This window comes from Chelon labrosus (assembly GCF_963514085.1).
Source record: "Chelon labrosus genome assembly, chromosome: 18".
In the NCBI taxonomy this organism is placed as follows: Eukaryota; Metazoa; Chordata; class Actinopteri; order Mugiliformes; family Mugilidae; genus Chelon; species Chelon labrosus.
Genome location: NC_140351.1, coordinates 24,208,341 through 24,269,288, shown reverse-complemented (window position 1 = coordinate 24,269,288; position 60,948 = coordinate 24,208,341). Strand labels below are relative to the sequence as shown.

General features: G+C 40.0%; 2 protein-coding genes across 2 annotated transcripts; one reads left to right on the top strand and one right to left on the bottom strand.

The window, feature by feature from the left end:
• Nucleotides 1-6,441: 6,441 nt before the first annotated feature.
• Nucleotides 6,442-16,043, bottom strand: nrn1a (neuritin 1a). Its single transcript, XM_084565671.1, has 3 exons — nt 15,788-16,043; nt 9,657-9,804; nt 6,442-7,144 (listed from the first exon to the last, which is right to left on the bottom strand). The coding sequence occupies exons 1-3, from the start codon at nt 15,840-15,842 to the stop codon at nt 6,916-6,918; spliced, it is 432 nt and encodes a 143-aa protein (XP_084421797.1). The 5' UTR covers nt 15,843-16,043; the 3' UTR covers nt 6,442-6,915.
• A 10,457-nt stretch (nt 16,044-26,500) lies between these two features.
• Nucleotides 26,501-52,243, top strand: LOC311503118 (coagulation factor XIII A chain-like; the record flags this gene model as incomplete). Its single annotated transcript, XM_084565652.1, has 20 exons — nt 26,501-26,548; nt 26,670-26,778; nt 26,856-27,029; nt 28,302-28,550; nt 29,247-29,365; nt 29,444-29,551; nt 29,784-29,958; nt 30,227-30,365; nt 30,677-30,780; nt 30,864-30,952; nt 31,075-31,228; nt 31,328-31,437; nt 32,180-32,345; nt 32,434-32,588; nt 32,686-32,822; nt 32,900-33,005; nt 48,979-49,126; nt 49,610-49,758; nt 49,969-50,049; nt 51,317-52,243. The coding sequence occupies 20 exons, from the start codon at nt 26,501-26,503 to the stop codon at nt 52,241-52,243; spliced, it is 3,447 nt and encodes a 1,148-aa protein (XP_084421778.1).
• Between the last annotated feature and the right edge of the window lie 8,705 nt (nt 52,244-60,948).

The following is a 60,948-nucleotide window of genomic DNA, read 5'->3' as shown; positions in this document are numbered from 1 at the left end:
ATAGATCAGGGGGCTGACAGGTAAGCTAAGCTAAAAAGATGTGTTTTTAATTGAGTTTTAAAAGTGGACATACATGCACTTTGGCGCATCACAAGCGGCAGGGCATTCCACAGTTTAGGACCTGCCACACTGAAGGCCCTGTCACCCATGGAGCGAAGTCGCGTTGTGGGGACTGCTAACAGACATGTGTCTGTAGAGCGGAGGGTGCAGGAAATCCCCTCAGAGTCAAAGAAACTCAGGACTATCTAATCTGAAAAACTGAATTTGAAGCATTCTGCTGGTTTCCTAAAATGCATTTATTTCTCATGTTCTTCAGTCTGCTGGACTGAAGTGTATATTTAGAATAAGACACTAAAAGCTTGGAGGTAAACATTGTGATCTGTGTTCTTTGTTTGGTTTGAACCAGAACATTTCTGGTGGAAAAGCAGCATCAGGAGATTTGTGAACTGACTAAAGCGGTGGCGAATGGTCAGCTGTCATACCTGATGATTGCAGTGTGCTTCCTCACACCTTCTTCTTGGTATGGCAGAAAAAGCTCTTCTTCAAATATGAAGGTACACACACAGGTGGAACATGAAGGTGCACACACAGGTAGAACATGCTGCAGCTTGTTGTGATGAGCTAAACTGCCACGTTCAGACTGGACTTCATATTTCATCCGTGATGTGTGAAGCAGAAATACCCACATGCTCTTAGGCTGAACTGTTAGTTTGCTGTGTTCCCTTTGGTATGAGCTTCCGAGAGCTAATTCTCAGGTCGGGCGGTAAACTCGGAGGTTTGTGAGGAGGATAGGACTGCAGCCTCATCACATGTGTGAATGGGAAAAATAGGAGTGACACCTCCCTGGGGATTTGGCAGATTTCCTGTCTGACACACACAGTAATGCAGTGATAGTCAGCTGCACAACACTGTTTTAGCTGCACCACTTTATGACACGGTTCCGTTTTGGTTTAATTAAAATCCACTTTTCTGTCTTTGAATTTAATTTATTTTATGGTTGCAGGTTCTTTAACGTCTGAGCGCTACCTTTTTTATTGTCATTCCAAAACATGCGGTTAATGACAAGGAACGATACTAAGCACTGAGGTCCAGTCACAGCACAACAGAAAACAAGAGGATAAATAATAAATCTAACAAGATCAGATAACTAAATAAATTAGACAGTTTCAATGAACAACCTCAAGCAAGTATAAAATCAGCAGTGCGGTTGGTGTTAACAGTGTATTAATAGATAAAATATATAAGTGTAATTGTACAGATATCGCACAATTGAGTCTTTTTTGTCTTTTGAAGATTTTCAAAGCGTCATGTGTAGTAAAGTAGTAAAACGTGAATGTTCAAATCAATAAATGATCTGGCCCCAACACATCTCTCTGATCTCCCACAACTACACATCCCATTGAGGTCTCTCAGGTCTTCCGACTGTCTTCTGGTTGTCCCTAACAGGGCTGCTCAGGGGAGATTGAGCTTTTGCTGGGGCCATTAAACTCTGGAGCAGTTTTCCTCTGCATATTAGGCCGGCCCAGACACTGCCTGGTTTTAAATCCCTTCTTAAAACTCATTTTTATTCTCTGGCATTTCATTCAGGTATTTTATATTTTGAACATCTTCCTCTACCTTATCTTTCTTTCTGTTTTGTGTTGCTGTATTTTCAATGTTTGTTGTTTTTCTCTTATAGTTGCTTTTTAACATTTATTTCAAATAGGCCCTCTGGTCAGGGCCCCTGACGTTATGGGCCCCTCAGCCTGGCTAGCCCCTTCAGGAATATTTCTGTGTGACTGTCCACTTTGATTAAGGCTGTATTCATGTGACGACCTCTGCAGGTCTCTGTGCCATGAACACATGATATGACTTTTAAATAAAATGACGAGAACACATGGGTGTAGTCAGTCTGAGCTCCTCTCCTGCTGTTGTACAGAGATGTTGGCGCAAGACTGAATGAACGAAAAAAATAAAATAAAAATCAGGGTCAGACTATTAGAAGACTCAAAGTCCCGCGGGAATTCCTCCATCTCGCAGGCTTCCCTCCATAAATTTTTAATGAGCAGCTCGCCTCAAATCTCGCCTGCTCTTGTTTCTTCCTACAGGCGATAATTGCTGCTCCGGATTTTTTTTCTCTTTATATATATATAACGTTTAATTTCCAGGATTTTGTAGGTCTCCTATAGGCTACAAAAACCTGCATGTTTATTTTTATTAAAAAATATTCGTACCTTCATTTGACTTATTGTAAAGTATTAACGTAAAGATGGGATAACTTATAGTCTTTTGAGAATTTAAAAAGGCGCGTCTTAACGAAAAAACGCTTTATTCAAATATTTTAATTTAATAGAAATTTGTGTTTTAGCGTTCGCTTTTGCGACACAACCAGCGGGATGAAAATGAAACTACATAATGGACCGAGTTTACAGGTCTTGTCATCCCAGAAGCATATCTGAAAATTCTGCTCAAATATTAACTGTAACGGATTTTTCGGATTCAGGCCTCCGTGGCTCGAGGGGTCTGCAGGTCTTTCACGCTTCCCACAAACATAGAGTAAAATGAGCTGAATTGAAATAAAAGACCTTTCCACCTCCTGCATTGTGTCTGTTTGCTGCTGAGCTCCGCAGACAGGGTTTCTCGCTCACTTCACTTCCCATCCATATTAATGCCAGAAACGCGCCGTGCACGCGTTTCCCCCACGGGAGCCCATGGAACGCAACCTGCGTCGGAATAAAAAAAGAAAAGCAAAAATTGCCCAAACTTCATTCATTGTAATTCTAATTTAAATTCTACGACTAAAACCCTCTATAACAGCTATCACATCGAAGCTTACAGGCCTACAGTTAGGCTATATCACACAGCAAATATAAATATAATATAGAACAAACAACTGCACCAAAATATTTTACAAATCAGTTTTAAATTTCAAATCCTTGATGCAGACTGGCACAGACACAAAAATCATTTAGGTACAACTAAAAAAACATGAAGAACAGCACAAGGTGTTGACCTGGCCTCCAAATTCACTAGATCCCAAACTGATCAAGTATCTGTGGGATGATCCACAGAGGCCCCTCCCCTCAACCCATAGGAACCAAATTCCCCCACTAACAACATTCTGTTGCCAGACACCACAGGACACCCTCAGAAGGCCCATGTCCATTCTCTGATGAGTCACAACGGTTTTGGAAGCTTAAGGGAGACCTATTAGGAAGGTGGTGTTAACAAAATCCCCCTGGCAGAGCCACAAACCTCTTAACAGGACAGTTCCCACACAGTCGTATCATAACTTTCAGTCTAATATATTCTCCTGATGACTGAAATCTGATGCCTATTCTGACCACTATGTGTTTAGTTTCTGGTCCAAGTCAACATTGTACAATAATGCCCACTGGAATATCATAGAAATATGCATTTGGAATTATTTTCTGAGAGATATATCCACCTAGTGTTACCCTTACAGCATAATTGTGGGATGTTTTGGGAAAGAATTTGAGATAAAACTGTCCATAAGCACCACAAACATTGTGATCCCCTTCCTAATGTTATGTTTAAGTTTAATATTTCCTGGATAAAATAAGTTCTGGTCAGTTTTTATTCCCATAGACTCATGACATGCATTGTTTTGATAATATTCTGAAAATATTCTGCTGCATTTCTCCTCTAGTAAGAAGTCATGGCTTGTGTGTATTCTGGCTGAGGTATTATAGCGACAATTGATTTAATGGCACGAAAACAAGGTCTGGTTGCATTCTAAAGGGAATATTATAGGAATATTTGTCATTCAATTAAAAATAAAAAATAATAAACTTATGCAGGAATATCATAGGAATCTTAAGTTAAATGTTTATCCGTGGAGTGTGAAGAGCAGCTTTGTTTTCGGGATATGCATCTAGGACTGAACAAACCGCCTCTACATCAGGACATGGGGTCAGCTTTCCTTCTCCTCCTCCTCTTCCTCCTCCTTCTCGTCCTCCTCCTCCTCTTTGTCTCAATCAATAGAAACTGAGTGCTAAGACATGTGGCTGCTTAGGGACTCTTACTCATTAATAATGAATACATTGCAAACCCAGCTCAGTGAGAGGACCAAGAGCCCATCATCTCCCAAACAACAAACCAGACTCCACAGAAAAACAACACAATCATCATCACCCTGATTAAAAACACAGCACATGCTTAGTTTCAAATAGTCATTTTATTTATTACTCTTTATCATTTTAGCAATCTTTTATTTTTTATATCTCAGTAGGCCTATAATCTGTAAAGTATCAATCTTGTGTTAAAACTGTCTGGGATAGACTATCTATTTATATAATAGAGTTTTTTTTTATTCTATTTTCTCAAAATCCTTTTCATATACATGTTCTCTTGTTAGATGCTTTTTGGAATAAGTCCATTTTTTAAAACTCTTATTTTTAATGTATCATCCTCATAAACAAAGAGACAAACCAACAAACAAACAGAAGTACACATCTTTTTGTCAGAAGGTAGTGGAAATATTGTCAGTGCCTCAGCAAAGAAATAAACAACCTCCTCCAATTTATGTATTGTATTTGTGTAATTTATGATGCTACTGTACTGTCGGGACTCTTTAATCTAACATACAGATCTAAAATATATCAGCTAAGGTCAACAAGTATGAACCACTGGTATGAAAAGAGGAGATGTGCTAAATGGCAACAGTCATATCACTCTTCAGCCACGGTTAGTTTTTTTTGTTTTTTTTAGCTACACTGGCCTTGAAGTCTTCGTATTGCTGTCGACATTTCAAATAATCATCCTTCAGAAACCGTTTAGCTCACAGATTCATTCACTTCTAACACATGGTTGAGCTGATGTTGCGCGATGGAAAGATGGCGGCAACAGACCACCAAGTGAAGTTAATTTTACTGTACTGCTACTTTCATGTCCGAAGGATTCCACAGCAGTTTACTCTGAATGTTAACATGTTCTCGGGGGATTTCAGGAAATGAGTTGCAGACTGTTTCAAGCAAGAAAAGAGAGAAGTTTTACTTCATGAAAAACGAACATAATTATTTTTTTTTCTCCTACATGAAGGGGATTTTTTATTGATCCAACCAAAATCAAAAGCTTGATCAAACCATTCTCTTAACCAAATCTGACCTAACTGGGTTTAGCTGCTAATCCAAACTGCCAAATCAAATGCCTGTTTTAGGGTGTAAACTGTTAGCTAATCTAACCTAATATGTTTGTGTTATCAACCAAATGGGTTGCCAACCTAAATCAATCCCATTTAACATCTGTTTTAGCCTCTAAACTCTTAACTAGTCGGCTTTTAATCATTTTGTATAGATTCTAACCTGACATGTTTAACTGCTAACCAAATTGTTAGCTAACCTAACACAACCCTGTTCTGATTCTGATTCTGATTCAGCTGCCAAAACCAAAATGGTTGGTTTTAGTCTCAAAGCTGTTAGCTTAGCTACATCAATATATTTTAGCTGCTAAACTGTTAATATTTGGTGACTCATTTATGTGTTTTAGCTTCTGAACTGAACAGTTTGTTAACCTGCAACTTAGCTGCTAACGAAAGGATTACGCAACTGTCCCAATAACATTTAGCCACGAGAGTCAGTTTAACTGCTCTACCATACCAATAGCTAATATGATCTAATGTATTTTAGCTATTAGCCGCGACTCATCTCTTTTAGTTGTGTACTGAAATGCTAGCTAGCTTGTCTCAATATAAAATTTTAAACTAAAACCCAGGTAGCCACAAGCTCCAGGCTGATTCACATGGTTGACTCATAGTAGTTTTTGGGGAATGGATTCATTTTGTTGTTAGAGTCATCTCGAGTTAGTTTCATTGTTCAGATCATCACTGCCAAAAACAGTTTAAACCCATTTCCTGAAGTGTTTTGAGACTCTCTGAACTGATATCATGCAGGTTATCAATCAGTTCTTTACAGAAAAGCAGGCGTCATACTCATCTACATCCCTGCACCTCAATGTTTGGTGGGGAAAAACATGGCTACGGTCACACCAGAAACTGTCAGAGCAAGACTTCCTCACGTGGCATGGATTCTGTAAAGTAGTAGCTAACATGGTAGAAAGTAAAACCCTGTAAATTAAGGAACAGACTCACGTTTGACTGCAAGCAGTTTTGCTTGGGTCAAAGGTCAATACTGCAGACATCTTGTAAAAATGTCTTTGACTTCATCTTTGAAAGGATAAAAGCTGGTGTGACCGTGGCCTGAATACAATAAACAGCCAGTACAAGTACAAATATTACATCACCATCAAGCATTCAGTCCATCAAATGTACCGCACTCAGCCGAGCAAACTTATATATATATAAAAAAAAGAAAAACTGTCCATGATGAAAAGGCGACAACTGAAATGGGCTCTTGGCCTTGGCATGTCTTATTGATTTTGTGGAGTTAAGCTTGGCCACACGTTACACATGAATATGTACCTTAGGCTATATGGGAACCCTAATATATAGCCTGATACCGTGTCAGCACCCAGCAGTCACATAGCGCTGTCTAGGCCTAGCCTACTAAACATCAATAATTCATGGTTGACTTTAATACTGTGTAATTCCACGATTGTAAGCGGGCAAGAATCCATCAAATTTTCATCATTGTCATGATTTCAGACCAACGGCGTGTTGAATATTTCATGTTATCGACCTCTAGGTCAGGTCAGCGTGTGATTGGATGAGCACTCCAGGGAGACGGCCTGCAGATGTCCCAGCAACGCAAATCAGGCCGTACAGTGATGAAGTAGTAAAAATCCGTTTTGGGTGTATTTTCTTGTGATGAATTCAAACGCAGTCCTTGGAGTTGTATTTTTAGTACTGAAGAGAAGCTATCACTCTTTTATATTTTCTTTTTTTCAGTTGTTTTTTTCTTTTTTTTACTTCTTCTTTTCGCTGTGTTTCTATGTTTTTTTTTTTCTTCCTCGTTTCTGTTAAAATGCCAGCCAAGTTAGTATGGTGGGCAGCGTGGTTAGGAGCAAGCCGAGGCCCCTGGCGTCGGCAGATCTGGGGGCTCCGTTGCCGCCGCCACAGAGTTCAAACAAACTCCCACGAAAATTCAGGTTGCGGGACTCCTTTTTCAGTTTATCCCAGAGGTCCGTCGCTCCCTCCTGGCAGTCCGCCAGCGCCGTTGTGGCACAAGAGTGGAAATCATTCCAGTAACTGGCAGGAGAAAACACAGCAAGTGTTAACACCACAAGCTTTTTGACTGCAGTGGGAGACTGATTTTATTTTTTATATTGAATGCATCAACTATTCAGGAAGCAGAGCCAAGAGTGGAAATCTTCCACAGAAAACACAGGGAGGGAAAAGTTTATTTATTCCAGTAAGACTAAACTGAAGCAAGTGTGCTGGAGCCTCTAAGCAGATTACTGCTCTGTGTTTCCATTGGTACAGGGCGAATATATATAGATACTAAATACAAAATATTAGCTGCCTTACCAGCAATGAACTAGCTGCATTATTTGTGTAAAAATAATCAGTATTTTATTATTCGTTTCTATTAATTTTAGCTCAGTATTCAACTTAAAAGCTGATAAGCTATCTTGGCTAAATAAAGGAATTTCTTCCAAACAGTTGTGTAATAATAGTGCTCTGTGATTTGACTTGATTTAATGTGCATTTAGAACCTTTTCAAAATAAGATGTTGCCTGTATAACCACCTACACTGCATTTACAGTGTTTACATTAAGTAAAGTAAAAGTAAAGTAAATCAAAAATAATAATATCTAATATATTAGACATATTATGTAATACAACTGATTCTGGCTACTTCCAGTTTAGTAAAGTATTTAAATGGAACTTATACAATAACACAAACCCCAACCTGTTTTAATGTACATTGTTTATTTTTTCCTGTCATATCTTGCCTGTCCTCTTTTAAGCATATTCTTCCTCACCCTTTCTGTTCTTCTTTTCATATTCTCCTCTTCTGCATTAGCTATGCTTATCCTTCACTGTTGCCTTTCCTCTTTTCTCCATCCTTCCCCCTCTCTCTGCTTTCTCTTCATGTTTTATTCATGATGAAGCATCCTCCATATTTTCTCTTCTTCATGTTTCCATCCTCCTGCTCCCTTTCTTTTGTCCTACTTATTTATGTTTGTTCGTTTTTATTTCTTTGTCCCTTTTGCTTTTCCGTATTTATCTTTATCTTTTTCTTTAATCTCCAGCTCTCATCTGTTCATCGCCTTCTCCATCCTCCTCCCAGTTAATTTAAGAGCAACACCAGCCTGCTCACTGACGCGTGCTGCAGCACACACGCAAAACACACCGCGTATCTAATCCAATCTTCCAATCTGCCCTTATTGATGTTGACCTCTTGAACTGAGCCGTGTCGATGCTACATCTCAGAGCAATTAACGTGTGTGTGCGCGTGAGGAGGCGTATTAACGCGCCCCTCCTGCCACGCCTCAACACCGCTGTGATGGAGCTGTCACTGAATTAAAAAATCATGTGTGCATGTGGAGGGAGGGCTGGGGGCTTCTTGCTGCAGTGTGCCATCTGGTGCCCACCCGGTATGGGTGGTGGGGTGTATGGTGGATAAAGAGAGAGAGTGTGTGTGTGTGTGTGTTGAGGGGGGTCAGCTGGGTTGCACATATGCACACTCCCCTACTAACTACACCCCCACAAAAGCTCAGATCCCCTCCAGGTTTGTGGTTAAATCACTCATATTATTTTCTCTGAGATCAACAATCAAGATCTTGTCAGCATCAGTGGAGACACAATAGGGACACTAGAGATTTATTTTTTTTTGTAATAGAATCACAGGTTTCATATACACATAACATAGGAAGAGTAACAACACCAGTCCCATTAAAGGCTAACTAATTGCAGGTCAAGGAGGCTCAAAAGGTACAGCGGGTTGTCCACAAAGCAGAGGGTTTTATTCCTCTGAATAACTGTTAAATATAGATGGATCACATACTGAAGTGTCCTTGGGCAAAAAACCTGAACCCTGAGTTACCTCCAGTTCTTGGCACTGGTTTGTGAATTAGTGAACGGATGAGTAGATGTGTCATTATGACTGTGAACCACTTTGAATAAAAAAAAAAAAAACGCTACATATATGCAAGACCATTCATAAGCTAACTAACCTAGCTTAGAAGAGTAGCCGTTGACTCCAGACCGTCTCCTGATTTCATGCAGTTAAGCTGCAAACGCTCAAAATCATTGAAAGCATTTATGAAATCTAAACTGTTCTTTTTAAAATAAACAACAGCGCTGATATAATACTGCAGTTTTGTCCTTAACAGTTGGTGAAGGTTGTGAGGTTAAAAGAAGGAATGGTGACTTGCTGTTGTGTCAACCCATCCATCCACCCCTGCCTCCTCTTGGCACCTGACATTGGGACAGTTAACAAGCAGCATGCCTAATGTATATTAGATATTATATCAGTGCTCTCTTACAGAAGAACTGGGATGTTTATGTGAGGTCCTAGCCAAGACATGTCATCCTTACATGACTCATTAATCTTTTATTTCTGTTTCTGCTTGATATAGTTCTGAAGGAAGGAAAGCTGAGTTCAAAGTTAAATTGGATTTTACAATATCCTGTTTGCTCCTCTCTCTCTCTCTCTCTCTCTCTGCTTCAGTCCATCTCTGCTGACACAATTGTGCGTTTCTGCTGTTGTGTCCACACTGTGCACATATGCGTTCGTGTTTCGTGGTGAACTTACTGGCAGATCTGGTGCAGGTTCTCCCTGTCGTCCAGGTCCTGGGGATATTTGGCCATGTTGTCCCCCAGCTTGATCAGACAGTCTGAGAAACCTCTAAACACGGAGTCACATTGACCAGCACTGACCAGCACAGTCTGCAACACAGAGACTGGAGGGAGGAAGAAGAGGAAGGAGAAAATAAGAGGAAGTTAAGAAGAGAAGGGAGATGATGGAGAGGAGGAATGATCTGAGGTGAGGAGGGAAGGAGGGAGAAATGTATTCGGTTTCACTGTGTAGGAAAAAGGAAGATTTCTGCTTGGCTTTGGTCATCATCTGATTCTCTGCTGAATGAACAAACATCTTTATCTTTACATCTTTACAAGGTTACTCCTCCATTTTTTATAATTCATCCATCAGTTTTCTCCAACCTTCTTCTTGAATGTTGTCTCATGACATGCTCCTTCATTCAAAAGAAGTGAATTAATTCCTGCAGCTAAACTGCAAAGTTATATTTGTTTAATTAAGAACTAAATTGCCTCTGCACCTAGCTCGGCTAAAGTCTTGATAACTCTCCATCTGGATTTCATTATGTGCCGCGTTTCAGCCGATGCATCAGTTGGATAGTCCTCCTACCAATCAGAGCCATTTAGTTGTAAACTAATTTAACTCCACTGCGCTCAGATGATGTGTATGACTATATCGTTGCTACTTTACTGACCATCACCACATAAAGCCTGTGAAGGAAGGATGTGTAACGCATTTGACAAATTAAATATAAAGAAAAATTATGCAAAAGACAAACCTTTCTTTTATATTTAAAACAACACCTTCTCATGTAGATGGAAATATACACGAGTCCAATTTATTTGGTACACAAATGAATCCTAATGCAACAGCCCCCAAATAAATCTTGAAGGCCATCGTGTTTTTGTTGACTCGGGTCATTTTCGTGTTGCTGATGAGCTACCCCAAATTTATGGTTCCATGTTGATGTCTGTTTACAAGCAGGATTATGCAAGCTTGAGCAACATTTGAGTTCAGTCCTGCATCAAGTGAGTCACCCCTGGAGGATGACATTATGGGCCAGTATTTTCCTGCAACACAAAAAGTAGTCTGAAAACTAGAGAACCGACAACAATAATGACTTTCCACATATTTCTGATACTGCCTGCTTCCAACCGGTAGATGTGCATCTGCAAATCTCTCTTGTGCCAATGCCGGGGCCTTCTTGCTGTTATCATTTCCATTATGTTATGTAGGTGGGCTAAATCGCAGAAACTCCGCGCTGTATAAGGAAATCACGTTTAACAGCAGCACAAACTTGTGACGTGCCTCCAAACACCCGTCCAAGACTGTTAAACACATTAAACCTGCACCTTGTCCTGCTTCTTTGCAGGGCTGTTGTCTTAAACTGTATACTATATGTGCACATATGGAACTTACTGCAAATAAAAACATGTCACACGGTCAGTTCACGCTGAGATGATCATATATCTGTATACATGACAGGGTGTGTGTTCAATCCACCAGGGTTGATCGCCTCACTAATTCACTTTAACAGAAAGAGAAAATCGCAGCTCTCCACGGATCTGACACGCCTCCACACGTGCACCAGGAGGACACCCACACACACCCCTTTAAATGACCTCTGCTAACTGTGTCTGTGTTTGTGTGTGTGTGCGTGGTTCATTAAGCAGGGGCTCAGGCTGATTGATTGGTTTGGGTAATAACTGGGCCGCTGTCCGGTTCCACTCGATCAGTCTGTGGACTAACACAGCATGACGTGTAGGACGAGACATGGCTGTTAGAGAAGGAAGCACGAGGGGGAGGAATTTGCTCAGTGAGATTTAAAACCCACTGCTCCCACATATGTCACATGGCCTACGCTTTACGTCTCTTCTATAGTATCTACAGTGATTCTGTGTGGTGCGTAAAGCTGCCATAATGCAGGTCTGCCTCACTCTCATAGCGTCATTTACAGCAGGCAGTTGTTTTCTGGAATAAAAGCTCTAAAAGGCTTTTGTGCACACTACCTGCTGAACTGAGGAACATCTTGTAGCTAAAGAGCCAAACATTTCCCACAGGGACTGGTGAAGACCAAACCTGGAGCTAAAAGAAAGCAAATATTGCACTTAGATAAGTAAGGGCAATATAATTTCCTTGAATGTTTAAAATAATAGTTTTAGTCAGCTTTAAATTTTTTGACACATTTTTTGACTGAGCTGTCGTAATATAGCCTCTGGCTGCTGAACTGATGAACATCTGGCAGCTAGCTGGTGGAGACCAGACTCAGAGCTAAAACAGAGCAAATTTGTCTTTAACTTATCAAGGGGACACAAATTCGCCTGAATATAAAATTATTGTTAAATAAGTGATATCCACTAGTCCCTTCTGTCACCTAGTGGCCAACTACCACATACATCATAAGATGTTTGTTGTTTTAGAGGGAATGTTTCAGATTTAACAACCAATTTGGAATTTTAAGCCGAGCTAGCCGTTCTCCCCCTCCAGTCTTCAGCCGTTTTTTATTTCATTCTATTCATCTTAACTCATGAGTGAGTTTAAAGAACACAGTTGTCTAGAAATAATGTTCAAGATTATATTTAGGTGGAAAAACATGTTTACTGCTACGTTCAGAAACAAAATTCTGTCATTAAATTATAATATATATATATTATAATTTAATGACAGAATTTTTTTTATATATATATAAGGAATTACATTTTCTTCTCTGCCAGCGGATTTCTACTATCCAGTTAATGACCTTCTATCTCTGTCTCTCTTTATCTCTGTCATCTCCATATAACTATTGTAATATATCTATCTTTATCGCCACCAATCTCTAATGCAATTTCTATTTATGTTTTTCCTTTCTATAGACAGTATTTCTGTTTTAGAATTTCCTATGATTAAGGTGTTTGTGTTTTTATAATGATATTGCGTTGACATGTCTTGAATTGTTATTAACATTTCTAAGGTGACTGAGCCACTGATTTCATTTCACTGCTGCCTTAGAGCTTAACATCTCATCCTGCTGTAACATCACGTCAGTATCATGTAAGTCAAATAAAATTCTGCTCAAACATGCAGGCCAAATCCTCCAAGGGTTTGGAACACTCCCAGAGTCAATACATGGAGCCAGATTGTTGACATGAAATTTATAGAAAATGAAACATCTGGAGCATTTGGTTTGAATGAAAAGCTGGAATGAGATGCTATCACGCAGGAATGAGGGTTTTGAGTCTGTGCTGAAGTTCAATTAGTCGTAATGAGCAGAGAGAGTGTTTGCCCATGAAATCTGAATGAGTGATGAGATTATAGTGATGTGTACAGGGTGTAAATGATCAGCGGGAAATGAATGTGACAGTAAATTAAAAGAAGTCTGAGGTGTTCTCTGGGTTTTATTAATTCATTTTTCTTATTGGAGGTTAAATTAATTTTTAAAAAGATTTTTCCAAAAAGTCTCTTCTATCTTATTTATATTCTAATTTTGTTTTCTTTTATAAGTTATTTTAAATCCGTGTTTGATGTATTTTTAATTTTTTTAAAGTCCCTAATATTCTGCATTCTCTCACAGCTGCATGGTCAGATTTTTTATCGTAATGGATAAATGAATGAAAGCGCCCCTCCTCCTCCTCCTCCTCCTCCTCCTCTTCCTCTCTCTCCATTGTTTCTCCTTGTGTCTCTCTACCACTGTATGTTGGAGGCATTACATCATCTCTAACTAACGGGCTGCATGATGTCCCTGCAACATGCCCACTGAACTCTCTGCAGCACCTTCACCAAAAATATGAATGAAGTAACCCACCGAATACCACCACTTAAATCTGTTTTTAATCAATCAAAAATCCCCTTTAGGCTCTGGTTCAATTTTCTCAACATTCAATATTTTTAAGAATTTATCATTTCGAAATCAAATCGAAGGTTAGTCACAGTTAGTTCACAGAATTCTGGTTTATTTTTTACTTCACATGTTTGCTGCATTTTCAAGCAGTAACGCAGCGTTTTTACTTTCACTCTGAAAACAAATGTATTTTTATTCGAATTGTTAATTTTGATTTATTGTCCTCACAGCTACAAATCATTTTTTCTCCACCTTTTTTAAAAACGTGTTTCCATTCCCCAGCCTACGTTTTTTAAATATATATTTTATATTTCACGGGTTTATTTCTACATGAGTGAAACCAGGACAGTCCCGCGTTAAAAAAAAAAACAAAAAAAAAAACGGATGCGTGCACAGGTTTTTTTTTTTTCGTTCACGCCTTTCGTCAGCCACACTCGCACTCATTCACCACACATCCACACGCACGCACACATTTGTCTGCAGCGTATCGACGCCAAAAGCAGCGTGTTGGAGCTTCAGACCGCGGACACACCCACCTCCAACACACGCCAGGCCATTTTTTTTTTGTGTGCGTAAAAACACACAAAAGGCACGACACACGACATAAAAAACAACGAAACGTGTTTAACTCCGACGTTAAGACATGGCGGAGATGTGCACACGTGTCTTTGATGAAATAGTAAAAGTATCAGCGATTTAGTTTTCATGTAAAGGATTTCTCTCAGGTGTGAATCTGCTGCAGCAGCGCGCCGGACCTCAGACCAATCACACTGCAGCAACTCAAACAAAACACGAAACACGAAACCAATTCACGTCTGGAAACAACTAATCTCTGGGGATAAAGACATTTGAAATTAAATAAAAATTAATCGATTTGTTTGTTTCATAATCGACTCGTGTGTGAGTTCATCAGCTGCAGTTTATTTTGTATTTCTTTTTTATCCAAACATGATCGTCAAATACAGACATTTATCTCTCCTCCTCATGAGTTCTTCACCTTTTCTTTCTGTTTTCGTTCATTTATGCTCCTGAAGCTTCTGGACCGCGAATATAACCCCCCCACCATCTCTCTCTCTCTCTCTCTCTCTCTCTCTCTCTCTCTCTAACAATAGCACCGTGGAGGATTCTGCGCCTTGAATAATTCAGCATTTCTCTGCACACTAATAAATACACACCCACAACCACACACAGGCAGAGCCCTCCTCCACAGCGTCGTTATGCAATGCAACAGCAGAAAACAACAATCATCTCCATATTTCTTTTCTGCCCTCGGCTCAGAGAGCTGCAGCCTTCCAGCTATTAGACGGGTCCGGGAGGGAGGTTCGGCCCCGGTGCAGATCTGTTGCTGCTGCGCTAAAACCGAGCCCAGCGTGACGCGTCACACACACACACACACACACACACACACACACACACACACACACACGGCATTTAATATTAAGGCTCAAAGACAAGGTGTTTCCCGCCTGTGTGAGGCAGGTAAATGCGCACACACGAAAAAAAACAGGGGGATGAATTTTTAACCATAGTATGAGATCAAAAATAGCAGATAAAAATCATTTTAAAAAAGTGTTTTTTGCTGGTTTTTATTCCCGGATCATGCGGGTGTGACGCCGCCGTTGCTCCCTGCAGCTCGGCTCACTGCGGCGGGAAGGACGGCTTCTCCACACACCGACAAACCGGAGGTGAACGGCTCCGTTTGGACACGTTAGCCTCTAATTTCTGGGATATTTCTACTTTGGTTAAATGCACTCCATCCTCCAGGCCTATTTTATTTTTCTCCAATATCCCTTATAAATAAAACAATAAATAAATAAATAACAACAGAACCAAACTGATTATTGTTTCTTAGTCGTTTAAGCTGCAAAATTAATGAAACGTTTTAAGTTGGAAAAAAAAAAAAATGCAGCAAATGTCTCCAGTCTGGGACAACCGAAGAGGGGGAAGGGGAGGAGGGAGGGAGGGAGGCAGGGGGGCATTCCCCTTGTTAGCGCACACACATGCACACACATGCACATGCACGCACTCGTGTCACGCACACACTGTAAATGTGAAGTGTGGCCCCGTTAAGAGCAAAAGCAGCAGGAAACTACTGACACAGTTCATTTAAAAATAAATGACCATTAAACTGTTTACACAGGTGGATGCACATATCCTAAATTCAGTTATTTTTATTTTATACACATTTTCTTTAATCATGCACGTTGGTAACTGTAAAAAAAAAAATAAACTACGATTCTCAAAACAGCGAAAAGTAAGAGTTCCATCCTGTTAACATTTCATCTGTATGACCAGAAGCGATGCTCACCTATGTGTAGAGCTAGAAAGAGTGCGAGGCATTTGGAGGACCAGGTTACTCCCATCCTCTGCGTCCGCCTCTCACCATGAGAGCAGAGATTCACAAAGTTGGAGAGCAGCTGAGGAGGAGCCGCACATTCCCCGCAAAAAACACCCGCAAACAGCTACATCCAGCACCGCAGAGTCCCCCGGCTGCTGCTCCCGCTCCTTCTCCCCTTGTAGTCTGACTACTCGTTTCCAGCTCCGCTGCTCGACTCTGCGCTTTCTGTCCGTTTTACGCGTCTGGAGTAAAAAAAAAAAAAAAAAAAAAAGGAAAAAAGAAAAAAAAAAGAGTAAAGAGAGAGAGAGAGAGAGAGAGAGAGAGAAAGCCCCTCCTCTCCTCTCCTCTCCTCTCCTCTCCTCTCCTCCCTCTTTCCCTCTGCCTCCGTCACAATTATTATTTGGCTATTCATTTCGTTGCTATTTGAGAAACTCTGAGTAAAGAAAATCAGTTCAATATCACACTGAAAGCGTAAACTCTTTATTTGGTGTAATATCTGTAAACATTCTCGTGAAAAAAAATAGATAAAAATAAAATAAAATAAAAACTGTATGACATGTAAAGGCCAGTTAAAAGAAAAAAAAAAGATAAACAGACTAAAAGAAGGGAGCAGAATTTAAATTTAAATGCTTGTAAATATTTTTACACACACTTAAACTATTTAATTATCGAAATCAATTTTTTAATAAATAAATCCAATAAATGCCGAAAAATAATTATTAAATATAAATAATTTGAGCAGAGTTCATTTTTATACCTGAGGTTACTCTCTGATTGGTTCCACGTTTCTATGTAATCTATCTGTAATTTTTAAGTTTTACTTTATTTATTCAGTTTATATGTATATATATATATATATATATATATATATATATATATATATATATATATATATAAAATTTCCCTAAAGCTAATTTGTCCCAGTGGTCACTGACGGCACTGCAACGAATGCAATCATGTTTGGCCTACAAAACCCCTCCACCTGTAAACAAAGTATGTTTTTTCTTTTTATTATTAGGAGCTTTTATTCCGCAGAGGGTTCATATTTGTGAAGGGTTAAAAAAAAAAAAAAATAATAATAAACTCAAAAAGTAAGGTTTATTTTTGCGCCAGGGGAGTCCACTTCAGTTTCTGGAGCATACAGACGTGAGGGAAAATTAGTTTTTAAGTTTGCAAAAGTATTATTGTTCATTAGAAACCAAGTCTAAGTTGATTTCATTGTGAGGCATGTTTCAATCAATACAGAGTAAAAATACTTCTACTGCATCTATTGGACAGTCCTCCAATCAATCAGAGCCATTTAGACGCTCAGATGACGCATATGAGGACGTCACTGTTACTCTTCTGTCCATCACCACATAAAGCCCCGCCCAAATGATTTGATTGGCCCTGCAGATATTCGCTGGAGCATAATCAGTTCCCAATGGAGAGACCAACTTTCCTCCACTAAAAATATTGTGGCTGCTTCCATACGCAAATCAGATCCATTGATTGGTGGCACCAATTTGTAATCTGGTATCTCTTTAATACATCTATGCACTAAACTCAGATACATAACCTGTGTGCGTGGGATGGAATATTAAGAATAAGTGATTTATTTATTTATTTTTGTCAGGGAGAATTTAAACACAATACAGTGTGATAGTGTGTTTCACCTGCTTGTTTCCCTGAGGCAATTCAGAGAGGAGAATCCACACTCTCTCACACACACGTCCAGGAATTGAACGTTTTCAGATTTGAGTCGATGTGAAACTGTCTGGGGATTCAATTACTGTGTGTGTGTGCCCGCGCGTGTGTGTGAGAGTAAGAGAGAGAGAGAGACCTTGTTGTTTGACGTTGACCTTCAGCCATCCACCTCTTGTCCAATCAGAAGCCTCCACAGAACTGGACTTCCTCACCTCTGCCACACTTCTGACGCTTATAGAGGTTTGAAGTCATCAGTGACCCCTGCTGGAGAAAAGGAGGAGCTGCAACCATCTTTATTTTTTGTTAATTACCTCAGTTCCGTTTCTGAAGGTTTGATTCTGTATCTTTAAATAATTGATGCAATAAATAATTGATTCATTATCGATATCAACTGATTTAAAACCACAATCTGAAGACTATTATTACTCATCTTAAAGTCTTTCAGCCAAGCTTCATTCATCTTGTGTCATCATAATTTTACTAGTTCTATTCCCCATAATGTTCTTTTTAAATTTAGTTTATTTAGATGTGTTTTGCCTAATTTATTTCTTTTTGTTTAGTTTTTTTAAAAACTGGTTTTCTTTATTGTACTGTATTTCGTTTTATTTTGTATATATATATTTTTTTCTTATATTTATGTTTGCATTGCATTGTATTGTAGTTTTTGATCAGTTTTGTTTAGGTCTATGTTATTGAGTATTATATATTTTTTATTGGATTAGAATATATACTATACAACCCGAAATTTGGGACGTTCTTTAAATTTTAACAAAATCAAGGAAAAACTCCCTTTTAACAGGAAGAAATCTTGATCAGAACCCAGCTCATATGGAGGGACCCATCTGCCTAAGGCCAGCCGGGTACAGACAGAAAAGAGAGAAGAGAACAGCAAGATAAACATACATCTGTCATAGATACACATATCTGACTAAAGCGTACATGTGGAATCTTATGATACAAACTGATGATGTTACATGACAGTTTGAAAATGTAAGAGGAATCACAGGCAGGTTGGAGAATTGTTCATTCAGGTAGGAGTGGATAACTGCAGGATTCCATGAAGACTGGGCAGGCTGATGAGACCACGACAACAGATGTAGTATAGAGCTCCACAGGAAACACACAACTCCAGGCCAGAGACTTGCTACAGGTCTCAAAATAGTTGGGGCATGGGCGTGTTTACCGTGGTGTAGCATCTCCTCTTCTTTTCAAAACAGTTTGAAGACGTCTGGGCATCGAAGTTATGAGTTTCTGGAGTTTTGGTGTTGGCCCCATTCTTGCCTGATGTAGGTTTCCAGCTGCTGAAGAGTTCGTGGTCACCTTTGACGTATTTTTCTTTTAATGAAGTGCCAAATGTTTTCTATATGCGAAAGATCTGGACTGCAGGCAGGCCAATTCAGCACTCGGACTCTTCTCTGACAAAGTCAGGCTGTTGTAATAGCTGCAATATGTGGTTTTGCATTGTCCTGCTGAAATACACAAGGCCTATGTTGCTCTAAAACGTTTATATATGTTTCAGCATTCATAGTTCTTTCCAAAATATGCAAGCTGCCTATACCGTATGCACTTATGCACCCCCATACCATCAGAGATGCTGGCTTTTGAACTGAACGCTCATAACACGCTGGAAGGTCTCCATCCTCTTTAGGCCGGAGGACACGGCGTTCATGATTACCGACAAGAATGTCAAATTTAAACTCATCTGAGCATTTTCCCATTTTGAAATAGTCCATTTCAAATGAGTCTTGGCCCACAGGACATGGTGTCGCTTCTGAGCCAGGTTCAAATATGGCTTCCTTTTTGCATGATAGAGCTTTAGTTGGCATCTGCAGATGGCACAATGGATTGTGTTAACTGACAGTGGTTTCTGTAAGTGACACAATCATGCCGATGAGTCATGCAGTGTCGTCTGAGGGCCCGAAGACCACGGGCATCCAATAAAGGTCTTCAGCCTTGTCCCTTATGTACAGAGACATCTCCAGTTTCTCTGAATCTTTTGATGATGTTATACACTGTAGATGATGAGAGTTGCAAAGCCTTTGCTATTTGACGTTGAGGAACATCGTTTTTGAAGTATTCCACACTCTTTCAAGGATTGGAGAGCCTCTGCCCAGCTTTACTTCTGAGAGACTCTGCCTGTCTAAGACATCTCTTTTATAGCTAATCATCTTACAGACCTGATATCAGTTAACTGACTACTACTTGCTAGATGGTCTCCCAGCTGACTCTTTTTGAATCTTCTTGCTTTTTCAGCCATTTGTTGCCCCTGTGCCAACTTTTTGGGGACCTGTAGTAGGCATCAAATATGAAATGAGCTAATTTAGTGGATGAAGGTGTACAATTAATGTAATTAAATTCTGTAAGTTGTTTCGTTTATTTCATTGCTTGTGTTGCTTTATTTCATTTTATTTTGCCTGCTATCTAGTTTATTTTTTATATGTTTTGTATTTATTTTGTATTCGACTATTTATTCATTATTTAGGTCTTGTTTTAATGTTATTTTTTAAATCTATCTGTAAAAAGGAACAAGATTTTTCATTTATTTATTCACGAAACTCCTAATTTATTAATTATGATTAATCATTATTGTTGGAGGGCAGATTGGGTTCTGGTTCACAGTAGGGGCCCAACGAACACTTTCAGCCCTGGGGCTGGTGAGGGATGGGTGAGGAGGGGTTGAGTCAGTTAAATATAGTTTTCTGGGTCAACAGTGCCATCTAGTGGTAACAAGGCGCAACTGGGTCGCCTCCTGTTGTGGTCGTTTCTCAGGAACAGAAATGTTTATCCTGGGGGGTTGCAAGTATATGAAATTAACCAATTTCCTTTTTTATGTTTATAAGTTAATTATTCTAGTTAAGTCAAGCAGGAGACGTTTAAAATTTAAAAAATACTTTTTGATATATATATACTGTATATATTTTTTAAAACGGGTCTGTTTGACCTGCAATATAACAGGAGGGTTAAATGTCTTTTTTAACCTCTCTGACATTCTAACACCCCACTAGTCTTTTAAAACTAAATAAGATACTTGGATGAAAATCAAAATGTTTTCACGCAACTCTGCAAATCCAGTAGTCTTCTTTCAGCGTTTTGAGAAATACCATGATCTGGATAACTGAGAACCTTCACAGACATATTTTTATTTCATATTTTTTGCTTTTATTCAACTTTGAATTTCTTGTGTTTTTTTCCTATACTTTATTTTTCATTTCTTTTGTACATTTTTATTTAATTTAAACTCAGTCAAAGACTAAAAGTTACTATTAAAGAGAAGGAAACCTTCTTCCTTCTGAGATAGTCACTTGAAGCTTCCCCTGACTCACTGATCAGTTACCAGACAGGTTTTCGAGCTTTAGGCTGCCTGTTCAGGCTGTAATCTGTCTGTGACTGCTGGTGACCTATGACCTCTGCTCATTGGTAAATTTAGGAACCCTAACCCTAACCTGTGTGTGTCATGGCTTTAACACACATGTTAAGTTACTGTTTATCCTCTATCGACGTTAGTGTAGACCTGGACAAAACTCAGATTATAACTCCAACCCCGTAATCTCCGGTAATAAAGGGAAATAAAGACACCAGTAGTTGAGGAAATATGTAACTTAACCACACACGGCTCCTCATACATTAATAATTAACACAGAATCACACTTGTGTGCTCTTATTAAATACTTTCATTTGTAAATTCTTACTTAGATTTATGTATTTTTTAGTTAGTTAACAACCATAAGGACAGGAGCACCCCTGTTGAGTATAAGTGCCATTCTTTCTGTCAGTTTTAATACATTTTTAATTTTTGATGAACTTTTTTATATATCTCTTTATTTTTAATGACTTTTTTATTTTATATATGTTTTTATTTATTTTTGATAAACTTTTCATTTTTTATTTTGGAGGAGCTTTTTTATTTTATAGTTATACTTTTGATCCCTTTTATTTATTTTTGATTTTTGATCAACTTGTACTTTTTTTTATCTTGAACATGTCAGACGAGCAGAGTGACCTCTTGCTCTTACTTCCTCTTCTCCTCCTTCCTCCTCTCGTTCAGAGTCGAGTCGACCTGAAGCAGCTTCTGTATTTTTCTGCTCTGTCCATGAACCAAATTGAAAGAAAGAAATTTCCCTCCTGAAGAGTCAGATCAATGGTGAGAGACGGTGACACCTCTGATGATTCATCAGGTCATCAGCATACTGATCACTGCACTGGGTAGTTTAATACACACTGCCTGGCCAAAAAAAAGGTCACCACCTTGATTTACCTAAGCAAGTATGAGCCTCCTATTGGATAATTACTGCATGGGTGATTATTTTTCAGTTGGCAACAAGTTATTAAACTCCAACTGATGCAATGAGTAGTTTCTCATTTCTTAAAAAAAACATGTCTAAAGACACAACCCCGTGGTCATGGAAAAGATGTTAGTCTGTTTGAGAAGGGTCAAATCATTGCCATGCATCAAGCAGAGAAAACATCTAAGGAGATTGCAGAAACTACTAAAATTAGGTTAAGAACTGTCCAACGCATTATTTAAAACCGAAAGGATAGTGGGGAACCATCGACTTTGAGGAAGAAATGCGGTTGGAAAAAAATTCTGATTGATCGTGATCGGCGATCACTTAAAGGTTTGGTGAAATCAAATGGAAAAAAACAACAGTAGAACTCAGGGCTATGTTTAAAAGTGGAAGTAAGAGCATTTCCACACGTACAATGTGAAGGGAACTCAAGGGATTGGGACTGAACAGCTGTGTAACCTTAAGAAAACCACTAATTAGTGTGGCTAACTGGAAAAAAGGCTTCAATTTGCTAGGGAGCATAAAGATTGGACTCTGGAGCAATGGAAGAAGGTCATGTGGTCTGATGAGTCCAGATTTACCCTGTTCCAAAATGATGGGGAGGATCAGGGTAAGAAGAGAGGCAGATGAAGTGATGCACCCATCATGCCTAGTGCCTACTGTGCAAGCCTGTGGGGCAGTGCTATGATCTGGCGTTGCTGCAGTTGGTCAGGTCTAGGTTCAGCAACATTATGTGTCCAAAGAATGAGGTCAGCTGACTACCTGAATATACTGAATGACCAGGTTATTCCATCAATGGATTTTTTCTTCCCTGATGGCACGGGCATATTCCAAGATGACAATGCCAGGATTCATGGGGCTCAGATTGTGAAAGAGTGGTTCAGGCAGCATGAGACATCATTTTCACACATGGATTGGCCACCACAGAGTCCAGACCTTAACCCCATTGAGAACCTTTGCGATGTGCTGGAGAAGGCTTTTGTGCAGTGGTCAGACTCTCCCATCATCAATACAAGATCTTGTTGGAAAATTAATGCAACACTGGATGGAAATAAATCTGGTGAAATCTTGCAAAAGCTTACTGAAACAATGTCACATGTGTGCTTTACTCAAAGCTCAAGGAGGTCCAACGAAATATTAGAATGTATGACCTTTTTTTTGGCCAGTCAGTGTGAAGGCCTCGACACACAGCTTGGAAACCACCCAACATCAAACATCTTAACTAACACTGAAGAGACAATTTGATCATCCAGTGTCTGATAACATTTCACTTCTTTTCATTATTTGGTGTGTTCAGGACCTTTCTGAAAGTCCCAAAGTCTTCTGACTTTCCAAAGACCAAAGATGTACAAAAGTTTTTCTTTCTCTCTGCTCTAGAAACGGTTCATTTAAACTGACAGCTCTTCTCTTGAGTGTTGCCTTCAGTTTAAAGAACTTTATATATTTTTTTAGTTTTGATCATTTTTTTCATCCTGAATAAAATCAGCAGTATGTCTGGTGTTTGACAAACAAGACATACTGCTGATTTTTCTTTTTCATAATGTCATCCGTTCTCTTCAGTGTTTTCAGTCAGATGTCAGCAGGCAAACAGGAAGTGGACAACTTGTTGTGTTGACCCAGTCAAGGTCAGAGGAAGTTCCTGCAGAGGAAACAGATTTATGGGATCATCATAAAACTATCGGATTAGTTTGACTATTGTTACGTAATCTGTTCTTCACCAAGTTAAATTTGAAACTGTCTGATCAGCAAAAAACAAAAAATCTCTATCAGGCTGTGGATTAAACACAGTCAGTAGTCATGACTGTAACAAACTGCAACTCATAAAAAAATTTTATTTTATTTTTCTTACTTTAATTTTTAGGGAATCCAGTTGAGTTAAAAGGACAAAATAAGAAATAAAAATCAAAACATGAAACAAAATTTGTACACAAGGCCTCGCTTATTAGGAATGGAATTATTAGTTTATTGATCCCTTATGGGGAAATAATTTCTCTAGATTTGACCCTTCCATTCGTTCATACAGTAGTGTGTACACCCAGAGAAGTGGGGTGCCACTTGGGTAAATTAGACATCTGCAGGACGCACTGAGATCGCGTTGAGAGAGCTGATCTCTGACCACATTTGGAGGTGGTCTGGGTCACATGTGTCCACGTTCCTTTGGTAGTGTAAACGCAATACATCCTGAGTCACATTAAAGGCCTCCTATACTCAACAGATTGCTCCTGCATCAGTGGAGATTTGCCTCCATTATTCAGAAAAAAAGCCACTATTATAAATGATCACCTGAAAGAAAAAAAATGTAGCGTAAGTGATATTTGTTCATTAGTAATGACAACCTTCTAAAATATTCTGTCTTTGTTAACTAACTAAACAATAAATAATCTGCCCCTGAGAGGAAATAACTCTTCATACCAGCAGGTGCTGGTAGTCTGTATTCATCATTCAAATGGGGAAACATGAAGAGCTACTATTAGCTGGAGGGCTGCAAAGCTAGGAGAAGGCCAATATACTCCGTTGGGAACTGACTGTGCTCCTGCAACGATCTACCAGGCCAATCAAATAATTTACAAGTAAATGGCTCTGACTGGTTGGAGGACTATCCTAATGATGCAGAGGTATTTCATTCTCTCCATCAGTTGATATAGAGGTTAAATAGAGAGGTCAAATAGAGAGATATAGAGGTCAAATAGAGAGTTACCAGACTTGGAACTGAGTCTGGCTTCGTTAAGTTATCTAAGCTGCACACAGAAGTTGACTGGAGCCAATGGAACAGGACACACCACTTGTAAACCAACAGTCCTCATCAGTGCTGTTTTATTTGTTTATTTGACAGAGGTTAGAGCAATCGTAAAGTGTCAGTTAGTTTGGGTCGAGGTCACCTTCACAAACACACACACACACTCACACACACATCCTTCCTAAAAAACTTGCATGCACACACACATAACTCTTCCTTTCCCTTTTCTTCGATTAATTTGCTCCAGTCAAGTGTGACATGCTCACTCAGACTTGTACTTCTAGATTTGTGAGGACCTTCCATTGACGTAACACATTTCCTAACCCTAACTATCTCAACTGTAACTGAATAGAACTCTTAAAGTTGTGGGGCCCGGAAAATTGGCCCCACAACGCAAGTATTGTGCCCCCACAACTTAATCAAAACAATAAACACACACACCATGTGACCCTCAATGTAATCTTGTGCAGTAGTCACTTTGAGTGTGTTTATATATAAAGATTTTTTATAATTCTTTTAAAACTGGAAACCACAACATTCCTGTCTTCAGAAATCATAAAAAGATGTTATTCAAATGTCAGGTTCATGTTGGTCAGTGCGAGTCTGCAGGAAGTGAATGTAAGTCAGTGTAAAGTCCTCAGAAGTGATGCAAGCTGGAGAGTGTGTTTGTGAAAAGAGGAAGCAGAGTGTGTATATAAAGTGATGCTGAAGTCAGTCCACTCATCCTCTGATCTGATTAGAGACTCCACAGGAGAACTTCATCTGAGCGGTGAGTCTCTGCTTCTTCATTTGTATTTGCAGTGAACAGCCTTCAGCAGATTTCTTAAACCAAATATATATTTTTTTTGTTATCCAGAGAACATGATCATTTTAAAGAGTATATTTTAAGCTGAAAGCAAGTACTTTTTGAAACTAGCATAAAACTACAGCTACTACAAAAACACTTTCAATTTGAAAATTATGAGGACAGTCAGTCAGTTTTTATTTTTTGTTCATTTATTTTTATTTAGTTTTATTCTATTCCATTTAATCATTAATATTATTATCATTTTTTTTTTGCAGAAACAATATGTTAAAATATTCTGTTACGTTTACTTGCTGATTTCCAGATTTTAAATTGTCCTTATTGGGTGTTTTATTTAATTTGTCCTTAATATTGTGGACATTTATCAAACACCTGGACACTTTCTTACCTTAAGTAACATCTTTTTTCGTTATTGTCACGATTGTTTTTTTTTTTTTTTTTTTTTTTTTAAAGTTAAAATTGTGACTTTTAATCTGAAAATCTTTACATTTTGACTCATATTTGACAATGACAATTAATGTCCATTCCACTTTTGGTATTTTTGATGTTTATATCATGACTTTCTTTTTTTTACATCCAAATAGAAATATTTTATCCTATCATATTAATTTAGTGACTCCATAATTTAACTTTTTAACTTAATAAAGAATATATATATATATATATATATATATATATATTAACATTTTCTTATTTATTTATTGTTTAGTTAGTTAACCAATTAGGATATTCATTGTTTTTTTTTGTTTTTTTAATTGTTATAAATATATTTTAATAGCATACATTAATTAAATGTTCAAATACTCAATTTAAATTTTTTGGTATTTCTTTTAAATAATTTTATCCTTTATTACTTGTACAGCATTGCATCTGTTTCTAAAAACTTGTTTTATATTAGTTTTTAATATATATATTTCAGATGACATTTACATTCATGTTTTAATACATAATAATATCTTTTTAATATATATATATATTTTTTTTTTTTGCAGAGTTGCCGCTCCGTTGTTTTATGGTGGTATTTAATAGTTACATTTATATTCAACAGATAATATATTCTACATCATATCATTAGCTTTCAGTGATTTTTACAATTTATTAGTAGTTGTGTTGACATATTTTCTGTCTTCCTGCAGTCATCTCATTGTCACCTTTGACCTTAACGCATCATGTCTCAATCAACCAGCCGAAACTTCAGGGGTCGCTACAACGAGCCAGTAAAAACTAAAATGTTACAGTTTATTCTGAAACTACAAAAGCAATCAAATAATTAATCCATGTAGTGATTCATTTTTTATTGAATATGAATAAAATTGAATTATCTTTAATGGTGGTCAGGTGCCGACCTCCAACTTGGAGGATTACGGGGATGATTTTCCAGAATTTGAACTGTTTGACGACGCTGCTGGATCTGAGGCCACGCCCAGATCATACGGACCTGCAGGAGGTAAGATCAAAGTCTGTCTACCTGTCAGTGAGGAGGGATCAGGACACAACAGTTTCGTTATTTACTCATCTATACAGGTCTGACTGTGAACAACATTGACATGTGTCAGCACATCAACAAACCGAGGCATTACACCACTGACTACGACACCCCAAACCTGGTGGTCCGTCGAGGTCAGGAGTTTGTGGTGCAGGTCACCTTCAACCGCCCGCTGAGTACAGGGGACGACTTCCAGCTTGAGTTCCTGATTGGTGGGTTCCTTTTTGTGTCTTTTCTTTTGGCTGAGGATACTTTTTGTTTTTGTATATTTACTTTACCAATCAGCTATAACATTATGACCACTGACAGGTGAAATGAATAGCATTGTCCATCTTGTGACAATCCAGTGTTCTGCTGGGAAACTTTTGGACCTGGCATTCATGTGGATGTTACTTAGACATGTAGCACCCACCTAGACCAGACCAGGCACCGCCACCCTATAGCAATGACACTACTTCATGGCAGCAGCCATCCCCAGCCTGACACACACACAAAAATGGTTTAGGAACAACTCATAAAATATGAAAAACAGCACAAGGTGTTGACCTGGCCTCCAAATTCACTAGATCCCAAACTGATCAAGTATCTGTGGGATGATCCACAGAGGCCCCTACCCTCACCCCATGGGACCCAAAGGCCCCCACTAACATTCTGTTGCCAGACGCCACAGGACACCCTCAGAAGACCCTTGTCATTCTCTGATGAGTTAAAACTGCTTTGGAGTTACAAGGGAGACCAACATAATATTAAGTAGGAGGTCATAATGTTATGCCTGACCAGAGTAAGTAAAAGTAATCAGAATACTTCTTAATTTAATTATTACATTCACACCCAGTAAACAAACAGTTGGAGGGTTAGAGTCTCCTGAACTGTTTCCTCCTTACCTAATTAGCTGATGAAGAGACACTCATTAAATGTCTCCGTTTGAACAATTGACAACTGTCAGTTCATTAAGCAGCTTCACATTCATTTGCCTGGTTAATTAGTACACACATTCCCCATGGCCCAATCATTAGCAAACACACATACACCAACTACTGTTTCTATCTTCGTGAGGACCTTCAATTGACATGATGCGTTCCCTAACCCCTAACCCTAACATTTACCTTAACCATAGAATAAATGTAACCTTTACTGTTAAACCAAGTCTGAACATGTCAAAAAGACTAACATGGCCCATAATGTTAGTATCCCACAACTGAATAAAAACAACAACATGTACACACACTTAAACAGCTGTTCATTCTGACAGATGTTCACACATATCTGGTCTCAGATTTTCATTTTCTGATCATATCCAGTTTTTTTATTAGGGGTCCATGCAAACGAAGTTGCAGGATTAGTTCATTCTCCTTCATCCCCTTCCTCATCTACTCCTTCTCCACCCTCTCTACCATCTTTTTCACCACTCTTTTTTCCTTCAATCATTTGGGTTCTTTTTCATGTCCTTGTTTTGTCTTTTCTTACTAAACCTCCTCTTCCAGGCTCTAACCCTTCAGCCAATAAGGGAACCCTGGTGGTGGTGACCTTTGGCGCTCGTCATGGTGGTCCGTGGTTGGGCCAGATTCTGGAGACGCAGGGACAGACTGTGGTGCTCAACGTCACTCCGACTGCCAACGCCATTGTGGGCAAGTTCCGGACGTACGTAGCCATCTCGGCGGGTGATGGTATGCAGCGGACCAAAAGGGACCCCCAGACCGACTTATACATACTGTTCAACGCCTGGTGTCCAGGTACAAACCAATTTAGTGAACGTCTGAGAGACGTAAAGAGCTGCAGTCAGTAATTTAGAACAACTATCTATAAATTACATTTTTTAATTTTTAAAAAACTTAATATGTGTGCTAACCCTCAAAATATTATTGACTACTTCAGACTACTTCACTGATTTTTAAAAAATGAGAATCTAAATACGGGACAGATTTTAAAAATTCCAAAAATGCGGTGAATTCTTGTAATTTATTTCTCCGACCTCTGGAAAGTAAAGTATAGAGAAGAAATATTTTGAAATAGTAGTAACAGACAGTAGTTGATTAAATGTACTATGTACGGTATACTATATGAACTAGCACAAACAACTGAGCCGATTGAAACACACATTTTCTCTCATGGAATTTGGATGAAGTTTTCACTAAATTTAACAGGAAATATGCAGATGTGAACACTCAGTCATCTAATGCCGTTGTTTTCTGTCGCAGCTGGTTTTAGGTGGAAACTACAACAAAGCATTTAGGAGCTAAAGAACCAGATGTTTCCCTCAGAAAGTGGTGGAGTCCAAAAAAAGAGTGTCAGTGTTAGATTTAGAGGAAACAGGTGGACAAAATAAGAACAGCCAGATGTGGAAGAGAGCAATCTTCAAAGGTGACATGTTCGGGCTGCGGTCACAATGTGTTCCCCAAAGTAAATGAAATGTTTCTTTTTGTCTGCAGAGGACCCTGTGTTTCTTCCTAACGAAGCCGAGCGGAGAGAGTACGTCCTGAACGACATCGGCGTGATCTTCCAGGGATCAGTCGGAGCTGTGTCGCATCGTGGCTGGATGTACGGACAGGTACAGCCCAATACTTAAACACACACTTCACACGCATGTCGTAATGTATGTCACTGTTAATGTGTTATCTCCTCGCAGTTTGAGAAAGGTGTGTTGGATGCCTGTATCCACATCCTGGATTCATCTCAGATGCCAGTCTATGACCGAGGCAATGTCATCAAACTGGTCAGGATGGGATCGGCCATGGTGAGAATGATGATTCTCCTGATTAACTTCAAGAGTCATATTAATGAGCTATTCTTCTAAACAGAGACACTTACACATTATTTTGATTTTAACATATCTTAAAATTTTACCAAAATGAAAACATCAGGTAACATAAATAAAGCAGATTTTTTTGGTTAAGTTAGCTTGTTCCACCAGTCCAGTGTTGTGGTTTCCTGACATCAGCTGACCTCTATCCTCGCCCTTCCCTCAGATCAATTCTCAGGATGATAATGGCGTATTGGTGGGAAACTGGAGTGATGACTTCTCCATGGGCAAACCCCCGACATCTTGGACGGGCAGCGTTGCAATACTGCTGCAGTACGCCAGCTCTGGCGTCCCAGTCTGTTATGCCCAGTGCTGGGTATTTGCGGGAGTCTTCAACACCTGTAAGACCCAAAACAACCACAAACAGATGTAATGTCACCGAAGACTCATGCAGTGTATAAAAACTGAACTACAGTTTTCTGCAGTGAGAAAGGTGTACAAAAACTTTAAGCGGGGCTTCATTACCTTCATTATACTTATACTACATGTGTGATTCATTAGATTTAGAGGTAGCAGAGCCATCAATGTGGTTTTTGGTGGGGAAAAATGAGACAATACCTGAGTCAACCATATGTTCTAAATTGAAAAGAGTGTTTCATATCCCCGCAGTCCTGCGATGTCTCGGCCTCCCGTCGAGGGTCATCACCAACTTCAGTTCAGCTCATGACAACACTGGGAACCTTAAGACCGAGCTCATCTTCAAGGCCGACGGCACGCCAGACAGACGCAACACCAGAGACTCCATCTGGTCGGTCCAAACACCTGTTCACATAAATTAAAAACTGAAAAATGTGAAGTTAAAAAATGAGAAACGAAATATGGGACAGATTTTAAAAATTCAAAAAACGTGGTGAATTTGTGTAATTTTTTTCTGATTAGAGCCTAAACATTTATTTTCATATAATGTTTTAATTTGTCCTGATTTTTTTTTTTTTTAAATATTAGGAATTATATAAAAAAAACATTTATTTATTGTTGTTGACATAATTTTATTTTATTATCTTTTGTTTCCATTGTCTCTTGAGAGATTTGAAATGATCACTTTCTGCCTCTCTGCAGGAACTTCCACTGCTGGGACGAGGTGTGGATGGTGCGTCCTGACCTGCCGCCAGGCCTTGGGGGTTGGCAGGTGGTGGACTCTACCCCTCAGGAGACCAGTGATGGTAGAACAGACAGACAGAGAGACAAATGGAGACCAATAAGCAGGAGGATGTATGATTAATATGTCTCTGTGTTTGTTTTAAAGGACATTACCGCTGTGGTCCAGCCTCCGTCGCTGCAATCAAGGACGGCCTGCTGTGTCACCAATTTGACCTTGGATTCGTCTTCGCTGAGGTTGGCAAGAACAGGACTGATGCTCCTGGTGTCTGAATTGTACTTTTCTCTTCAACTCTGTAAAATCCCATTGGGACAGACTTTGTCTCCATAGTGATAGCGTGTGCTGATGTGTCCTTCAGGTGAACAGTGACGTGGTCTTCCTGAAGAGGGACAAGTACGGGGTGCTGAGTCCATACAGGGTGGACAAGACTCACGTTGGACAGGCCATTTACACCAAAGCTGTGGGTGGCATGTCATATATTGACATCACAAACACTTACAAGTACCCTGAAGGTAGCACACACGACCTGAACTAATAAAACAAACACAGTAAAAAAAAAAAAAAAAAACAGATTAGAGGCCTAACAGCCCTGGACTGATCTGTGTTTGCAGGGAGTGAGGCTGACAACAGGATAATGGCTCTGGCAGAGGAATATGGCTGTGAGAGGGATCACTCTGAACTCCCCGATGGCCAGCTGTCTGTTGACATCACTGCTGAACAGGTAACACATCTGTTTGCACATCTTTTTATCATCCACTAGCTGATCCATTCACATCTGTTGTGCATGTCAGTTCTCTGTGCATTTATAATAATAATAATAATAATAATAATAATAATAATAATAATTAATAATAATAATGTTATTATTGAAGACAAATGCACAGAAAGATGTATAGAACAGCGACAAGACAAGAACATCTACAAAACACGTGTGTGTGTTGAGTCTAGAAGGAAGTATATGCATCTAAAGGAGAACTGACTGGGTCCTTTCTGTGTGGAGTCTGCATGTTCTCCCTGTGTCTGCATGGGTTCTCTCTGGGTACTCCAGCTTCCTCCCACTGTCCAAAGACATACTGGTTAGGTTCATTGGTGATTCTAAATCTGCTGTAGGTGTGCATGTGAGTGTGAATGGTTGTCTGTCTCTCTGTGTTAGCCCTGCGATAGACTGGAGACCTGTCCAGGGTGGGGATAGGCTCCTAACCCTAACCCTCCAGCTCAGCGGTTCAGAGTTTGACCTGATGGTGTCAGTGTTGTCTCACTCTTCCAATGCTTGCTTGACACGGGGATAAGAAGGTTTAGTACAGAACAACATTTTCTATAACACTGGAGGATTTCGATGACAACAGGAGTGTCGATGAAGATGAACCGGTGTTTGATGATGATGAAGAGTTCGATTTGTGCCACATGTGTGGAGCTTAAAAATAACTAATGTTCAAAATATGTCCAACTCTGTCCGTCTCCAGTGCCACCTGGGCCATGACGTGAACCTGGTGGTAGCTTTCAACAACCAAGGTGAATACCCCAGAACTGCCAACGCTCACCTGGATGGATCGGTCAGCTTTTACACCGGAGTCACAGCCAGTCATTTCAAAGACCAGGACTTCAGTGTGGAAGTGCCTCCACACCAGAGTGAGCAAACCTGAGAAACCTGTGTATTTGTGCATTTGAGAAATGAGCACTGTCTTACTTACAGTTAGTCTTTGTTTATGTGCTGCAGAAAACAGTGTGACGTTTAAGGTCACAGCTCAGGAGTACATGCCTCACCTGCATTCTCAGCTCAGTCTCACCTTTGTCGTGACTGGAAAGTCAGGCGACCAATCATTGTCCACCATCAAGGTGATCAACCTACTGACCCCAGAGCTCAATGTGATGGTAAAACACACACCCAGAAACACACGTACATAGTGTACATCAAAATAATCCTAAAGAACGTCCATGAAGTTCATATGATTCCTTCCTCTTCTTCCAGGTGAGTGGCCAGCCTCATGTAAGCCAGCAGATGTTTGCGACTGTTACCTTCACGAACCCCTTCACCTTCCCTCTGCACAACGTTTTCTTGTCCATAGAAGGAGCTGGACTCACGAACCTCAGGCATCGCTTCTTCAGGTGGACATGCCTCTGATAACCTGCTGACAGACAGCAGCCTGTTCTGTATGTTTAACACCTCTCTTTGTGTGTTTCAGTGTCATTGAGGCACATGCTTCAGTCTCCTGGCAAGAGATGTTCACCCCTCGGCTGCGAGGCCCCCGACGCCTCATAGCAGTCCTGGACTGCAGGGACCTGTGCCAGGTAAATGCCACAGCCTGTTGTCTAAACTGCCAGGACCAGCTAGTTCAGAGTTTCCTACCACTTTCAAATAAAAAAAAAAATAAAAATAACAAGAAATCCTGTCAATCAAAAGTTGAGTCAAATAAACTTTAGAAAATTAAAATAATTTACAGCTCTTCAAAATTCAGATATGTCGTTCTACCTTTTTTTGCCATCTTTTTAGTTTACCATAACTACTATCTAAACATAAGAACACACATACAATTGTGTACAATTAGCATGCTAATGTGTCTGCTAACACGCGCTTAACATTACACAAATATTAGTCGTATTATATATTACATATATGCTATCTACAACATACAACCCAACACGCTACTATTCAAAAGATATATATTTAACGTGAGTACTGAGATGCTAACTATACTATACTATATATATTATACTATAATGCTAAGATGAACTCACTACTGAACTACTAAACCATCCAGAACACAGAAAAAGAAAAATCCATAGAAAAAAAATCCATAGAAATAGCATGCTTAAGTGTTTGCTAACATATCTAGCATTATTTGACAACATCCCACAGTTGTGGTGTTAGCCTATTCTGTAAAGAGTGCTAAATTATCATTAGCACCTAATAAGCTAATCAAACAAGCACAAATCATAAGGTAACTATGTGATGCATATAAGCATTAGCATGCTAAGATTACAGTAATAAACATGCATGGTAATTGTAGTCATGTCACAAAGATACCATAAAAATTAAAGTAATTAAAGTATCTGTGATCATGTTAGGGGATGTAAAGGGATGTTAGCATGCTAGCTCTTTAAAGAGATTACCATTCAGATCAAAATTGTTTAATTTGCATGTTGCTCAGTTTGTTGTTCTTTTTTTCCAGGTGTATGGCTATGCTGACATCCTTATTTCAGCCTGAAGGCATTGATTGGCAGCACCGTGATCCCACCCCCCATATCTTCCACCAATCAGGACAGCTTCTGGCTTGAGAGGGTGGAGCCAGCAACAAACAACAAGCACAAATTACTTGTTTGAAGATTTTCTTTTCTTTGTTAAATTCATTTAAGTGCAAAATTCCACACTTTTTCATATTTTTTATTTCCGCAGACACAGAGGTTTGTCTTCCATTTTAAAATCAGGCTTTATTTCATATTTGGTAACACTTTAAGTGCAGAATCTTTTTTAAACTTTTAATATACACACAATAAATAAATACAATTATAGAAATACAATTTGTCAATTTATATTAAAAACTAGTTTTGCTACTTTTTTTCATTTTTGACCATGTACATAAAATAAAAAGTCACCAGTTTCTTAGAAACTTGTTTTAAACTTTTAAAATGTTTTAAAGGACCAGTTTACTTCCAACACAGTTTTTAAGAAATCAGAGTTTAAAGTGAGTCAAAGGCGACTCATTTTAAACTGATTTCATTTGCTGAACCATCAACTTTTTGTGAATGAAACAACATTCACCTTAATACCTTAAACTTGAAAAACTGTGTTTTCTTGAAAGTTTTCACAAATAGTCTGATAAACTCTGATGTAGCTTTTCTGACTAAATCAGAAAAGAGTGAGTTTACAGCGCTCATTTGTCAGATCTCTACTCTGATAGAATGAGGTGAGTATTAATGAATTCCTTTTAATCAATAAACACCCCTGATAGTCAGACACCTCATGACTGCATCCTTTACTTCAGCCATTTATTTTTTCTGAATGAAAACCAGATTTTTTTCATTCGCTATAATACCTTGTAATAATAATCTGCTCTATTACCAATGAACAATAAAAGCATATTCAAAACCACTTAATGTGCAACTGTGCCACAAGATCTTTGTCAAAGATTTTTTTTTTCTGTTTTTTAATTGTGGAAATTAATTTTAGATTTTTAATGACAGACTGTTAAAACAATATAAAATAAATTACAACAAAAACTATTTTTAGGGCATTATATCATATGGTTGGACCTAAGAAACCCAAATAAAAAAGTAATCAAGCAAAACCAACGTGACATGCACCGCTCCAACCACGCCATGTTACAGACCAAGAAGAGAGACCCCAGTGTACAGGCCAAATCCATCTACTTTATTGATAGTCACCATTTCCTCTCTCCAAAGCACTCAGTAACTTGGACATCTTGTCTTTGATCAGTCATTATTCTTAATGTTTTTATTTTCTTGCACACTAATTCAGTTTGAAAAACTGTTGAATGGGGAAATGGAAGTTGTTGCACTGCTCCCAACTACTTGAAAGCAATCTAAAGTTCAGTCGAAATACGGTATTAGGCAGGTGGTCATAATGTTATGCCTCACTGGTGTATTTGTGAATATCTGAAACTATATTTTAAACACTTATTGTGAGGACAGATTAGACTCTCTGTAAGTGTGACAGGTTAAAAGACAAGTATGTGTGACAAGTTAAAATTGTGTGTGTATGATCATGTGTATGATAATCAGTAATAAAGTCATGGATCATTATATGATTTAAAACAGTCTACTAAAGTCACAACAGCAATAGAGGCAAACAATGTACGACCAGTAAAAAAAACTGCTGAAAATATTAAGAAAACGCTAAACTTGTATTCTGTTTACTGTGAATTTCTGCGTGTGGCAAATGAAAAAACATGATAATGTTAAGGTTTCTACCATACGACCATTTCTTCCCATTTTCCAGGGGCATAACATATGGGGCCATGTTATTCCCCCGGGTGGCTGTGGCTCAGTATGTAGAACGGGTTGTCCATGAACCGGAGGGTTAGTGATCCCCAGAATGTGCCACATGCCTTGAGCAAGACGCTGAAACCCCAGGCACAGGTGTGTGAATGTGTGTGTACTTGTGTGAGCGAATGGGTAGATGCGTCTGTGACAAGGTCATGAACCATTTACCATGAAGAATGACTCTCTGGAGACCACTGTTAAGGACAAACTGGTAGATAAATGCAAATAAATAAATAAATAAAGACATGAACAATATGAATGAAAAACTTGATGATGGTAAAGTTAGGAACTGTGATGATTGTTGATGGGATCAGAAGCTGATATACAGAAGCTGTTATAGAGACAACCCAGCTGCTGTGGTGAGGTCTATGGGGCCATTATTGTAGCAAAAGTATTTGCAAATGTGTAAAAAAAATCCGTGTGTGTAACTAGATTTGCAAATGTGTAAAAAAAAAATCTGGGGGTAACGCTTTATAATACCATGTGCTTATTAACTCGGAACAGTGCATAATAAGCCGTTAACAATGCATAACTAACAGCTTGTTAACAGTTATTCCCCGTCACTGTTAACAAGCAGCTTGTAAGCAGCTTATAAGCATATTTTTTAAGAGTTTTCAAGCAGCTTGTTAACTGTTAAAAAGCAGCTTGTAAGCGCTAATAAGTTGATTTTAAGTTACTTACAAGCATATTATAAAGAGTTAACAAGCAGATTTGCAGAGCCCGGATCTAAAGCGGGGACTACTTCCTATACCTCAAACATTTATCCCTATATTTCACATGGCTCGTCTCTGAATGTCACTTTCGAAAGTACTGCTCCAACCAGGATTCGAGCCCGGGTCTCCCACATCTGAGTCTCAGCCGCAGTTACCAAGTGAGCTATATTCAGATGAAATAACTGTGACTCTTTCCTGTAATGACCTTGATACTGTGTATTCCATGTGTAGCGCCCTGCTCTAAATTATATGTATTTACAAATATTAAGTATGTTTTGCAATATTGCCTGTTAAATTACTTTTATGGTGAAATAAGCTTGATTTAATACAGAGAAATTAATAAGTGCATTTCATTTGGGGAAGGTACTAAAATGTCCCATGTTCATAGTGGCCTGTGAATGTCTCATGACATTTCTTTTGTTTATTTGAGTAGCCAGGTGTCAGTCTGTTGTTAGGCAATTCGTGCCTGTCGGAGATGAGTGTGAACTAGAAAATTCCCGCGGAAATTTTTGAAGTGCCGAGTGGGCTGTTGCCGGGGTTCTGTATTGAAAAAGCACACCTCAAATAGTAATTTTTAACATGTATATTTACACACATGAGCCACTAATTCTAGCATTAGCCACAAATGTTAGCAATTAGCATGTCTTTACATGCAGTCAAGCATTAGTCGCTAATGTTAGCAATTAGCATGTCTTTACTACCACGAGCGGCTAGCACGCTAGCTACTCATGGCAGTAAAGCATTAACCACAAATGTTAGCAATTAGCATGATGCGCTAGCCACTAATTTTAGCATTGGCTTAGTGTGGTATAGCTTCACAATACCCTCAAATAGTAATTTTTAACATGTATATTTACACACATGAGCCACTAATTCTAGCATTAGCTGCTAATGTTAGCAATTAGCATGATGCGCTAGCCACTAATTTTAGCATTGGCTTAGTGTGGTATAGCTTCACAATACCCACAAAATACATTCTGTACAACAAGTAAAATCAAATGGCTTCAACTGAAATAACGAGCATATCATAATAACTGATCATTAAACATAATCATTTTAATAATAAAAGTCATTGCTGCCATCTTAGTCCAGCTCTTCCGTCTGTCTGGATCAGCTGGTGGAAAACTATACACAGACAAATAGACATGTCAAATGATGTTATGTAATATCCATAATATAACTCTTATGAGTGTTCAACAGCACATTATTTATTTAATTAAAAACATATTATATTAAATTACTCCAATTATATATATACTGTCATTAATGTTGTTACAAGCCATAAACATTTCCTAATTTATGTGGTGGAATAATATTTTTCAGTTCGACACAGATTCACTTTATTTAAAAATATCTTCCCTTTAAATTGTAAAACTTCAACATTATGTTTTAACTTCAGTGCCGGTTTGATGACCGTGATAAGCTCCCGCTAGCCGGCGGCTAACCCCACTGGCCTCCGCGTTAGCTCGCGGCTAACTTCCGTGTTGGGACGCCGCGGCTAACTCCCGCGGGTCTGCAGTTAGCTCGCGGTTAGCTTGCGGCTAGCTTCGCGGTTGAGTCCGCCGCGGTTAGCTCGCGGCTAACATCCGTGTTAGCCGCTGCTAGCTCGCGTCTAACCTCCGTGTTAGCCGCCGCTAGCTCGCTAACATACATGAGCTATGCTGGTTGAGCTATGTTGGGCACAAACACTTAACATATGGATAATTCTAGAAATTCACTTAGCTAATAAGGTGAAGGAAACGGGTCAGGGATGTTGTGTCAGGAGTTTCAGCAAAGCAGCCAGATATAATTTGTGTTTAAAATAAAGGAAAAGGTCAAACATGACTGAGAAGTTGTCATTCAGTCAATGAGAGGAGCTATGGCTAGCAGGCCCAGCAGCTGTGTGAAAGCACCAACTGAGAAGGGAGGGAGAGAGGGAGGGAGGGGGGTTCATGGGGTGTTCTGCCTCCCTACTGTAGTGAATGTAATGCTGTGAGAGTCCCTAATGTTTTGTCAGTCTGTGTCTGTAATGCTATAGTGGGAGGGGAGGTGGGAGGTTGGAATGGGGGGGTCATAATGTCAGGTTCTGCCCCCCTACAGTACTGCAGTAATGGTTTGGGGGGTTTTAATGTTTTGGCAGATCCTGTTATCCACTGAGAACTCTTTTCCCGCCACTTTCTGTGGCGCACGTCCTCTTCTGCTGCGTGTGTGAGCGTGTGTAAGCTCGCTAGGGTCTGGTTGTCATGGCTACCAGGGTCAACTGCCGCTGAAGTCTCCTTCTCCCTCTCACCTCTGCCTGAGTCAGAGGGAAAGTGCACCCTAGGATTTGCCCTCCGAACAAATGCTTATATCTCAAAAAAGTGCTATCGAGAAAACAAACACATCGTGAGCGTCAGCCAAGGGTTTTCTATAATTTAGTGTTGTTGCCACGCGCGTACTGCCAAAATTGTGGCCGTAGTCGTTTTGGAAAGAAAGTATGCGACACGAAAAATCGTCGAGAAATCCCTCTCGATTTCCACATACACACACATGGGGAAAAATTCGAAAGGCTGTCGCCGCACTCCTCGCTCAGAGGAGCCTCCAGTCCAAACCGTACGTCCCTCACAAATCAAACCAACACCATCTTAAAGCCAACAAAAATCCCTACGTTTTTATGTATTTTTTATCTCTGTACCTCAAAAACTGTGGCCACCACGTGAGATTGAACCTTTTTTTTTCAGAATTTCACCGAAACTCTGAAGTTAGAGTGAGCCCATAGAGCCCCATTATAAACGCTGATTTTTAATTTTTTTCCCAAAATTTCACCAAAACGTAAACTGCGACCCTGACCAAACCGTAAAAGGTATCGAAACGCCGTTTTCAGGAAGAGAAAGCTACACTTCCCGTGCCTCGTACAAACTTCCAAGCAAGTTTCTACTACAAAGCATGGCCGAGTAATCGCTCGACAAAGCCAAGCTGGACATTTTGGAATGTTGCCGCTTTTTTCGGGCTTCTCCATTCATTTCAATGAGAAATTTTTCGCGGTTTTTCGCGAATAAATTCGCGAAAAACTCACGAATCCCTTATAAAAATACAAGCACGGGATTCGGGATCGAAACACACGTTTTGATATATCATGTGTTGGGGTCCTCTCGCTGGTTCGGGCCGCATTCTTCGGCGAAAAAGGGCGGAAAATGAATAATAAAACTGCAAAGAAACACGCAGAAGAACAATAGTGCCTCGTGTCATAGGCACTCGGCACTAATTACCTATCGGATTAGGAAGGGGGTGGGACTAAAAAAAAAGAGAGAAGACGAGGTGCGGGCTAATAACGGGGAGAGACCTATGACCCATGGAAAAGTGGTTGTAAGCTATTTTGAAACCGTTAAAAGTTACTGTTACTAAAACCTTAAACCAGATCTGTTTGTGTGTTACCGTTACCAAATTTAAAAACGAAGTAAGCCAAGTTCAGAGCTGTTTCAACCGGGAATTGTACTGAATGTCCACGACGCCATTATCGTTGGTACAGAGCTAGAGTTAGCCTCATTCCCGCTAGCAGGGAGAAGGAGACCGTGTGTGTATGAGGGAGGAATATTTTGCGCCGAGTTTGCTGAGTGAGTATGAGCATTATTTGAACGTGTGACAATATGTAAATGTATGAGAAGGAACAGTGAGTTTATTAGTGTTTTGAATTTATGCTTAGTGTGTCTCCGGGCCTACATGCCTGCCCCTGGTCTGCTGCTGCTGTAGAGAGCGCTCAGGATCCACGTTGTCGCCAGAGAACCTGCTGCTGCACGAGGACGTGTCAGCAGGACTAGTTTTATTCATCTCCTTTCACCTTATTCTTCTGAGCCGAGGGTTCGAGGAAACGGGTTATCCGTGAGTACTGAGAAACACTCTCACAAGGATACATGAGCTCCAACTCAACACGCGCGCCAACGTTATGGTACCATAACTAACTTACAAAACCCCGGGTGAATTTATTTTGTTTATTTCATGGACTCAAAGGGTCAACAGGTCAAGGTAAAGGGTGATTGCCCATGTTTTTTCTTTCTGTACAATAAACGTTCCTTCCTGTTGCAACGTGAATTTGCAGTTACAATGTTTATTTGAATGTGGTGTTATTAGGGCTATAGTGTGTTAAAGGTACATGCATGGGAGTATTAAAGTTCTAAATAACAATATAGCTATACATTAAGCTAACCAGGCCTCTCTGCACTAGTGTTAATTTTGTCACCTATTTTTAATTTAGTCTTAGTCTTGTGCCAAATGTCCTTGTTAGTTTTAGTCATATTTAGTCATTCACATATCTTTTTTTCTTAGTCAAGTTTTAGTCGACTAAAAGTCTCGTCATTTTTAGTCTAGTTTTAGTCAAAAGAAAACTCAATATATCTTAGTCAAGTTTTAGTCAAAACATTTTAGTCTTTTTTTATATAACAAATTATTTCTGAGATTATTTCTGATAACCATTTCAGTCAAATATCGAGCCTCTTCCTTCTACCTAGCATGTCGACGTCGGCACTCACTCTGGCAGAAATCTCTGGTGTTTGCTACTGTCTAGGATGGATACCCGACCCGAGCCCGACGGTACCCGACGGTACCCAACGGGCCGGGCCGGGTTCGGACAGATATTTAGAAAGGATGCTCGGGTTCGGGTCGGGCTCGGTCACATCAGCGCGATAAGGCATTGACCATTTAAAATTTAAAACTGCTTATTATGTAGGTAGCCAATGGGCCTGTTTCACTTGATGCAAAGGTTCGTTTTTGTGATTAAAATAAATGTAAAATATTACCCCAAATCCGTCTTCCTGTGTGTGGAAATGTGTCAAACTAGCCAGGACAACGAAAGACGTGCGTATTAAGCTACATGTGTGCGCCTGTGTTTTAACGGCGCTTTTTGCCCCGTGTGCGCTGATGCGCTCATCTGTTGACATTTCCGAACGCCTTCCTACAGTTGCTTAATAAAAGGGCTTTTATTAAGTATGAGAAAAAAATTAGATTTTAACTGTGTCGGGCTGGGGTCGGGCTCGGACATAAATATCTTAATGCCTGTCGGGCTCGGGTCGGGTTCGGTTACTGCTCTGTCGGACGCGGGCCGGGCTCGGACAGAAAAATGCGGCCCGATCCGCACTCTGCTGTCTATCTATGGGTGTTCTTGCTCCATGTAGTTTCATGTTGCAGCCACAGGCTGGCAGCAACAGCACAAACTCATTCGGAATATTTTGAAGGCCTAACAGTTGAATATTCTATCTCACGATGAAAAAGTAGAGACAATTGTAGACGAAACTGAAGAGAGATTTTATCTTAGTTTTTATTTTATGCAAAAATTTAAGGCTCGTCTTTTTTCGTCAACAATAATGGATGTTAATTTAGTCTTGGTCAGCGTTTTTGGACAATGGTGCAGTCTCATCATCGTCTCGTCTTAGTCATGGAAAAAAAGGTCGTTGACGAACATATTTAGTCTCGTCTTGTCTGACGAAATTAACACTACTCTGCACCCTAGGCAGAGTTATATGCTCTAGTTAAGGTAGATACATTAAAAGGTTAATATTTTTGTAGACTCCCTCCAATTCAGCTCCCATGCAAAAGGTGTCATCAGGTATAAGGGGTTTTACCAGGACCATTCTGTAATAAATTAGAGTTGGTTGGGAGGGCTACACATGTAATATAGTTAACTAACGGCAAGGGTGATGAACCCTATGCAGCGATTGATATTTGAAAGTGACTTTCAGAGACGAGCCATGTGAAATATCTGGATAAATGTTTGAGGTAGTGAAAGTATAGGAAGTAGTCCCCGCTTTAGATCCGGGCTCTGCAAATCTGCTTGTTAAGCGTTAAAAAGCAGCTTGTAAGCACTTATAAGCTGCTTTTAAGTTACTTACAAGTTGCTTTTTAACGCTTAACAAGCTGCTTGTTAACTCTTTATAATATGCTTGTAAGTAACTTAAAATCAACTTATTAGCGCTTACAAGCTGCTTTTTAACAGTTAACAAGCTGCTTGTAAACTCTTAAAAAATATGCTTATAAGCTGCTTACAAGCTTCTTGTTAACAGTGACGGGGAATAACTGTTAACAAGCTGTTAGTTATGCATTGTTAACGGCTTATTATGCACTGTTCCGAGTTAATAAGCACATGGTATTGTAAAGCGTTACCAAAAAATCTGTGTGTCTGTAACAAGTTTTGCAAATATGTAAAAAAAAATCCGTGTGTGTAACCAGATTTGCAAATGTATATAAAAAATCCGCAAATGCGTACATTGATCTGTATGCGTAGACAGATCTGTAAATATGTGATCTGGCCTCTCCATTGGATGTGTTCTTACACGTGACTTTTGCTACACTTCTGCCGCGGCAGATCCGCAAATGCGTGTGGAGATTTGTCTGTGTGCCTCCGTAGCTATACAGCTACATACCACCAGTGGGCGCTACGCTAGCACCCAATGATATTAGCTACCGGCTACCTGGGCTGGCTGGTACCACAGACTGTATGGCTGGGACGAACAGTGGTCCCGATCCCGATGCAATGGAGGCTGGATGGCGTGTTGTAACTACATAACAGGGCTCTCGAATGAGACACACACATTTCAATAAGTTCACACGCTCACACGCCACGCTGAGAAGTGCCTCCAGCCTCCATTGCATCGGGATCGGGACCACTGTTCGTCCCAGCCATACAGTCTGTGGTACCAGCCAGCCCAGGTAGCCGGTAGCTAATATCATTGGGTGCTAGCGTAGCGCCCACTGGTGGTATGTAGCTGTATAGCTACGGAGGCACACAGACAAATCTCCACAGCATTAGCAAATCTCCACACGCATTTGCGGATCTGCTGCGGCAGAAGTGTAGCAAAAGTCACGTGTAAGAACACATCCAATGGAGAGGCCAGATCACATATTTACAGATCTGTCTACGCATACAGATCAATGTACGCATTTGCGGATTTTTTTTACACATTTGCAAAACTTGTTACAGACACACAGATTTTTTTTTACACATTTGCAAATCTAGTTACAAACAGATTTTTTTTTACACATTTGCAAATCTGGTTACACACACGGATTTTTTTTACACATTTGCAAATACTTTTGCTACAACAATGGCCCCATAGAGGTCTGTGTTAAAGCTGAGTCCTAAACAGCAGCCAAACACAGGCCCAGATATCCCAAAAAAGCAGGATTCAGAGTCAGAGTGAGGATTTCAAACTGCAGCTGATGGAATGACTGAAGGAAGAAGGCAAGTGGGACCAGTCGTTTGTGATTTAGAGCCAGTATAGACTGTATGTAGCTTTGAAAGAATAATTGTTCCTTATCAAATTACACTTTGTTTAAGAATCATCAACTATTTTACTATTATGTAATTACACAAAATATATTTTTTTTGTTTACATATCTGATGATCATGAGATACTCCTCCTCAGGTGGATCCTTAATTAGCCTGTGTTCCCCGCGTTCCTTTTTCGGGGAACCCTATGTTCTTACAAAGGCCTTTGTCCCACCAAAACTCTCCCTCTTGCCTTTGTGCTCTGTGGGAGAGGTGAGCAGTTTTCCTCTTTCCATTTTCTTTTGTGTTTTATTGGGCCTTATTTCATGGGTTAATACAAATATATGTATCCGTCCACATTTTAGGGACTTGCTTGAGAGAGGTCAAGCGGATCATTTATTGGTTTTGTTTCATTTTTGTCATCAGGTATGTTTCCACGTTGAATATTTTTTATGCTAGCACTCTTGCCTTTGTGCTCGGTCGTCAGATAATGAAGATGCTTAAAGGAGCATATGGTCTCCTCCCTCTTTCTCAAAAATAAAAACACAATGCAGAAGAATTACACCGGTTACACTGAGATTGAACACAGAATGTATAAAGGGTAGGGGAGTAACGGTACACACAAGTCACGGTTCGGTACATACCTCGTGTGGGGGTCATGGTTCGGTACAACGGGAAAAAAAGCAACAAAAACTGACACATGTACAAGATTAGCTTTTTTCATTTATTTTGAACAAATTGAAACTTCCTGTTATAAAAGTAAAAAATAAAAGTAAAAAAAAATGAATAAAACATAAAACAAATATTTAAAATAAGAAAATATTAGAAAATAAATAATGAGTGTGTCTTATGTGCGTTAGTATGTTTGATGTGTTTCCAGCGAAACTTCCACTTGATTTGCCATCGTTATGGTACAATCGTGAACAGTTTTTGCTGACAGAGGCATGTCTTTTATTCGTTTGATTATCTTGTCTTTATCCGAAAAAAGTCGTCAAAAAGTTCATTGGCCACATCAAGCATGAATGTTTTGGCATACTCGCCATTGGTGAATGGCTTTCTGTTCCTCACTATTGCCAAGTAACCAGCAAAGCTAGCCAAATTCCAGTCACCTTTTCTGCTCCATACAAGGAGTTGCTGCTGACTAGCTTGCACTCTGCACAGTAGCTCTTGGCATGCCTTCTTCCTGCTGCCCCCCGCTGGATATTTCGATGCAAATTGCCGCTATATATTTGACCATTTCATCAATGAAATTGTATCATTGCAGAACCTGCTCTCTCCACAAAGGCGAATTCTTCTGTCCATTTGTTCTGAAATGTAAGGTACTCCTCATCGTCTTCTTCGTGAAAAGGGTTTGCTCTGTATAAATTAGCTAGCTGACTATTTAATTAAAAGGAGGGAAGTTTACTTCTTGACCTCACAACGACCTGTGTAGGCTACCGCATTATCTAATAAAAATAGAGTTTTGGTGTCGGACCCTCCTGTACCCTGAAGGACAGCTGGGATTGGCTGCAGCCACCTGCAACCCTGAACAGGAGCGGTAGAAAATAAACGGATAGATTAAAATGCATGAGAATGTTTTATATTTTGAAAGTTATTTTTAACACTGTGGTTTCTGTAATTTTTTACTTTAAAATACTGCGGTCAAGTGAGCCGTTGTTCGCAGAAAGCGAGTCAAGTCAGCTAAGTCACTATTTTTCTTCACAATTATACAGTAAAATCACTTGAAATGTTGTAGATCGTTCCACAATTTGGAAGCAGCAACAGAGAAAGCTCTGTCCCCTCTGAGCTTCCGTTTAGACTTCGGTACCTCTAGGAGGAGCTGATCAGCTGACCTGAGACATCGAGCAGAAGTGAAAGGATGGAGAAGCTCAGAGAGGTAAGGTGGAGCGAGACCATTTAAAGATTACTGTTATTATATATTGTGGCGTACTCCGATGCCACTGTGGGTTCTACAGTAGATAATCAGCCAGAGAGTGATGACGTTTAAGTTCCTTTATTTCAGAACACAACACATCCACAAATCATACGCTGTCGTTCCTGGCGTATACAGGCTTCGATGCTGCAGACAGCCGAGTATGGGTCTCTGCATCGTGTCTCCTTCCAGGTCCAACACGCTACTGTGTTTAAAAGGAGAGAGTGATTAGTCCAACAGGATGCAGGTGTGCCAATCACTCTCACCTGGTGCTGCTCTCATGAGCCCCCTCCACACCTCTCTCCCGCAGCTGATGCACCACGCATATATATATATATATATATATATAATCATATATATACAATCAACATGGCGGCAACGAGAACTTCTCACTTTTGGAGCGAAGAGAGATACTTAAATTCTTTACATTGTGTCTATCTATATCTATATTTTATTTATATTTATTTTTTGTGGGCATTTTGGGTAATTGAACAGACTTTACTTATGAAAGACAAAGGACTTTAAAATTGTTACTTGAAATGTTAGAGGTTACAAAATATAAGTAAGAACAACAGTTTTTTCCCCATTTGGCTACCCTAGATTTCACTGTTTGTCTACTCTGGTGGAGTGTGGGTGGAGTACATTCAAGTGGGTTGGGCCTTTTATGTTGGAATAATACAGAAATAGAGATTATAAGTAGATATTCTTTTGTTCACAGGAGAGTTCTGGTGGTTGATGTAAACTGGAGAAGTATACAACTGAGAATCATTAATATATATGCAAATACAGACCCTGCAACCTGCAGGGAGCTTCTGAAATCCCTGGATACTTGTTTTATTACAAACAGACCGGTTTCTGAGGCAGGTGATTTTAACACAGTGCCACATTCACATTCACACATGCATTCGTGTGGTTCATCAAATAATCCATGACGCTGCTCCCCCTTCATTGAAAAAGTACATGCGACCCTGTTCTGAGCTGAGAATGAGGGCTCTTAGATCTGTGTCAAGAAGGGACTGCATTGTTCCACAAAGAAGCTCTGCTTTTGCTCAATCTGTCTTTTCCTTTAAGGCCAGCAAAGAATGGAATAGGCTCCCTAGTGACATTAAAAACAATACAGATTATAACAACTTCTCCTGTCTTCTTCTGGACAGTCAATGCTGTCAGCACTGATTACCATTAGGTGGCGCTGTCTTGGATTGCTGTCTGCTGTACATACATAACGACCTCCTCCTGGCAGCAGACTCTGGACTCCTATCTATTCTCATTCTCCTTTACCTGACCGCAGCTTTGACACTGTCTCCCACTCCATCCTTCTCCATAGACTGGCATCCATTGGACTATCTGGCACACCTCTGGACTGGTTCCACTCATATCTCACTGGCCGAACTCAATTAATTCAAATAAAACTTTTGCATCCCAGCCATCTCCCATCTCCTCTGGTGTACCACAAGGTTCTGTCCTCGGTCAGTCCTCTTCATCATGTACCTCCTCCCCCTTGGTCACATATTCCATAAATACAATATTCAATTTCACTGCTATGCGGACGACACCCAGCTCTACCTTCCCTCCTGCTCGTATGACCACCATGGGGTCTGGAAGCCTTCAGCCGTTCCGCTAGCCTGACGTAGCCATACTCAATTCTAGTCAGAATGTGAGTCTGATACCGCTCCATTGGGGTGTGATTATGGGGCGTGTTTCAACCGAACCAGGAAAAAAAATGCCTCTGCACTCAATTGGATAGACCTATAACCAATCAGAGCAACGCAGTGTGTGACGTATGTTAAGCGACGCATAGTTGTCAACAGAGCTGCACGCACGCTGGAAGAAGTAGAAGAAGATGAGTCTAAACGATTTTTGCCGGTGTTGTAAGAAGAATTTAAAGATACACGGAGTACTTTGCAACACGGCCATCATTTTTGAGAAAAATACTAAAGGTGAATGCGTATACGAACAAGTTCTCAATTTAGGATTACATCTCAAAAAAACAGCAAACAAATCGTGTCGCATTTGTCGGTCCTGTCAGTCCTTAATAACAAGGTTGGGACGCGACTTGCCCGTGTTTAAAAAATGGACAGAGGACGAAGGAGACCAGGCTGAAGAAGCGTGTTCATCTGAGGTATCAGAGAAAAGATTCCGGGAGCCTACTCCCTCCAAGACGCCCAGGGCTCTGAAGAAGTTCTGCCCCAATCCGTCAACTGTAACCGGTACAAAATCGCGAAGAAGCATTACAGAGGTAAGCTTGTTGTTGATAAATTTGTACTTCTTATAATATTACTATGAGAATAACCTCGATTGCCAAGTTTTTCATGAGTGAATAGTGAGTTGTGTTTATTGTCCAATGTGATAAACACACGTGCATTCCCACACTCCTCATTTCAGTGTAGTTTACCTATGATTAAATCATGTAGTCATATTTGCCGATATGGTAGCCTAGTGTGTATTCTGGAAGCCAGCCCGAATTTGAGTGTAGTGAGAGCAAATGTTACCAGGATAAACTTGCACCTGATGATGTCAATTTTTGTAATATGTAAGAACATCCTTTAATGTAATGGACTAGCATGTTACCCAACCCCCATCTCTGTGCACTGCACCTCTGTGGGGTTTGGGCAGTGTTCTACTGACCTTGCTCTGACCTGCTCTGCAATGCCTTGTTTAGTGGTCAAAAGTGTGTCCCAACACCCACAGAGGTGCAGAGCACAGAAGTGGGGGTTGGGCAGTGTTCCACTGACATTGCTCTGACCTGCTCTGTAATTGCATCTGGGGTCACCATATTTAACAGTCTGTATATTCCAATGTATTGTCAATGCACATTATACTTATTAGGCTATACTGTAATTCTTCACACTGATGCATTATGTTATATTTCAGGTTGTCACCCATTACCCATCACAGACTGTTGCCATGGTATGTCCTCCAGAAGATGCCGCAATAGTGAACAGCATCAATAAGAAAAAATGGGCAACAGCTGTAAAGTTAATGTTGAAGCATAAACACCTAGTTGAGGAAATAAAGGTGCACATCCTGGAGCTAATAAGAAACGAATGCAAACATATCTGTAATCCAAACAACGGTTTCATCCTGTGGAAGTCATCTCCGGATGATCTGAAAGCCTTTTCATTTACCAGCTTAGAGGCAGACCTAAAATGTTTTTCACCATTCCTTTTCTCAATTCTCACAACTGCCACCAACCACTCTCAAACTGCAACTTGTGCAGCAGCTTCCATTGCTTTGAGAGGAAGAGAAGCACGCCTGTCAGCCTTTGCATACTACCTATGTAGTATTCTACATTATGGTGGGGCGAAAAAAGCCGTGTTTGAAAGGCTGAGCAAAATGGCCATAACAACAACTCACAAAAATTCTGTAGAGAAGCAGAAGGAGTTGGCACTCCTATGTGGTGTGTCTCTAAAAATGTTAAAGGTCCAGAATGAAGTTTTCCTGAACTCTGAAGCGGAAGGAAACATCGATGTTGGTCAGAGAGTGGACACCAGCGAAGACCAAAGCACAAGTGATCCGAAGGGGCCACCTAACACAGTCCGTAAAAGCATGGAAGAGCTTAATTTGTCAGGTGAGAAAACCGATATAGAAACACAACAAGCACATCAAATGCTGCGTCATCTTGAATGTTATTTGTCTATCTATTCATCAACACTACTATTACTACTACTAATAATGATAATAATAACAATAACATAATAATAATATTTTTTTTCTTTTCCAGCAGACGTAATGGCTCAAAGCATAAATGACTCCGAAATAGCTACACTACCTTTCAACAGATTAAGTGACTCTGAAGCAGCAGAGCTGGTCTTGAGTTCCTCGGCTTCTCCGATCACCCACCCCACTCCTCCACCAACATATTCCATAATATTCGACAATCTGGACTTTTTCATGCGTGCACATCATCAGTCCACCCTCCACAGCAATAAATCCATACACTGGATTCATCATATTGCAGTCCAAGATAGAATCGCAACATATCACCTTAGCAATGACAGACCGGACTCTGACATCCTTCAGTACGACCTTTGCAACTCACTCCCCGGACCAGAAATCCAGGACCATATGCGACGTGAGTTCATCGTTCTTGGAAGCCGTATCCTTACCCAGTACCTGGCTGTTTTTAAACCCTTCAACAAATTAGTGGTTCACCACATGCCACATCAATATACAGAGGAAATGGCTAGGTGCTCCACTGATGTAAGTAATGAATTAAATTTTCAAAAAATAACTAAATACACATAATTTCAACTCAAACATTACTGCAATGTCATCTATTTTTTTATTCTCAAAGTACCCTCTGGGACTGCTCTTCAAAGACGAAAACAAAACGTCAGATTTGGCGGACACACTTCGCCACCTTCAGAAAGAGTAAGAATATAATCTGTCTCCACTGTCACTCTTTGGCAGGATGGTCCTACAAAGGAAGACCGACTGGAAGGTCTCATCTTTAAGTTTGAGGACTGGCACGCCATCAGAAACCTCTTTGAAGTGAGTAACTATAGAATAATGTTGATTAGTAACAAAATGAAATTATCACACCACTACTTTAGATGATTTTTAGATAGATTACTTGAAGGGGTTGTGTGAAGTTATGTTTATTCTTTGTTAATCACAAGTCTTCAATGTTGTTTAAGATCTATCATCAGATTTTCTATGATGGTGCATCCTCAAAAGACCATGGCACACTTGCCAACATGACGAAGTTGAGGTACGTCTGCTATCTGCAATACCATGAATACATACAATGTACAATTATTACTGTTGTTTGAATCGTCCACTTTGTCATCACATTATGCTTGTCTTTACAGTCTAAACAATATTGTTGTTAACTACAATGATTATAAAGACTTTGTGTTGACCATGCTTTCCACAGTTGTTTCACTGAAATGCAGTTCAGATGTCTGGATATTTCATGAATTGGGTTGTTATGGGATGAGGAACACAGTGCTGCTATCATGAACGCAGCTCTGCTGTTCTCCGTATGGTATGTTTTCAACTTAATGCATGTTTTCACTAACTGTGTGTGGGCATTTGTGGCTTTGTCAAGATAGTTGATGGTTAGTTGGTTAGTTTCAGCAGTGCTAAAGAGCACACCGGACACACAATACTCTTACTGTCCCTGTGCGAAAGACTGTTTTTAACACATTAGCAAGTGTGCATACAGGCGTGTGCGTTTGCGTGTGTGTGTGTGTGCGAGCGAGGTAGTGGTAGCGTACAGGTTAAGGACCTGTTAGGCATGCAAAGAAGTTGTGGGTTCAAAGCCCTTATTCATTACCCTTGTCATATAATTGACATAATATATGACTGGATGAAAGCGTCTGCTACATTAATAAATGTAAATGTCTGTGAGAGATGGACAGAATAACACTGACAAAACTATGTCAACCATTTGCTAAAATATATATTTCTGTTACATAGGTGCAGCAATGCAAAACAAGGTCCCCATGCAGCTTACAATGCCTATAAGGAATTTGTGCATAAGGACACAACTGCACTTTTCCTAGCTGCTGCGATAGAGCATTTCGGGTTGCAGGATGTCACAGGTAAATTGGCACTTGGCATCACATTCATAGTTGAGAACTAGCATGTATTACATCAATACATGTATGTATATGTTACTACTGTAAAAGTTAATTGTCAAAATTGTAATTCACTTTGATAAAAGTTAGTACACAATATTATAACCATGACTTAAATCTCTGCATTTACACTACTGGTGGTTAGAAGTTAAACATTTTATTCTGTGTGCTAACAGAAATTCCAGATGGGTTTGTCCCAGTACATACTCATACAGAGGAGCTGGCTGCATGAGAAGGTCGGAGAGGTTGTGGACACCTTTGTCATGATGGCGGGCGTGACAGAAGCTGCAACTCAGAGGCAGGCTTCGACACAGCAGAGTCAGCAGTTTCCATGTCGTGCAGACGGGTGTGGCAAGGTCTATGTATATGCCAAGGCAAGGGAAACACATGAAAAGAAGAAGCATGGTCTTGTGGCTACATCAGACTCTTCTTCAGAAAATGTGAGTCCGACGATCCAAGACCACCAGAAACAACACACCGAAGCCAGACTGGGCTTTGGCTTCTTCCTGCTAGATATGCAGGATGCAGTGAGGGAAGGTGATGGTGAGAGGCTGATGAGACTGTATAAAGTTGCCCTGCTTTTTTACAAAGCGTATGGGCACAGCCAGTATGCATACAGCTCCTTCCTTCTGACACTACAGGTAAATGTCGCACTGTCGCCACGCATGGCACACAGTGTGATCTGGAACCGATTTTGGAACGGGAGAGGGGGAAAGGGGAAAAACGTTCCACTTGACCTCCACCTGGAACACCTTAACAATTTTCTAAAATCGTTTATGAGAGGCTTGGGACCAAACATGACAGAAATGTCTGCAGCCAGAGTCAGCAAATCCATCGGCATACTCAAGGAGCTAATGGACACAACTGACACGGAGCTGGAGCTGACAAGCCCAACTGGCATTCATCGTGTGGCCCGTGAACAGGAGGACGTTTTAACACTTGTCAACATTTTCAGGGAAACTCAACTGTTCAAAGATCACCCGGGCAGACAGTATCATGCATTCCCGAATTTCAAAAGAAACTTGTTGGCAAAGCTGAACTACAGGGAGTTATGCATGTGGATGAAGGCCAAAATAATGGACTGGAGAAATGTCCATATATAAATATTTAAGTAAATATAAAATGGTGATGGTAATTTGTAAATATTGTTTTCATAAATGACAGTGTAAATAATGTTAATTTTATTCAAAAGTATTAATGTAACAGATGTAAAAAAAAAAAAAAAAGGCTTTTACACAACAACAGGACCCTGAAGCTAAAAGTTTGAGCCTGAATTTGAAGCTAGTCTGAGATCTTCAACATTGACAAGCCTGATTCCAAGCTACTTGGTGATGATTGTATCTCAACATCCTCATCCTCGTCATCAAAGTAACCAGTGTAGTCCATGTCAACCTGAATACGGTCATCCTGAACAACTCTGTCATCAAACAAATTAGTTTGACTCTGTTCGATGTCATCAAAAACCTCATGCATAATTCTTAGTGTTCCTTTTGCATGTTCCCGTTTGAATATAGGGAGATAATGGATAATGAAGTCCAGGTCAAATATCTGTGTGCACTTTTCTAAAACCGCATCATTGAGTTCATCTCCAAAACCAGTGCAGGCTGTGTCGACTGTGTAAAGTCGTATGTTTGTATGGTCCTGAAGTAAACTACTCCTGTAAGTTTGTAACAGTTCCCTGATCAAAAGTTTGTCCTCAGGTGTGACCATTCTGTGTTTGTCGGGTGATGAAACCTCCCCTTGAAAGTGTTCATATTTGGGGATTGGCTCCCCACAACCTTTAGTTTCACAAGAACAAACAGAATGGCAGTGAGTGCAGCACAGATGTCCTGGATCTAAAGATGTGGTGTGTTCCTCGAAATGGCAGTACAAAGCTTTCCGCAGACAACTAGTGACTCCAGTCTCAATTACAGTCTTAACTGCTGGGTCAAGCTTTGTATGCTGTTTGACAGCATAAACAATCGCATGTGCCTGCAACCCACCTCTGCCTGCCCTCCCGACCTGCTGAACCATGGCTTCCACGTCATCTGGTAACCCATACATCACAATGTGTGATACGTTGGGAAAATTTAGGCCCATCCCAAGAGCTGTTGTTGCCACGACAACTCGGCAGCTACCCTGTCCACTCAGAGATGACAGCACTCTGTTCTTATTCTGAGCGAGTGTCTGGCTGTGGAACATGCCTAGAAGCAGGTTTTCAGTCTTTTTCTCAGGGTCTCGGTCAACCCAGGAATCTTCACCGAGTTCTCCCTTCAAATGGCAGAACACTCTGACAACTGCCTTCACGGTTTTGCAGTAGATAATTACTAGCAACATGGAGATACCCTTTTCTTTAACATCCCTCACAATCCAGTGTAGGCAGTCCAGTGTATGGGCAGGTACTTCAATCAGACCCAGTCTGATGTTTGTTCTGTTTGGGCTCAGAGCCAAAATGATTGGATTGTCCATCTCAAGCTGTTTCATAACCCTGGCTCTGGATTCCCGATCAGCAGAAGCAGTCAATGCCAGCACAGGTGTACCTGGAATATATAGCAGTACAATAAGTAACAGTAACATAAGACATGATGAGTAGTATCATTTATAAATTTTTAATGACTGTACTGACATCTAGAAAGAATACATCACTTATAAGTGGTACAGTGACTACCAGTATGGGTATGGTGTGTGAGTACATACAAAGCAACATCCCAATGAATGGTCAATTTGCATCTGAATGGGCAACCAGTTCCTATGGCCACTTGGCCAGTGCGAATGGAATGGAAAAAACAGTTTTGGGGGAGAGTGGTAAGTAAAACTGTTTAGAAGTGGACTGGTCCTACAACTACGTTCCTGTAACTATGCAACTGATTTCAATTAAAGTCGTGAACTACACAAAGTGTAGAAAACATCGAAGACTGAACATGCAGGAAGTCTATTGTTTTATACATACTTACCAGCTTTAACTGGGGATCTAAGCTCTCCCAACTTGGCGAAGCTCTCGCGAAATGGCGTCTGCCCTTTCGCAGCCTGACCCCTGATAGAAATAAAAGAGTAGCCTACATTAGAATGTTTGAACTGCTGGTTATTTCGCTACAATGACACTAACCTTATGATTGTACTGTACGGAAGTCTGAGTTAGTGAACGTACATCGACACCTACTATGTTTACAACTTTTGATTCATACCTCGACATTGGCAAGCTGGCAATGACTAAGTCATACAGTCAGACTATCTCTTACCATTTGTAAGTTAGATGAACTTCATCCACGACGATACCCATTACGTTGGCTTGAAAAACATCGGAGCCTAGCATGTCCCTCCACTTCTTGTTCAGCAGCCAGGATTCCGGTCTTCTGAAAAGAAGCTGGCAACGACCGCTGGTTATATCCACCTCGTCGTGCACACCGAGTTGCATCGCCGTGATACCCATTTCAGTTGCTTCTTTCACTTGGTCCTCCATGAGTGCGACCAAAGGAGAAACAACAATGACCACTGGGTTTGCATTGTGTCCCATCTTCTTAGCGACCATCGGAGCCAGCTGATAAATTAAACTTTTGCCGAATCCCGTAGGAAGGATGGCAAAAACATCTCTCCGATTTACAAATGCCTTGATCGCATTTATCTGCTCCTCTTTTAAAATTAATGCGCTGTCGGTATCTTTTAGAACAGACTCTATGGCAGAATCTACACAACTTAGTTCTCCAGTGGCAGCCATCTTTGTTGTAAACAAATTCAACCCAAGTGCTCTTTGGTGACGTGGTTGATAACGTTACTGTTGATCATCTGTCCATCATCGTATAAAGCCCGCCCTGAGAATCTGATTGGTATGAACAGCTCCTGTTCGAGCATAACTGCGCCGCAACGGAGCAACACCAGACCGAACTTCCAGACCTCAAATGTTGTGGGCGGGACTAAGTTCGGCTGGCACCCAGGCTACCGTTCCGCCCCCCGCCTCTGGAATTCCCTTCCACCCAACATCCGTAACATTGACACATGGGCTATTTTCAAATCCCATCTCAAAACCCACCTTTTCCTGCAAGACTACCCTCCCTGACTGTCACTCTCTCCAGATTTCTATTTATTTACTTTTTTAAACCAAATCTTTTATCTTTTCATCCTATCTTTTAGTGTCTTATACTTGTAGTTTGTTAAATGCTTTTGATGTCTGTTTTTTAATTGTATTTTAACCCTCAAGGGGGCTTAACTATTTTACTCCTTAAAAGGTCCTTGCGCCAAAACGTGGCTCCTTCCCAAAAACTGCTATAAAAATAGTATATATTCATATTTTTTTCTACTTTAAACACGTCAGTCTTTTAGAACTACTTCAGCCTGAAGTATACATATCAAATATTAATCATATTTTTTTGTTTTTTAACCCTTTAAATGCCAGTATGTTTACATAACTCTGCTGGTTTTTATCCAGAAAAACAAAAAAACTAAAATAATTTCCATAAAATACATTTCAATAACTAATGGCTAACTATTATTTTTAGGCCCTGAGATGGGTCAATGATTGGCAGCAATACTGATTTTCATGCATTGTTTTTTTTTTTTGCAGTGTCAGATTTTTAAAAACCCAGCCTTATTAGTTCCTAGTGACAAAACGTGGCTCCTTCCCAAAAACTGCTATAAAAATAGTATATATTCATATTTTTTTCTACTTTAAACACATCAGTCTTTTAGAACTACTTCAGCCTGAAATATACATATCAAATATTAATCATAGTTTTTTGTTTTTTAACCCTTTAAATGCCAGTATATTTACATAACTCTGCTGGTTTTTATCCAGAAAAACAAAAAAACTAAAATAATTTCCATAAAATACATTTCAATAACTAATGGCTAACTATTATTTTTAGGCCCTGAGATGGGTCAATGATTGGCAGCAATACTGATTTTCATGCATTGTTTTTTTTTTTTGCAGTGTCAGATTTTTAAAAACCCAGCCTTATTAGTTCCTAGTGACAAAACGTGGCTCCTTCCCAAAAACTGCAATAAAAATAGTATATATTCATATTTTTTTCTACTTTAAACACATCAGTCTTTTAGAACTACTTCAGCCTGAAATATACATATCAAATATTAATCATATTTTTTTGTTTTTTAACCCTTTAAATGCCAGTATGTTTACATAACTCTGCTGGTTTTTATCCAGAAAAACAAAAAAACTAAAATAATTTCCATAAAATACATTTCAATAACTAATGGCTAACTATTATTTTTAGGCCCTGAGATGGGTCAATGATTGGCAGCAATACTGATTTTCATGCATTGTTATTTTTTTGCAGTGTCAGATTAATAATCTTAGCCTATATTGATATTTGATGATTTCTACTAGGCCATCTCCTATGACAAGTATCCTCCCCCTCCCAAATGCTTATTACTCTGTTGTGTTCTAAAAAATACACGATCAGTTTGAACCAGAAAACATTTTAGAAAGCTGAACATGAGATGAACATGAAATATGTGAGTGTGAGAGTCCAGCTCAAGTGGAGCAGAGGCTGCAGATGGTCAGACTGTGGTCCTTGCAGGTGAACATCCCACATTTGCAGCAGGTGCTGCCAACTCTTCTTTTTCTGTCCATGCAAAAATCGCACAGCCTCCTGCCCTTAGGTTGCCTAATGAGGGAGGAGGGGCCTGCAGCAGCACTCTGTACATCTGCGACGATTGCTGCAGCGGCTGAGCAGCGGGGAAGGCGCCCTCTATTCTGGATGTGTGGGGTCACCAGCGCTTCTCCCACCTCTTGAATGAAGAGCCTCCTCCTGTATGCCTTCTGCTGCTCCCAGGATGGCTCGATTGACGTCCACAGGACGAACGCGTTGTACAGCGAGACGTCAATCAGATTGTGGAAGAGAGCTAGTGGCCACCGATTTGTCCGTCTCCTGCAGGAGTAGGTGCTAACAACCTAACAAAAAACCAACAAACACAATTTGAATAAATAATCAAATTATTCTTTCTCATGATAGGCTACACATTATTTCTTTTATATGAAAATGCTTAGACAAGAACATAAGAGTAAGAATGAATAGATGTGTGCTAACTGATGCGTAATGGCACATACCTTATCAAGGTTGTCGACACCTCCTTTGCACCTGTTGTAATCGTGGATTACGGTGGGCTTTCTCTTATTGTCGTCACCGATGCCTGGATCTCGGTGTTTTGTGCTCAGGAGCAGCACATTCTTGCCCCGCCTGGGGATGTAAGACACCAGGGCGTGGTTTTTGCCAAATGCGAATACGGAGGAGAAGACGGCTCTCGCTTTTGCCTGGAGCAGATGAGGGGGAAGCTCAGGCTTGTTACGGCGAATTGTGCCAACCAAGGCCAGTTTCCTCCGGAGCAGCTCCTCTGACAGTGCGAAGGAGGTGAAAAAATTGTCACACGTGATGACATTTCCCTGGAGCCCCTCCGTCATCTCCAGGACCACCCTCTTCCCCTGGTTGACTTCTGCGGGACTTCCAGCTTCTTTGCCGGTGTACACCTGCAGTCTCCAGGCGTAGGACGTTTGGACGTCGCAGGTTGCCCAAATCTTTAGCCTATATTTTGCTGGCTTTTTAGGCATGTACTGCCTAAAACAGCATCTGCCCTTGAAGGGGACGAGCTGTTCGTCCACACAGATGTCTCTGTCTGGGTTGAAAAGCATTGGTAAACGGTGCGTCCACATGTCCCACACCCTGCGGAAGGCAGCCAGCTTGTCATTGCGGCGGCGTCGGGGTCGGGACAGCTTGTCGTCAAACCGCAGTGCTCGGCTGATGTGGTGAAATCTTTTGTGGGACATGGTGGCCCGGGAAATGGTCCGTCCCCATTTTTCATTCCACAGACTGAGGGTTGATTCATCCTTTGACCGGTAAACACCGGCCAAAATGAGCAGCCCCAGGTACGCCTGCAGCTCCTCCGTGTCCAGGTCTTGCCAGCCTGTGATTGCGCGTCTCCCGTGCAGGTTGGTCAAGGCCAGGATATGCTGCAGGATGTCATGGGTCATCAGGAGCGAAAAGCTGGACACCGGGTCCCTGATGCGTGCCGCAGCATACTGGGTAGGTCCCGGGACCAGACCTCTGGCTGCTGGGATGTAGCGCAGCGTCTTGTTATTAGTGGGAGACCACACTAGCTTGCCATTTTTTGAGGTCCATCCCTCTGCTTGATCCACTTCCCCTTCTCCTTCAGATGAATCTTCAGCTGAAGATGAGCTGGACTCCAGCTGATCTGTCTCTACCTCTGAAGCCTCCTCCGTGTCGGCCTCAGAGTCTGAGTCTGAGTCGGACTCGGAGGATGAGGACCCATCCTTGCAGTCAGACTGCATAATTATGTCCAGAGCGTCCTGTGTACTGTACTTTCTTGCCATCTCCAAAATGACTATTCCCGCACTTCTGCTCATATTTATAACCACGGCTGCAATGCACCTGCACAAACAACCTGAATGAGAGCCTAAACAAAGTTCAATTTTGTTTTGGTTCTCACTAATCATTATTTTTATTATTGAATTAGTTTATAGCGCAGAGAGTGACCTTCAAAGAGAAAATACTTTTGAAGTTGGACACACACACGCACTTTTTTTTTTTTACATGCACACACCATTATCCAACATCAAAAGCACACACACTTCCTTCGCAGAAAACAGTAAAAAGTGTGAAACTTTGCTGCATGCTTTGAATGGGTAAAAGTGGCACCACCTGGTAGACAAATATAAAAATTACAAAATGAAAGCCAGTGGTCCAAAATGAAATCTTAACATAAAGGAATGCATTAATTTATGTTAGGATAAACGTGGGATCAAAAAAAGTGGTTTTAATGGGTTTCAATGGGGCACGTTTTGGCGCTAGGAACTATTATGGATGGGTTTTTGATAGCATAGCCATTTTAGGCTTAATTAAAGTACTGAGATGACAATTCTAAAAAAAATTAAAATGAATATCTTCTGGAAAATTTGAGCTATATTCATTCAACACAGCCAAAATGGCTTAAAAAATAAACAACAGAGTGGCACGAAATGTCCCCAGGATGCCTTAAGGGTTAAACCCTGTTTTACTTGTACGGTGACCTTGGGTGTTTTGAAAGGCTCCTATAAATAAAATGTATTATTATTACATACTGTGACTGTGTAAATAGTCTTTCTTGTCATGAGTGTTTTATGCATATTCTAGGGCTGTTACTGCTTGTTATGCACTACACTTTATTGCTGCTTAGAATAACTCTAAATTACCATTGCTGGTATTTATTCCTTTGTAATTTTGATTTACCATTGTTGGTATTTAAAAGCTAATGTAAGACCTTCAAAATGGTCCGCTCTTTACACTTGCTATATGAGTATTGCACTTTAGACATTGGCACATTATAGGAGAACAACAAGTGCACTTAGGTCCAATCTCATTTTTATCTTTTTTAAATGAAACATATTAATCATAATATAAGTATACTCATACTCAACGGGTAGATTGCTGACCAGTGTTTTTTTATTTCATACTTATCATCATATGTGTGGCATGTATGTATGACATTTTTACTATGTGGCACTGTCTTGTATGTATATGCTGTGTAATATTGAGTGCTGGTGCTTGTACTCATTGTTAAGCTCTAGGCTGAGTGTGTACATAAGGTTATCTTGCAAGCATTTTAGTTTTTATGTATCTAATTTATGTTTTATGTAGGACTACAGATGTAAATTAGCTCCTGCTAAATCTGATGCGCCCATCTTTTTCGTTTTTTCTTTAAAAGGATTAATGTAAGCGCATGCTGACCTTAAACAGAATAAAATAAATAAATATTTCCTTGGATAAAGGCTGTAACAAAAATTAATTTGGTAGACTTGGAGATTGGTTAACATAAAAGATTCGGGTTTTTCCTGGGAGAATAGAAGTGGAACTAAGAGCAGAATTGATTATATTTTTATTGAACAGGGTACCAAAGTTTCCTCTGTTCAGACATTTCCAGTTTGTTGTTCAGACCAGTTTTCTTTTAGTGTCAATAGAACTACACACACCAAGATACGGGAAAGGTTACTGGAAAAAGAACAATGAAATACTGCAAGAAAAATAATTTAAGGATTTTTATTTCTTTTTTAACAGATGTGTGGAATCAAACAGTTGGTATTCTTCTGTCATAGAGTGATGAGATGACACCAAACAAAGAATAACACATGATTACTGTAAAAAGTGATCTCAGCATAAATATAAGTTGTTTTGTGAAATACAAAGGGAGATTTAAGACTTATTTATTCAAAATAATCCAACTGGAAAGGAGGTGGATAGAGGCACATTAAGTGTTGCTGAAGAGGCAACGGGAGATCTGTGAACAGAGAGCTTGGAATTTTATGTTCATATTACAGAAGGAAAAATACAAAGACGAGAGATGTTCTGCCTTTTTTCCCCCAAAAAAAGCCTGAGCACAAAGGAAAAAGCAGATAATACAGGGGTTGAAAAAAGAATTTAGAAGTGTGTGAGAATAGGGAAGAAATAGTGGAGATGGCGAGACTACGTTATTATTATTAAATTATTTAATGTTGAAGATATTGATACTGACAAAGGAAATTATTTTTTAGGATGCTTGGATAAAACTGTACCAATGTAAACAAAAACCAAACTAAAGGAGGGATTGAGGCTGGAAGAGCTATATAGGGCTTTAAAGCCATTAATTCATCTTCTGTAGCTGCTTGTTCCTGTGAAGGGTCGTGGGGGGTGGAGCCTATCACGTAGGCTGGAGCCTATCACCGGGAGAACATGCACACGGAGGGGCCCAGTTGGCCCATGTATTTGAACCTGGGACCTTCTTGCTGTGAGACATCAGTGCTAACCACCTCGCCACTCCACTGTGCCGCCCCGCTTTAAAGCCAATGAAA

Bases quoted from the DNA above. Each gene is read 5' to 3' on its own strand.
- nrn1a (XM_084565671.1), bottom strand. From the start codon at position 15,842: ATGGGAGTAACCTGGTCCTCCAAATGCCTCGCACTCTTTCTAGCTCTA. The intron at 9,805-15,787 runs GTGAGCATCGCT...TCCTCCCTCCAG, and splicing joins CTTTCTAGCTCTACACATAG to TCTCTGTGTTGCAGACTGTG. The intron at 7,145-9,656 runs GTAAGTTCACCA...TTCTCCTGCCAG, and splicing joins AACCTGCACCAGATCTGCCA to TTACTGGAATGATTTCCACT.